The 72,089-nt window shown below is 37.6% G+C and overlaps 1 protein-coding gene and 1 pseudogene across 2 annotated transcripts; both read left to right on the forward strand.

The window, feature by feature from the left end:
* Positions 1 to 782: 782 nt before the first annotated feature.
* LOC107759926 (phenolic glucoside malonyltransferase 1-like) lies at positions 783 to 3,260 on the forward strand (annotated as a pseudogene).
* A 13,502-nt stretch (positions 3,261 to 16,762) lies between these two features.
* LOC107759925 (diacylglycerol kinase 5) lies at positions 16,763 to 28,545 on the forward strand. Of its 2 annotated transcripts, none has more exons than XM_016577933.2 (13): positions 16,763 to 16,900; positions 18,234 to 18,458; positions 18,776 to 18,898; positions 19,003 to 19,131; positions 19,455 to 19,540; positions 20,580 to 20,703; positions 21,513 to 21,561; positions 24,711 to 24,793; positions 26,736 to 26,803; positions 26,918 to 26,992; positions 27,187 to 27,274; positions 27,470 to 27,586; positions 27,906 to 28,545. In XM_016577933.2, exons 2-13 carry the CDS (start codon positions 18,246 to 18,248, stop codon positions 28,224 to 28,226), a joined length of 1,476 nt encoding a protein of 491 aa, XP_016433419.1. In that variant the 5' UTR covers positions 16,763 to 16,900; positions 18,234 to 18,245; the 3' UTR covers positions 28,227 to 28,545. The 2 variants fall into 2 exon arrangements, with proteins under 2 accessions (XP_016433419.1, XP_075112381.1); XM_075256280.1 differs by lacking the exon at positions 16,763 to 16,900 and adding an exon at positions 16,940 to 17,075.
* The last annotated feature ends 43,544 nt before the right edge of the window (positions 28,546 to 72,089 follow it).

Below are 72,089 nucleotides of genomic sequence, written 5' to 3' on the forward strand. Positions count from 1 at the left end.
AACTTATTTAGTTTACATATGGACTGATTACCAAAAAAAAAAAAAGGAATTCAGATACATTATTTAGTTACTTCATATCACAAAGGTTAAACATTAACCACAGCAAAAATATGATAATTCATACTTAAGTTTTTTAGTTAAACTTATTAAAAGTTTTTTCTAAATATTAATTATAATTAAAGAATAAATTGTTTGAATCGCCAAAGTGATTTTTGTTTCTTTTTGCAAGAATGAGCAGTAAAAATTAAACAAATACTTAAAACAAATAACGAGAATCAAGCAAGAAATGTGGGCTGTGAGCCATACGGATTTCAAACGAAAGAACTAGCCGAACTGAAAAGTTTTGGTTATTTATTTATTTATGTATTTATATGTTTTGTTTAATTTTGATTTCAATATGACATTTTAAAATTTTGATTTGATTGAGCTTTTTAAAAAATAAACTGGAAATCAATTTTTTCTTCGAGTAGAAAAAAATTATCAAATTAAATTTTTAGGCACTGTGATACCTTAGTTAGAAATTAAAAAAAAATGGCTCTACGAAATGTAAATTTAACTAGTTCCGTTAGTTAACTGAGACTGAGTAATGACATACTTTATCTTGCCCTCATAATGATAATGATACACTGTTTTCACTTTATTATTTTTTTAAAGCTTGAGTATACATTAGAGTATCACTTTATTTTGCACTCATATATTGAAAATCAACAGTTTCTTCATTACATGAAATTATATATATTGAAAAGCCAATCGTTGTGTATTCTTAACCAAATGTTTCAACAATGGCGTATGTGATTGAGCAATGTCAAGTTGCGCCACCTCCCGGCAGTACAGCTGAGCTCACACTCCCTCTCACATATTTTGATCATCTATGGTTAGGTTTTCACCGTAATCGGCGGATTTTATTCTACAAGCTTCCCATTTCCAAATCCCATTTCGTCCAAACCATTATTCCTAGTCTTAAAGATTCCCTCTCCCTCACTCTCAAACACTATATACCCTTAGCTGGTAACGTTGCTTGTCCACTGAATTCAAGCGATTATCCTAAATTACGTTATGTAACAGGAGATTCTGTATCTGTCACTTTTTCTGTGACTGGTGTGGATTTCAGTGTTCTCATTGGTAACCATCCTCGTAATGCAAAGGATTTTTATCCCTTTGTTCCTAAGTTGAAGGAAGCTCAAAATGCACGGTGTACAAAGGAAATCGATAAACCGCACTAACCCGATAATTCGAGTCAAACCGGAAAAAAAACCCGACTATGGTTTGGTTTGATTTGGTGTTGGAAAAAAAACCCGACCATAATTGGTTTGGTTTGGTTTTAACTAAAGAAAGTCAAACCGAAACCAAACCAACCCGACATTACTTTTTTTTGTTTAGGTGTAAAGAAAAATATTATTAATCTCTCAACCAACCAAGTATACATTTTCTTTGAAGTTGCACAGACTAGAAGAAGATTACTTCTTCTTCTTCTATATATATAAAATTTAGATATATTTAATATATAAATATACTTATTGTGATGTAATTTATAAAAATTTTTTAAAAAATTTCATAATTTTATCTTTTAAGGTATTATTTCAAGGTTGGACTTAGAACTTTTGAATGCTCCAATAAGTTGTATAGCCATTAATATTAGTAAATTAAATAATGCTAACAAAAGCCAAACCAAAATCAAATCAATACTAATGCTAACAAAAGACATTCAATTCAATATTACGAATGAGAATGTATTGAATATCTATTTTTTGTTTTGCAATAATTTAGATAAAAATGCATAACATATTTTTATTTTTATTTAGCGTTTAATCATGTAATTAATACTCCCTTATTAGTCTATTTATTTTAGCATGACTTAGTACTTTTAGATTATGTTTATTTTTATTATGTTTTTTTAATTAGCAATATTTATATTCCATAATTTTATTGTTTTTATTATTGAATATTTTAGGATAATGCCATGACACATCTCATATTTTGTATTATTTTCTAGGAAAATATTTTATATAGTTGTATCTTACTAGGACTAAAGAAATATTTTGAGCATACGTTATATATTTTGTTCTACGAAGATTTTACCCGAAAAAAACCCAAATAACCCGAAAACTCGAGAAAACCCGAGAAAAATCGAGATTGAAAAATTCGAGTTTTATTGGTTTGATTTGGTCTTTAAATTTAATAATCGACACAATTGGTTTAGTTTGATAATTGTAAAATCCGAACTAACCCGGCCTATGTACACCTCTAGCACCATGGGTCCAGTTAGCCCCGCACTTGGCCATTCAAGTGACAATTTTTCCTCATCATGGCATACCCATTGGTTCAACTCACCATCATGTCGCTGGTGATGGTCCTAGCTTAGTAGGGTTCACAAAAGCATGGGCTTTGCTCAATAAATTCGGTGGAGATGAACAATTCTTAAAGAGTTCATTCCATTTTATGATAGGTCTATAATCAAAGACCCTCATGGACTAGGGATGTCTATATGGGATGAAATGAAGAAAAATAAAGTTGAGATGTGTGACATTGTGACTCTTCCTGATAAGGTTCGAGGTACATTTATCATAGCACGAGATGACATTGGGAAGCTCAAGAACTTAATTTTGTCAAAACGGCCGAGTCTAACTCATGTAACATCTTTCACAGTACGTAACGTGTGCTTATGTATGGACTTGTTTAATAAAATCAGAAGCTGCAATAGGAGAAATGATAGACGAGAATGAAATGGAGTTTTTCGTATGTGTAGCAGATTGCAGAGCGCGATTCAATCCACCAATTCCTCCATCTTATTTCGGGAATTGCCTAATGGGGTACATTGCAAGAACAAGACATGTTGACTTAGTTGGAAAAGAAGGTTTTACAATTGCTGTGGAATTAATTGGAGAAGCCATTCAAAAAAGAATGAAGGATGAGGAATGGATCTTAAATGGTAATTGGTTTAAAGAATTTAGTACTGTAAATGCGAAACGGTTGATTTCAGTTGCTGGATGACCAAAGCTTGATTTATATGCTGCTGATTTTGGTTGGGGTAGGCCAGAAAAGTTAGAGTTCGTTTCTGTTGACAATGGTGATGGCGTATCAATGTCCCTAAGTAATTCCAAGGACTCTAACTCTAATGGAGATTTAGAGATTGGCTTGTCTTTGTCCAAAACTCGAATGAATACTTTTGCTGCTATTTTCACCCACGGGCTTAGCTTTCTGTAGCAAGCTCGGCTAAATTATATTTTCACAACAAAATAATGTTGTATTTACATATTCTGGTGGAGTGACTAAAGATGAAATATTTCAAATTGTAACTGCAATGATTGGTAGATTTTGGTGTATTTTGATTTGGTCCAAGTAATATTTTGTTACTCAATTGCGCGATATTCTTTCTATATTGGAATATTTCAGTTTACTTTGTTATAAGTTTCCAATATGTTTTAAGTTACTTCACCAATAATATAATTGTATATAAAAAATATCTACATTCAAGTAGGGTAATGTTTGCGTGCACACTATCTTTCCAAAACTCCACTTGTGGGATTACACTGAATTTTTTTTTGTTTCGTTGTTGTTTTATAAAAAATATTTAAAAATTCAAATACAATTAATTCAAACATAAACTCTTCATGTGGCGATTTTTCTTCATAAAATTAAATGAGTATGATATTGAAAAGGTTAAATTGGTTAAATTTAATCATTTTGCGTTAATGATAAATTAAAAGAATTATTTTAAGAAAATTAAAATAAAAGAAGTTAGATAATTTTGCAAACTTCAAGAGAAATTAGTGTTACAAAATCAAACCTAAAGGATTGACTTTAAAATATTTTTTCTTATTTATGATTATGATAATAATCATGATCTTAGCATTTTAAGGGAAGAAATATAAAATTTTGTGATTCATGTCTTGGGTGTGGACTTACAAAGCAATCAGAATATGCTTCGTGGGACCCACTATTCCTAAAACCATCACGGTCCACCTTAAGCTCAAATGTTGGTTTGATTAAGTTCTCTAAAAAGTAAACTGGAAAATCAAATGCTTAGGCATGATGATAACTTAGTAAGATATGAAAAAAATATCAAATGGTGGCTCTAAGAAATGTAAAGTTTAACTAGTTTCATTAAGTAATTGAGTAATGTCATACTTTCTCTTGTCCACGTAATGCTAAAATGCACTCTTTCCGCTTTATCACTGTTAAGTACTATACATTAGAGCATGACTTTATGTTTCCCGCTAATTCACATGGTGCTGTCATGTTAGCATCATAGTGTAATGACTCAACTGATCATTTTAAGTTCTAAAACCTTGCTTTTTAATTCGAGACTTCTTGTAGATTTTTTTGGTGTTTTATAACTTGCGGATATATTTTGGCCTTGAAGGATTCAGAAAGATTTTGGAACGCTATCTTGCTATTCGAAAGGTTTAAAGGTTAAAATAACAATCTTAACCCTTGATTTTGATATATATACTTAGATTCATGATTTAAAGCTTCTAATAAGTTTGTGTGATAATTTTGAACTTATATATATGTTCAGATTAGGACCCGAGGGGCTCGGGTGCATTTTAGCGCTATTGCATGAACTTTGAAACTTTAATGATTCTAAAGTTGATTTGAGCTGCCATTTGATTTATAACGTTTCACCTTGAGTTTCAAGCCTTCAAATTAGTTCATGTAGGATATTTAGATTTGTTGGGATGGTTTGGAGGGTTCTCGCGGGCTCAGGTGAGTTTCAAAGGTGTCCAAGGAAGGGGTTTAAGGCAGAATTCAGATTACTATTGTTTGTAATCTGAATTCTTTCTGCTATTGGCATTACCTTGATATTCCTTTCTTGTTAGCTTTATGTCATATCCTGCACAGGTTTACATGTTCGGTAGGTGTCTTGACCTGGTCTCGTCACTACTCTACCGAGGTTAGGCTTGATACTTACTAGGTACCACTGTGGTGTACTCATGCTACGCTTCTGCATATTTTTTTGCAGAACCAGGTACTTCAGATCGATTTGGTTTTGAGATTCATGCTTGTGCGGCTGGAGACTTCAAGGTACACCTACTGGACGTTCGCAGGCTCCAAAGTCACCTTCTAATGTATTTATTTCCATTGTTTCCTATTAATCCGGAACAGTGATGTATTCATTATGTATAATTACTCCTAGAAAGACTTATGACTTGTACTACTGATTTTGCGATATTTTATCATGTTTAGACTATTGGTTTATTTAGAAATTTCTGGTTCATTTTCAACAATTATTTAGTAGAATCTATTATCACTTCGGTATATGTTGGGCTTACCTAGTTTTAGAGACTATGTGTCATCACGACTCATCCGGAGGGATTTTGGGTCGTGACATTATGATTATGGCACGTTAAATTATCCATTCGAGTTATGTTGTGCACGTTGAGTTAGCCTTACAATTACGTGTGAATATTGATTTGTCGCTCTAGAGTCACTAAACACCAAAATTTCATCGGCAGTAAGTAGGGGTGGGCATATTTCGGTCAGAACCGAACGGTTTCGATTTAAAATTTTAAAATTTCGGTTTTTCGGTTCGGTTTTCGGTTATTATATTTTTTAGTTCGGTTAACCGAAAAACCGAATTATTAGCATATATGTTCTTTAAGTTATATATGGGCTAAGCCCATATGTAATAAATTAATACTATTAGATCCAATCTATTAAAGACTCAACCCAATTAAGTAAGTCCATCAACTTTTCAATCTTAAAGACTTTCAATCTATTAAAACTTCCATAGCATATGTGGGGCGATCTGCACAGATAGCCACTAACCGCTCATGTCTTTATTTTAAAGCCAACGTTTTAAATGTCTTTAGTCTTTAGCCACTGGTTTAATAAACTTTAACTGCTCGGACGAAAATACCCTTCTGCTCATGTCCTTAACTTAAGGACTTCAGGACTACTTGTCCTTAACTTTTGAACTTGAAACTCTAAGTTCAGGACTTCAGGACTATATGTCCTTAACTTTTGAACTTGGAACTCTAAGTTCAGGACTTCAAGGTTACATGTCCTTAACTTTTGAACTTGGAACTCAAACTTCAAGACCAAGCGTCCTTAACTTTTGAACTTGTCCTTAACTTTTGAACTTGTAACTGTAAGTTAAGTACTGTTTGTCCTTAACTTTTGAACGTGTAACTGTAAGTTAAGGACTGTCTGTCCTTAACTTTTGAACTTTAAACTCAAAGTTAAGGACAGACAGTCCTTAAGTTTTGAACTTGAAACAATAACTTAAGGACTGCTTGTCCTTAAGTTTTGAACTTGAAACTATAAGTTAAGGACTGTCTGTCCTTAACTTTTGAACCTGAAACTCAAAGTTAAGGACAACAAGTCCTTAATTTTTGAACTTGAAACAATAACTTAAATATTGACCGTCCTTAAGTTTTGAACTTGAAACTATAAGTTAAGGACTGTCTGTCCTTATCTTTTGAACCTGCATGTCAAATTTAAGGACTGCATGTCCTTAACTTTTAACCCTGCATGTCAAACTTAAAGACTCATGTCCTTAACTTTTAATCTTTGAACTCAAAAGAAACAAAACACAAGGTAAGAAGAAAGAAATTACTGTACGTAATTGAGACATCTGCTCAAAAATTCAGAACTTGAAAATTTTGATGATGCAAAAGGAACTACTGTACGTATTGGTAAAAGAAATAGTGAAGCAAAATCAGAAGGATCTCGTGATGGACCTGGTTATGTCCTAGTAAATGGGGCTACTAATAGACCTGATGCTATTGACCAAGCATGGAGGAGGCCGACCGTGAAATCACCTTGGGTATTCCAAATGAAAATGCAACGCGAAAGAGAGGAAGAAAGGGTAAAATTGTCTTTTTTCTATTAGTAGTGGCTATTTTTGCTGAGCATTGTAATTAGTGGATAAAAATTAAAGACACCCTTAATTAGTGGCTACTACATGCCATTTTTACAGCATATGTGATAGATACCGGGAGAATTTCATACAGAATTGTAATTTACACTATGTTTGAATTTTATGATCCATAATAGTGTGCAAAGTTTTGTCTATTTTTTTTTCTATAAACACAATATTTCCAACAATTTCGAAGTTTTGGGAAAAATCAACAAATTCGCTGATCGTATAATTACATAGAAGGAGTCCAATATGGTAATGTTCAAACCGAAAACCGAACCGAAATTAGAAAAACTGAACTGAACCGAACTTATTTTAGTTCGGTTTCGGTTACTACTTTTACAAAACCGAAAACCGAATAACCGAACCGAATTTCTTCAAACCGAATCGAACCGACCGAATGCCCACCCCTAGCAGTAAGCGCGTAGGTTTGTGAAAAACTAACGTATTTCTAATTTATTGGATACTTCGAGAATATCAGATTTATTTTAAAGTTTGAGTTTTTACCGACTTTCACTACTAGAAATCCGGTAAAAAGCGACCACAAAAAGCGACCAAAGTTGGTCGCTTATAGGCCTAAAAGCGACCAAAAAGCGACCAAACATGCCTGGTCGCAATATTGCTGGTCTCTAAGGTAAAAGAACTAAATATTCTGATTTTGACTTTAGTGACCAACTTTGGTCGCTATATTAATTTAATAATATAAATTTGGCGACCAAAGTTGGTCTCTCCATATGAAATACGTTGTTTTTAATTTATCATTAATCATTAGAAAGCGACCAACTTTGGTCTCTAATCCAAATATTATATTTTAAAATCTGGACAATAGAGACCAAAGTTGGTCGCTAAATTCAAGAATTTAATTTTTTTTAAAGATAAGCGACCAACATTGGTCGCTATATTTCCAGAAATTGTATTTTTTTTAATAGAAATCTGGGCAGGTAGCGACCAAGGTTGGTCGCTATTGCCCAGAAAATTATTTTTTTATAGTGAAATGCGACCAAATAGAGACCAAAGTTGGTCGCTTTTCTTGGTATATTTTTGGCAGAAACTGTCTGTTTTGGCAGCTACACCACCTGCCAGCTTACCAAACATCCTAAACAGGCATTTTATGCCATCAACAATAATAACAACAATTAAAAGCAACAATCAATAGAACTAACACATTAAGCTAACAAAACTAAGTTAACGCTTATTACAAGCCCATTCGAACTAAAAAGAACTAACACAATAGAACTAAATTTTTTTGTCTAGTTCAAAGTATATAAAGTACTCAAGCAGTGTTCTTTCAGCATCCTCGTCCGAAAGTTGGATTGCCTCGCCCGATTCATTAGGTGGTTGACTGCATATGAATTCCCCCACGTCAGCTGCATGTGAAGCGAACCTATATGAAAAATTATATATATTGAATTAGTATTTCAAAATTTATATAAAAGTAAATCAAAATACTTAATGAAAAGTAAAAAACTTACATGTATATAGTCGAGGCTCGACCCTCCTTTCTGAATCAGTCTCTTTCTTCTTCTTTACAATACGAGTTTCATTGAATAGCTCATCTTGCTTCATTGGCATCATAAAGCTGTCTGGTGGCTTTGGTGATTATTCTCGTGGTACTATTACTCGGGATGAACTTGGATACAGAGAATAACTTGGATACAGTACCTGACAGGGTGTGTCTTTGATCAATTGTTGATCTCTATAGCTACAATGATAATGAGAAGGCAACGACATGTGTGTTCAAAATAGTGATGGTATAGGTAGGATTTAACATTTCCTAAGTAGATAAAAGAGGTTATAGAGGAATTCTCTACTTCACTTTCCAAGAGGAAAAGAAGTTTGATTGATAGTGACAACGTTGATGAAGACGGAATGTTTTCCGTTGGTCATGGCAGTTCCCATAAAGCGGGGATCATAAGACTCTATGATGACAAAGATTATAGAAAGTTTTGTTCTAAACTTTCTTCCAAGTCTGATCCGTACAAGCTTAATATGATATTGGTGATATTTCTTCGGATTCAGACAATGATTTGACCGACAAAAGTATGGAAATGCTCTTAAAAAGAATTAAAGGTAAAATATTTTTCTTGGTAGAGAAGGATGCTGAAAAGTTTTTACCTTTAATTCTTTTTAAGAGCATTTTCATACTTTTGTCGGTCAAATCATTGTCTGAATCCGAAGAAATATCACCAATATCACATTAAGCTTGTACGGATCAGACTTGAAAGAAAATTTAGAACAAAACTTCCTATAATCTCTGTCATCATAGAGTCTTATGATCCCCATTCTATGGGAACTGCCATGACCAACGGAACACATTCCGTCTTCATCAACCTTGTCACTCTCAATTAAACTTCTTTTCCTCATGGAAAATAAAGTACAGAATTACTCTATAAGCTCTTCTTTTATCTACTTAGAAAATACTAAATTCCTACCTACACCATCACTATTTGAAACACATGTCATTGTCTTCTCATCATCATTGTCGCTAATGAGAAGAACAATTAAAGGCACACTTTGCCAGGTACTGTGTCTTAGTTATTCTTGGTGGAAGTTCTATTGCATGTCTAATAACGTCATCAACCTCTTCTAATAATCCTCCGGCAATCTAAAATTCCAAAACATAAACTAAAAGTTCAATTCATATCCTAAACCTTTAATTCATATCCACAAAAGTTCAAGTCATATCCTAAAGGTTCAACTCATATCGTAAAAAGTTCAAGTCATATCGTAAAATTTCAATTTATATCGTACAAGTTCAATTCACAAGAACAAAACCTAAAAACTAAAAGTTCATCAATTCTTATCCTACGAGTTTAAACATAAACTAAAAGTTCAATTTATATCCTAAAGGTTTAATTCATATCCACAAAAGTTCAAGTCATATCCTAAAAATTCTATTTATATCCTAAAAATTCAACTCATATCCTAAAAGTTTCAATTTATATTCTACAAGTTCAATTCACAAGAACAAAATCTAAAAACTAAAAGTTATATTCATATCCTACGAGTTTAAACATAAACTAAAAGTTCAAGTCATATCCTAAAGGTTCAATACATATGCTAAAGGTTCAATTTATTTCCTAAAAGTTCAACTCATATCCTAAAAGTTTTAATTCATATCCTAAAAAGTTCAAGTCATACATAAAAGCTTCAATTTATATCCTATAAGTTCAATTCACAAGAACAAAACCTAAAAACTAAAAGTTATATTCATATCTTACGAGTTTAAATATAAACTAAAACTTCAAGTCATATCCTAAAGGTTCAATACATATCCTAAAGGTTCGATTTATTTCCTAAAAGTTCAACTTATGTCCTAAAAGTTTCAACTCATATCGTAAAAAGTTCAAGTCATACATAAAAGCTTCAATTTATATCGTACAAGTTCAATTCACAAGAACAAAACCTAAAAACTAAAAGTTCATCAATTCTTATCCTACGAGTTTAAACATAAACTAAAAGTTCAATTTATATCCTAACGGTTCAATTCATATCCATAAAAGTTCAAGTCATATCCTAAAATTTCTATTTATATCCTAAAAATTCAACTCATATCCTAAAAGTTTCAATTCATATCCTAAAAATTCAATTCACAAGAACAAAACCTAAAAACTAAAAGTTATATTCATATCCTACGAGTTTAAACATAAACTAAAAGTTCAAGTCATATCCTAAAGGTTCAATACATATGCTAAAGGTTCAATTTATTTCCTAAAAGTTCAACTCATATCCTAAAAGTTTCATTCATATCCTAAAAAGTTCAAGTCATACATAAAATCTTCAATTTATATCCTACAAGTTCAATTCACAAGAACAAAACCTAAAAACTAAAAGTTATATTCATATCTTACGAGTTTAAACATAAACTAAAACTTTAAGTTATATCCTAAAGGTTCAATACATATCCTAAAGGTTCAATTTATTTCCTAAAAGTTCAACTCATATCCTAAAAGTTTCAATTCATATCCTAAAAATTCAACTCATATCCTAAAAGCTTCAATTTATATCCTACAAGTTCAATTCACAAGAACAAAACCTAAAAACTAAAAGTTATATTCATATCTTACGAGTTTAAACATAAACTAAAACTTCAAGTCATATCCTAAAGGTTCAATACATATCCTAAAGGTTCAATTTATTTCCTAAAAGTTCAACTCATATCCTAAAAGTTTCAATTCATATCCTAAAAAGTTCAAGTCATACATAAAATCTTCAATTTATATCCTACAAGTTCAATTCACAAGAACAAAACCTAAAAACTAAAAGTTATATTCATATCTTACGAGTTTAAACATAAACTAAAACTTCAAGTCATATCCTAAAGGTTCAATACATATCCTAAAGGTTCAATTTATTTCCTAAAAGTTCAACTCATATCCTAAAAGTTTCAATTCATATCCTAAAAATTCAACTCATATCCTAAAAGCTTCAATTTATATCCTACAAGTTCAATTCACAAGAACAAAACCTAAAAACTAAAAGTTATATTCATATCTTACGAGTTTAAACATAAACTAAAACTTCAAGTCATATCCTAAAGGTTCAATACATATGCTAAAGGTTCAATTTATTTCCTAAAAGTTCAACTCATATCCTAAAAGTTTCAATTCATATCCTAAAAAGTTCAAGTCATACATAAAATCTTCAATTTATATCCTACAAGTTCAATTCACAAGAACAAAACCTAAAAACTAAAAGTTATATTCATATCTTACGAGTTTAAACATAAACTAAAACTTCAGGTCATATCCTAAAGGTTCAATACATATCCTAAAGGTTCAATTTATTTCCTAAAAGTTCAACTCATATCCTAAAAGTTTCAACTCATATCGTAAAAAGTTCAAGTCATACATAAAAGCTTCAATTTATATCGTACAAGTTCAATTCACAAGAACAAAACCTAAAAACTAAAAGTTCATCAATTCTTATCCTACGAGTTTAAACATAAACTAAAAGTTCAATTTATATCCTAAAGGTTCAATTCATATCCACAAAAGTTCAAGTCATATCCTAAAATTTCTATTTATATCCCAAAAATTCAACTCATATCCTAAAAGTTTCAATTCATATCCTAAAAATTCAACTCATATCCTAAAAGTTTCAATTTATATCCTAGATTTCTATAAACCCTAGATTTTTATAAAATGTTAAATAATGATAAATACAACCTAAACCCTAGGTTTCTATAAAATACAATGTTAAATAATCAATTGAAACACTAGTCATTTGAAACTAATTCATAGCTAATAAACAAAACATTATAAGCTTACACAAAAGATATAAATTGTAATTATAACCTAGAATTTTTAGGAGGTGGAGAAGGAGAGAGACGCAGCAGCGGCAGAGGCGACGGCGACGGGGCGACGGCAGCTGGGCGGTGGTCGTTGGTGGCGTGGGTGGGCCTCTGGTGCTGGGAGTTGGAAGGGGGGGTTTGAGTGTGAGAGAGAAAAGAGAGATTTTGGGAAATTTTTAGAAAGAATGGGAGGGGATCCCGGTTTTGACACTCTGGAATTAAAAATAGCGACCACAGTTGGTCGCTATTTTGGTAGGTAAATCAGTTTTGAATTTTTAGAAATAGCGACCAAAGTTGGTCGCTATTTCTAAAAAAATTATATTACTCTTAATTCAATTTAAAATTATATATATGTAGTATAAATTTAGGATTTTGATTCAATTTAAGCTATATGTGTGTGTGTGTGTGTGTGTGTGTGTAATACAATTTAAAATTATGTACATATGTAGTATAGATTTAGGATTTTAATTCAATTTAAGCTATATATATATATATATATATATATATATATATATATCTAATACACTTATACTTAGTGCATAGTATAACGTAAGTATATATATTATATATATATATAATATAAGCTATATTCGATACAGTATGACCTAATACACTTATACTCAGTGCATAGTATAGCGTAAGTATATATATTATATATATATAAGTTATATTCGATATAATACTACCTAATACACTTATACTTAGTGCATAGTATAGCGTAAGTATATATAGTATATATATAAGCTATATTCGATACAGTATTACCTAATACACTTATACTTAGTGCATAGTATAGCGTAAGTATATATATATATATATAAGCTATATTCGATACAGTATGACCTAATACACTTATACGCAGTGCATAGTATAGCGTAAGTATATATATATTATATATATATATATATATATATATATATATATTATATATATATAAGCTATATTCGATACAGTATGACCTAATACACTTATACTCAGTGCATAGTATAGCGTAAGTATATATATATATTATATATATAAGCTATATTCGATATAATACTACCTAATACACTTATACTTAGTGCATAGTATAGCGTAAGTACATATATTATATATATATATATATATATATATATATATATATATATATATATAAGCTATATTCGATACAGTACTACTTAATACACTTATACTCAGTGCATAGTATAGGGTAAGTATATATATATATATATATATATATATATATATATATATATATATATATATATATATATATAAGCTATATTCGATACAGTATTACCTAATACACTTATACGCAGTGCATAGTATAGCGTAAGTATATATATATATATATATAAGCTATATTCGATACAGTATTACCTAATACACTTATACTTAGTGCATAGTATAGCGTAAGTATATATATTATATATATATAAGCTATATTCGATACAGTATTACCTAATACACTTATACTTAGTGCATAGTATAGCGTAAGTATATATATAAGCTATATTCGATACAGTATTACCTAATACACTTATACTTAGTGCATAGTATAGCGTAAGTATATATATTATATATGTAAGCTATATTCGATATAATATTACCTAATAGACTTATACTCAGTGCATAATATAGCGTAAGTATATATATATATATATATATATATATATAGAGTAGAGAGAGAGAGAGAGAGAGAGAGAGAGAGAGAGACGCACGATTCATAGTACTATTCATCCCTTGTATTACAAAAGTATTAACGACTTATATTTATATTATTTAGATAGTAATTACATAAGTGATTTTTAATTTTGACCATTGTTGACCTGAATAGAGACCAACTTTGATCGCTATTTATTCAAGAATTTAGTTTAGCGACCAAATTTGGTCGCTATATATAAATCAGATTTAATTATATTTCATATAATATTTAAATTAATAATATAATTATTAAAATTGTATAACTGGACCCCACTTAAGCGACCAAAGTTGGTCGGTATCTGCCTACCCTTTAAGTAGCGACCAACGTTGGTCGCCATTTTTATATTATATATATTTATATTTTATATATTTTTTTAAAATAATAATATAATTATTAAAATTTTGTAGGTGGGTCCCACTTTAGCGACCAACGTTGGTCACTAATCTCAGTAAATATTTGACCAAGAAAGTTTGACCAGTCCAGTCAACATTTTGACTAATATAGCAACCAAGTAGCGACCAACCTTGGTCGCTATTTTGTTTCTTTTATTTATTTTATTATTTTCGCTAGTTTAGCGACTAACTTTGGTCGCTTTTTCCCACAGACCAATTTTGATCGCTAAATTTTGATCGTTTTTTTCCGAATTTCTAGTAGTGTTTGTAGACTCATTCATATAGATGCTACTTGATGCATATCACTTTTAATTGCTTTTTTGGCGTATTGATAAATATATTGGTCTTGATATCTGCGAAAACATGCATTATATTACATGCTTAAACTGTGCATACCATTTATATGTCGTTTTTATGCTTTGCTACATGCATGAAATTTGCTTAGTCGAGATATGATGCATCACTTCATATGCTCTATTTATGCATATTGTTACATGTTTTGATTGTGATTAGCTTATTAGAGGTACTTAAAATACATGACTTTCTATAAAAATATATTAAATATTTATAAATTGATAAATAATATAATAAAAATAATAGTAGTATCTTATAAATAAATAATATCGAATTAATGAAATTTCAATAAGGAATTATTTTTGTTACCAACTCATGTAAAAATAAAAAGTTAGATATGAGCTTAGAAAGTATTTTTTATGAGAAGTATTTATACAAATGATAAGAAGATAAAATTAGTAAAACACAAAGTAAACAAATTCTAACGTGTATTAGATATTATTTATAACTAGATATATAAACATAATAGTTTTAAGAAAATAAAACTACTAAATAATTATAAGTTGGTAACTAAGAATAATCAGTATCTTGACTATTTTTTAAAATAACCAATATCTTAATTTTATATAATTAATAAAAGCTTCAATCATGAATTTGATTTTTTTACCAACTCATATGAATATAATATAAAATTTATGATTTATTGCACTTTTTAAATAATAAAAGATAGATATAAAGTTTAGAAGGTGTTTTTATTAATAATTACTTACACTAATAAATAGAAAATAAAGCTAGTAAAAAATTATATTTAACAACAAAGAGAAAAAAGAAGAAGAAGGAAAATATGAAAAGTTACAAAAGTATATGAAAGCAAACCATAAACAACATATACAAAAGTATATGAAAGAGGAGAATAAGAGAAATGAAAGAGAAACAGTGTAAATAGAATAATACTTGATATATTTGAAATAAATAAATACAAATAATGAAAGTTACATTAGCTTAATTACCCAACGTAGTTACCATCAATTCTCATCCCCGTTAAGAATTGCAGAGTATAATTACACTTCTTAAATTACATCAAATTTTATATTGACCAAGTAATTACTTGATCACATAAACATGATAAACCGTGTAATTATATCTAATTACATACAAATTTAATTCCAATAAGTTGCTTTCTAAACATACTCTTAATGAATTTTTTAACACATATATAATATTTGTATCAAAAGCCACTAGATTCACTGGGTTTGAATGAACCCATCGCTCTAGGATAAGGCCACTAAAGCTTATGCTTTAGGCCCTCGAGAGTCAGAGTCCCCTCTCCCCCTCCCCCAACTCCCACCCAAACTTTTTCTATTAGTTATACTTATTTATATTAGTAAAAAAATTTTAAGTTAACAAAATATTAACATTTTGTTTTAATACAACATTGGTTCTAGTTATCAAATATTTTATTAGTAGATATGAATATTTAAATAATTTAACTCGAAATTTTAAAATATTGGACAATGCTATAGTGTAATACTTAAAAGAAAACTTAAAACCTGAAAGAAAATTTGTTAAGACCATACAATTTTTTTTTGGTTATGTAAATTAATCGTGTTTATTTGTTCAACAGTTGTCACATTTTTAATGTTTTTTCCTCACGTCTTCTTAAGTTTTGGCTTTAGGCCTCCGATTTCACTGAGTCGCTCCTCGAAACTCATAAGTAACACTCTAGCTATGTTTGTGCTCAGTTTTACTCGAAAAGATTGCTAATCCCAAAAGGAAAGGAATAAAATAATAGACCTAACCCAAATAAATTGAAATAATTGAATCACATTGAAATTACTTAACCGAATTGCGTGCATACAAAATTAAAAATACTAAAATTAACCTAGTAATTTATTGTCTTTCACACCATAAATTAGAAATTAATTTCCACTGTCCTCTCTTCTCTCCCTCTAATTAACCAGTCTTCATATATAAGAAAATTTTAAAAAATTAAGGAAAAAAAAAACGCGCACACACACGCGTATCCAACTAATTCAGAACTCTTCAGTTCCCGCCTACCCTTAATTATATAATAATATCCACATGCTAATGACTCATGAGTTGCTTAGCAAAGGAAGTTACGTATTAATCAACGAAAAGTCGAAACCATGTGAACAATTAATATGTATTTATTTTGTATAATTAATCTTAAAAATGCTTTTATTTTTCCTCAGTCAGTCAACCCCCCCCCCCCCCCCAATGTCTACATCACGCTTCTGTTAATTGATTTAATTCTCATTTTCATTTTAAGATCCGAATCAATTTTCCTCCCAAAATAGGTTGCATTTTCTGATTCCGCTGGAATTTCTCCATCAAATAATCTCCTGTTTTCTCAGGTAAAATTCTCTTTTCGCTCCCTATTTCTCAACCAAAATCATTCGCTTTGTTTTTTATTTATTATTTATATTATCACTGGAATCAGAAGCAAGTTTCAATTTCATCAATTTCGAGTGATCAATCTATTTGCATTCCTCGTTATCGTTGTTTATTATTTGAATTGCGTATTAAGATGTAATTTCTTGATCTCCTCCTGAAAATGTTGTTGTTTTTCGGCTTTTTTAGCTATCCAAATGAGTGCTAACTTTTGTATGGGTCACTCTTTGTTGCTTGAATGTTGGAAGGAAATGTTGACCTATATGATATGAAATTCAGAGTTTTCTGGTAGAATCCCATATTGTTTGGGGTATGGATTGTAGTCTCGGTAGAATTCGGTATTATTTGAGGGTATGGATTGTAGTCTAGTTATATGCTCTTGGGTAATCCTCACTACTTAGCCAGCTTTAGGTTTGAATTCGGTTCAAGGTCAGTTTTCTTAACATATTATTAGAGCGAGAGTGCTAGATTCTTTTTTCTTCTTCTTTGGGCTCCATGATATATCATCCACGCTCCAGATATCTAGCCTGGAGCATGTGATAGGTATTAGAGTCCTTCATTGGTTGAGAGTATGGGTTGTATTCTCTTTATGTGGTTTGGACAATTCTCACCACTTGGGCTACCTTTGAGTTGAGTTAGGTAAAATGTCCATTCTTAACATCTCTTATGCAATGTGTTATTAGATATCCGATTATGTGTTTTCCATAAAGTGAATACCTTAATTTTATACGTTCAATGCCTTCATTCCCTACCTAGCATTTCTTCATTTTTATCATTTTTTTTCTTTTATATAACTCCGCCTGTATGAAAAAGATAGCCCTTTTGAATCCCTGATTAAGGAGGAGAGTTGTACTAAGTTAATTACCACTGTAAAATAGTTAAACTATGAAATGGAGGATTCATGTGCCTAAGGGGATGGCAGATGACTGAGTAGTTGAAATGTAGGATTAATAACCTAGAGATCTCAAGTTCGAATTCTACCTACAATCCTTAGTATGAGCCCACCTAGTCCAACCTTGATATGCAAGTTTACCCGGCAGCTACTCTTGTGAGTTTTAGCAGGCTGACGGGTGGATTAGTAGAGTTGCACAAAAGGTGACCCGAACACCGCCATTGAAGAAAACATGGATATTGAGGATTCATATAGCCGAGTTTAACTAATTTGAGATTGAGGGATAATTGATTGATTGATTGATTGACTGTACATATAACAAGTATCATATTCATGTAAATGAACTGGCGCGGTGGTTTCTTCTTATCCTAAATTTAGTTATGCCAACTCCTCTTGGTCTGCAGGTAGCACTATTTATGGCCTCTCCCGAAAGCAACTCCAAAGGAAACCTAGAGAGAGAGTTCTATATTCCTACCTATATACTTGCACCGGATGCAAGTCAGAGTGAAGATTTACAGTTGCCTGATGTACCTACATGCCCTGTGCTAGTATTCATCAACTCTAAAAGTGGAGGTCAACTTGGTGGAGATCTTCTTCATACATATCGATCACTTCTTAACAAATATCAGGTACTGAAGCTGGTTGCCTTGATTAACATTGCAAAGCTTGGTGAATGTGAAGTGTGAGACTAAATCAAGATAAATTCTTTTTCAGGTCATCTTTTACCAATTCTCAATTGAAAGTAGAGAACCTTAGGTTAGGTTGTGAACAGTACCACCAAATTTTTAATGGGTTATGTAATCTAGACATGCCACTTCTCTGTTTCTTTTTAAGCCTGATATATAAGTAGTATGGCTCTCTCATATCATTTTGTTTTTTCTGTTCTTTGTGTTCTCAATTCATCGTTTTAAGCAGATCTCTCTTATAGTTGCATCTAACTTTTCAGGTTTTTGATTTGGGAGAAGAAACTCCTGATAGTGTTTTACGGAGACTGTATTTGAATCTAGAAAAACTAAAGAACAATGGTGATGAATTTGCCACCAAACTTGAGGAGAGACTGAGGATAATCGTGAGTACAACTCTTTTAAGCAGTTTATTATTTCTAAAGAGTTTCTTATTAATTTACCAGATGATTGCTTCACGGCATATAGCAATGACACAATTGTTTATTAGGTTGCAGGTGGTGATGGCACAGCTGGCTGGCTTCTTGGAGTTGTATCTGATCTCAAACTATCTAAGCCACCACCAATTGCTACTGTGCCATTGGGAACTGGAAACAACCTTCCATTTGCTTTTGGTTGGGTAAGGATCTTTAGCTGAAACAGCTCAATTCACCAGATATTTTCTGGATTTCTTTTTCTGTCAATGATTGCTGTCAATAGAGTTGTCTGAGAAGTGTTAAAATGCTTACTGCTATCTCACTGTGTAGTTACTTTCTTAGTTTAGCCTATGCTATGATGAAGTTACCAATTAATCACATGAAATTCTTATAGACAAACCAGCACATAGACATTCTCGCTTAAATTAACTGCTGGGTTTCAAGTTATTTTATCTGTAATACATTGATGTGTATTCACCATAGAGGATGATACACCATGTAATAAGCATTTTGTGGTTATTGGCAGGGCAAGAAGAATCCAGGAACTGACCAGAACTCGGTTATCTCATTCTTGAAGCAAGTAATGGATGCAAAAGAGATGAAGATGGACAGGTTATGCCATGCAAATGGTCCAATATTCTTTGAGTTAGTTCATGTATATTACAACGGCCTCTGTGAGCTTTTACAAATAGAAAGTTGATCCCTTGAAAATGAAGTTCAATTTTTCTCTAAAATTCTCGCCGGTAGCTGCGAGTTATTGTATGCTCTAACCAAATTTGAGTATCCCATTTAGAATTACTGAGATGAGAGTTAGTAATTTCTAGTGAATGTAATTGCAGGACATATAGAGCTCACTAGTAACAAAGATCTTTTATTCCTAGAATGAAAGGAAAAGGGAAAAAGTAATATTGAGAAATAAAAAGGTAGGCCCGATGTCTTATCTGTACTATTCCTTTTTATCTTTAAAGATACTTCTTTTTGTGGACTTGGGCAATACTTCAGGTGTTTTAAGTTGGGATTGATGAGTATACTTTAATCCAGTTGATGAAATCGTGAAAGTCTAGCATACATTGAAAAGATATTCGGAATGGCATACATGGTACCTATTTGCAGTGTCTTCGTATTTTTGTTGGTTTAGTTTATTCTGCAGTAAACAAAAAAGTGATACCGGAAGCATACATGCCCATTTTTTTATTCTTTTGTACAGTACTTACGATAGGACCACATTTTGTAGGTATTATGTTTATCGTGAGAAATGTTGGTAACATGTAAACTTAATTCACAAAATAGAAGTAACATTAGCAATCCATTACTGCTGATATTTCCAAAAGCTCTTTTGCTTTATGGTCTTGAGGACAAAAATATATCCAGAAACAGATAGATATAGTTTTTAAGATTTTCATTTAATATTGTACAACCATAATAAACCATATCGCAACTTCATAAGTTTTTGAGGTTTGTGGTAGTTCTGATATATCATAAAGAAGTTTTATGGAAGTTCTACTATTGCTCTACCCAATATTCTTATTGAGGTTTGAAAATTTATCTAATTTCGTACAGTACTCAGAATATTTTAAGTGATCTTATAGTTTAATTGATGACCCTGATTGAGAGCAATCAGCAAATATTGAAAGATTTGCTGTTAAAGCAGTTGGCACATTCTAATGAGGATGAGAGCACCAAAAGAAGGTTCCTGTGATCCTATTGCACCACTTGAATTGCCTCATTCGTTGCATGCATTTCACCGAGTGTCTTCGTCTGATGAGCTTAATGTGGTAAGAGCTATGCATAAGGAAACCTTTATTTTCTATTTTGAATAAATTACAGCTCCATACAGTCTATCTCCATCTTTCATGCAAGCCTGAGGTCCCTGTTTCCTATAATTTTTTTGGTGTTGCATTCTTTGCTGACAACTGACCGTATGTAAACCTGGTTATGATTCTGTGGAGCTCCTTGTCACGGGCTTAACTTTTTCCCGACGCTAGCGGCACCAAAATGCCCGTGCGGCGCCTGTAGTCTCCATTAACCAAATGGTGGTATATCTTAAGCCTTTCCTTTGGTTTTGTTCTTTTCCTTTTTCTATATAAAGGTAAAGGCATCTTCATTTAATGGTTGGATTGGAATATCATATTTTACAACTGCTTGCAGTGTGCTAATTCAAATTCATTGACCTATTTCCTTTTTGAATGTAAATCATTTAAGTATAATATTCTAATATAATCTTCACTAGAAAGAAGGTGCAAATTTACAACCGACTGTAATGCAAATTGAAAGACTACAGCACATTTAAGAATCTGAATCTATTATAGGTGTATACCTCTTTCACAGTCATTACACTTTAAAAAAAATTCCTGGGTTTTTGTATTTACTTGCGCTTATGCGGTCTAGCTTCAGGCTAGGTATGTAATTCCACTTTGACATTCCTACTCCAATATTCTAAATTGATTATTAAATGACAAGTGGACATACATGCATGATTTGTGGATTTTGAGAATCATATTTCATTTTCTGTCTGTTAAAAAGCTTTACCCTTGTTGAAAATGAAGAGGATAAGAACAATAATCAAACTATTTATATCCCACAGGAAGGATGCCATACATTTCGTGGAGGATTCTGGAATTATTTCAGCATGGGTAAGGAATACACTCCTGATTATGAAATATGTTCCTGAACGCCATCCAACATTTTCATTTGTTTTCTGCCACATTTAATAACATTAAATAGGAAAGGATATGATAAGAAATCTGTCTTACATGAGGTTGGATTCTTATGCCACTCGTGTGAGATAAGGAGGAGGTTTCAGAAAATTATTATGCTATCTTGTGGTTAATCATGAAAACATGATACTAGAAAAGACAAAACTATCTTAATTAGTGAAGAAATGGATTCTTTTCCACATTTAAGCTACATTTAAACTGTCTTTTTTATTTTTGTATGCATGATTGTTTGAATAAAGGTCATCAGTGCAGATTAAGCTTAACTACTAATACCAAGGTGAAAAAGTGAGTGCCACTACACTTCTTTTTAAAGCCAAATAACTTGCCCTACTGACATTGACCTCCTATCTAAATTATCAAATTCAAGGGACATCCCTACTAATTAAGAAACCCACCAACCTTCCCTTTTTAGTATTTCATTTCATAAACTCCTATTTACTAGCCAATGTTAGGTCTGGGCAAAGGAGGGGATAGGAAGCTGTTCAAGTTAGCCAAGATTAGGGAGAGGAAGGCTCGGGACCTGGATCGAGTGAGGTGCATCAAAGACGAATAAGGTAAGGTATTGGTGGAAGAGGCGTGTATCAGGCGTAGATGGCAGGAGTACTTCCATAGATTCTTGAACGAGGAAGGGGATAGGAACATCGTGTTGGGTGAATTGGAGAACTCAGAGAGTCGGAGAGACTTTGGGTTTTGTAGGCTTATTAAGTGTGAGGAGGTTGTTGTGGCTATACGGAAGATGAGCAGGGGTAAGACGACTGGGCCTGACGAGATCCCGGTGGAATTTTGGAAAGAGGCGGGTAGGGTAGGCTTGGAGTGGCTTACTAGCTTGTTTAACGTCATTTTCAAGACGAAGAAGATGCCCGAAGATTGGTGGTGGAGTTTGATGATTCCGTTGTACAAAAACAAAGGTGATATCCAGAATTGCAACAATTATAGGGGTATCAAACTGCCGAGTCACACTATGAAGGTTTGGGAAAGGGCGGTGGAGAAGAGAGTTAGGACATGCGTATCTATCTCTGAGAACCAATTTGGATTTATGCCGGGACGGTCAACTACAGAAGTCATTCACCTTGTGAGACGATTGGTGGAGCAGTATAGTGAGAGGAAAAAAGACTTGCACATGGTGTTCATTGATCTTGAGAAAACTTATGACAAAGTCCCGAGGGAGGTGCTATGGAGATGTTTGGAGGTTAGCGGAGTCCCGATAGTGTCCATTAGGGTGATTAAGGACATGTATGAAGGTGCTAAGACTCGGGTGAGGACTGCTGGAAGAGACTCAGAACATTTTTCTATGGAGATGGGGTTGCATCAAGGATCAATCCTTAGCCCGTTTTTGTTTGTCGTAGCGTTGGATGTGCTGACACGACACATATAAGGGAGGATGTGGTCTATGTTATTTGCTGATGATATAGTACTAATTAACGAGACGCGAGGGGGTGTTAACGCTAGGTTGGAAGTTTGGAGACAGACGTTGGAATCCAAAGATTTCAAGTTGAGTAGGTCGAAAACTGAATACTTGGAGTGTAAGTTCAGTGATGAGAGACATGAATAAGAAGTGGAAGTAAAGATTGATACTCAAGTCATTCCCAAAAAAGATAGTTTCAAGTATCTTGGATCTATAATCCAAGGCGACGGGGAGATTGACGAGGATGTTACTCACCGCATTGGAGCGGGTTGGATGAGATGGAGTCTAGCTTCGGGGGTTTTATGCGATAAGAATGTGCCGCCTAGACTTAAGGGCAAATTCTACAGGGTGGTGGTTAGACCGGCTATGTTGTATGGAGCTGAGTGTTGGCCCGTCAAGAAGTCCCATGTCCAGAAGATGAGCATAGCTGAAATGAGGATGTTGAGATGGATGTGTGGATATACCAGGAAAGACAAAATAAGGAATGAAGTTATTAAGGACAAGGTGGGAGTGTCTTCCGTGGAAGACAAGTTGCGGGAATCGAGACTGCGATTGTTTGGGCATGTGAGGAGGAGAGACATAGATGCTGCGGTCAGGAGGTGTGAGAGGTTGACCATGGCGGGCTTGAGGAAAGGCAGAGGTAGACCAAAAAAATATTGGGAAGAGATGATTAGGCAGGACATGTCGGTGCTTCACCTAACCGAGGACATGACTAGCGATAAAAAGGTGTGGTGGTCGAGGATTAAGGTAGTGGGTTGACAGGTGGTTGTGACTTTCTCCTAGGTTTACCAGTAGTACTAGTAGTATCCTTGTTGGTTGAAAGATACTTTCTTCTAGTTTGTTAGTATATCCGGTGCTTAGCTACCACGTTCATTGTTTTTGAAAATTGCTACTGGAGCCTCCCTGATTGTAACTATTTGATGCTACTTTTTCTCCCCTTTTACTGAAAATTGTTGCTCCCTGATTGTTACTATTTGATGCTACTCTTTCTCTCCTTTTTCCTTATTGTTTTTTATCTCCCTCGTCTTTCTTTCTCCCCCCTCTTTCTTCTTCTTCTTCTTCTTCTTCCCTTTTCTTCCTTTCCACCTTTTCTTGAGTGAGGGTATATCGGAAACAACCTCTCTACCTCTCTAGTTAGGGGTAAGGTCTGCGTACACACTACCCTCTCCAGACCCCACATGTGGGATTATACTGGGTTTTTGTTGTTGTTGTTGTTGCGTGAGATATGAGCTAATTGGCCAGTGAATCATTTCGAAAACCAATACTGACCCTTACCTTAATTCTTGTGTCAAACGTAAATAACCTCTATATATGTGTTTTAAGATGATGTCTTTTATAGTTAATTCATAGTGTTAATTTGAAACCAGAAAGAAGGTTTTTTTTATTTTTTAAAATAGAAAGAAAGATTGACAAATATTTGGAATAATTCAGAGCTAATGAGGCCCAAGAAAAGCCTGCATTGGATAGTGATTTTAGTAAATGACGACTGCTATTTGTCTTCGAAAGCAACCTAGTATTGTAGTTGACAATTGACATGAATAAGGTGGCTACAAGTTATGCCAAACCCAAAAAGGAAATCTGAGTGTATTTTGAAAGTATTATGTTACTTGTACTATTGTTTATCTGGTACTACATCTAATCTTAAATTTTGTGTCATCAGGGATGGATGCACAAGTATCATATGCATTTCATTCAGAACGTAAGATGAATCCAGAAAAATTCAAAAACCAGCTTGTTAATCAGGTATTGAAGTGAATGTCAGGATTAAGATGACTTGGCACCATTTTCATACATTTATTCTTGAATGTCAGGATTTAAGGCTTGGCTCCATTTTCATATATTGTCTTAATCATTGTGTATCCTTATGTAGCAAGGTCAATGCCTCTCTATCTTGTACTCAATAGATTATAGATTTGTGCTACCTGAAAAGTTAGAAATAGCAAAATAATTGTGAAGTTTATAGCAAAATAATTGTGAAGTTTAGCAATCGACTGCGCTGATAAAACCAATAGTTGAAGATGTAATTGTTCTTGCCCAGGAGGGCAGGAACGGATTTATGGAGATCCTTAGTCTCTCCAAGGGCTAATTTGCATCTTCAATTTTCAGACTTGGGGTCAAAGAAAAAGGTTTCTATAATTTTAACTTTGTTATGGTGTCAGCTTATTAAAATGTGGATAGGTTGGGCCTCCTACTTTATATCTCCTTTGTTGAGACTGAAGACAGTTTAAAAATGGACTAGAGAAGAATGAAAAAGAGAGCTGTCATTATCCTGAGCAAGGTCATTAGAGAATTAGGTGATTGGAATAAAAGGAGTAAAGTTAGGGACTGTTTAAGAAGGTTTGTCCTATTTTCTTTTGCTTCAAGTTTGAGAGGGGGAATCAGTGAGAGTGAGCTTATTAGAGATAGCTATGAGAAGATCCAAAATTATGACGCTTTTGCATCCTAGTGGTATGTCATTATACTTCATTATTGGGTTAGACATTTTGCTTCTAAGATCTAGTACACTTCTGGAGACTGCTTTCCATCCATTCCTTTTCATGTAACTTCTTGTGCATTATTTTCATTAACCTGTGATCTACCTTTGTCTCGTTCCTTGTTCTTGTGCCGAGGGTCTATCGGAAATAGCCTCTCTACTCCTCCGGAGTAGGGGTAAGGTCTGCCTACTCACTACCCTCCCCAGACCCCACTTGTGGGATTTCACTGGGTTGTTGTTGTTGTTGTGATCTACCTTTGTCTTTGGAGAAACTGCTTCTTGCAATCCACATTACTCAACGTCGCGAGTCATTTTTAGGATCTCGAGGAACTTTGCATCTAATCATGAAGATTTTACATGAAAATCCTATATAGATAATGACATAAAATAGAGGGGATCATTTGCTTGAAAGTTGGTTTGCACACGTGAAGAAATGGAAAGCACATTTAATTGATTGCTTGACCAAACATATTTTGGTGGGGAAGTATATTTTGCACTTCACTTCATTATTCAATAGGAGTGATTAGATTAGTGTTGACCAAACGGATCTTTGCCTTGTTAATATCACATCCTGATTGTGTATATGACCATTAATATCATTAAATATATATATCAATCAACCAGCTGGATATAATCTGCATCTCTGTTATGCAATTAAGGACATTCTCTCGTTCTACCTTTCGCTCACCTTTTTCATAATGTTTTCTTCTTTATCCAAAAGGAAAAGGAAAGCACAATAAACCGAAAGTAGCATGGTACTGAATGATGTAACACAGTTAGAGCAATATGGACCAATTTAAAATTGCTACAGAACATTGACAACATTTCTGCTACCACATTATGTACCATCAGAAAGGGATGGTACATAATGTGGACCAATTTAAAATTGCTACAGAACATTGACAACATTTCTGCTACCACATTATGCACCATCAAAAAGGGATATCACATTATCTTTTCAGCTTAATATTTATTAAGTAAATGGAATTGATGGTCTCCTTTGTCAGTGTTCATGCTTAAGTTAAGTTATTGTGTTTTCCTTGAGGTAGTGATTTAGCAATCTCCAAGTTTAAGCCTATTGTCTCCTGCTGTACTCTAGCTTATATAAACGCAAGACCCTGGATTACATGTGAAAACAAGCATTTCCTATTCTTCTACAATCGATATTATTTGTGGAAGTGTACCTTATGGGTTTTCTGGCTTTCTCCTTAGAGTACATATGCAAGGCTTGGATGTACGCAAGGATGGTTTTTTGCGTCCCTTTTTCATCCTTCTTCAAGGTGAATCTGCACTCTGCAGTGTATTTTAATACATAACTTCTTGTAGATCTTTCTTTACCATCACCTCATTGATGGTATATATTATGAGAATATACGGGTTTGCATTTACTGCAGGAACATAGCTCAACTGGCCAAGGTTAAGATAATGAAAAGGCAAGGTGAATGGCAAGACCTTCACATCCCTCACAGGTAGCATCAATTATTTGTTGTAATTTAGGAACTTTAGAACACCACCAGATAGTCTCTTTTTTTGTCTCTATTAAAGTAAAAGATTCTGGCTTTTCTCCTATACTATAATTCACGCTGCATTATGTTGCAAGTTGATTGCTAAACATGACAAAATTTGAGTTATAAACAGTTTTCTTGTCCGATTGTACTTGCAGTATCAGGTCAATTGTGTGCCTAAACCTGCCTAGCTTTTCTGGTGGACTGAATCCTTGGGGAACACCAAATAGCAACAAACGCCGAGATGTATGTACTCGATTTGCTTCTTCCACCATCTACTGTTTTTTTTCTGTTTTCTTTGCGTGTTCATATGTCTGGGATTTGTGTGTGCGCACATGTGGTGATATCAATAGATTTCTGTCTTAAAAACTTAATTCTATTCCATCTTGTTCCTGCTCAAGTTCATATTCACATTCATGTACTAATCATTGTAATGGACAGAGGGACTTGACTCCACCATTTGTTGATGATGGCCATCTTGAAGTTGTGGGCTTTAGAGATGCTTGGCATGGAATGGTTCTTCTTGCTCCAAATGGGCATGGGACACGGCTTGCACAGGTTTTGGATATTAATTTGTTCTTATTAATATAAGTGCGTATAGGCATACCATATTCATATGCAGCAATCAGGTGTTATTATTCAGTGATTCAATTTTCAGTTGGTCCAAAGTGGTCCAAATGTTAAATTCCATATTGCATATAAGATCCTTACGACTGATTAAACATAAGATCAATACGTACCAGGATGAAAAGATTGAACTGATTGAATATCATACTAGGAGGATGAAAAAGCTGAACTGATTGAATATAAGATCCATAAAACTTTCCAAGACGTGCAACTATCATTTGAATTTTTTGTTCGATTACCCTGTTTGTAGGCACATAGAATCCGGTTTGAGTTCCATAAGGGTACAGCTGACCACACATTCATGAGGATTGATGGGGAACCGTGGAAGCAACCCCTCCCAGTAGATGATGACACAGTTGTGGTAGAAATCGCTCATCTTGGCCAGGTTAAGATGCTTGCTACCCATGGTTGCAGATCCAAAAGTATGCACGATCTTTCAAGCCATGATAATCATGATGGTGATGATGGGGATAGTGGTGAAGAGGATTCGGTTGTGGAAGAGCAGAGGAAGTTTGGGGCAGCAGACACATTCAAAATTCCTGATGAAGTTGACATTTCTCATCTCAGTTGATTCTGTTATCTCTCGTCGTTCAAAATTTGCTTCTACTACAACCTCCATATTAAGTCTGTGATATAGTAGATGAAAAAAGATGGTTTGTGTGCGATATAATGACAAACATTTCAGTATCTGCATAGGGAATTTCCTGGTAAATTTTAGTGTAAATGTGTTAGTTGAATTACTCGGTATATGATACTGGAGAACCTTGAAGGCATCTCTCTATTTATGAACATGTAAACCTTTTATAGGCAATGTTTGAGCCTAAATTCTTGGATTTTAAACTTGCATTTTCTGTCACTTGAAGTTTCAAGTAAGTCACATTTTTATGCTATTCATTATTCGGTGCTATCTGGATGAATCATGTTACAGCCACTCACCAAAATCCAGACCTATACCGGTCCAAATTTTTGTGCTGGCTATGTTTTTCTGAATGTTCCCCTCTGTTACTGTTGCTTCTGCTCCACAAGCAACAGAAATAGGGGGCAGCTTATGCAACCTCGTGGTGCAGAACGAAAGAGAGGTTTTTCTTTTTAATTTTAAAAAGGAAAATTGAGGGGGGGGGGGGGGAGGGATTATAAGGTGGGGAATTAAATCTTAGGAATCGATCGAGGGCATTTCAATCATAACTAATGGTAGTTGGCAACTGTCGGGAGTTTAATTTAATATACCAAAATCGACCAGATTATACTAAAGATTAAAAGTTTATAGGTAAAATGATGACATTATCAACATCGATAGATTGTATAATTATTGTATTTCTCGCTCAATATTCGTATGGGAGTCCGACTAAATTCAGATTTTCGTAGAAGAGTGCTATATATTCCAACTTCCAAGTTCCTTTTTATGCAAATTCTTTATTAGCACAGGAAAAAAAACAGCCACTTGCAAACATAGATATTTTCGAATCTCGTGACATGTCTATGTGTTCATCTTATCCCTTATGCACCTTACTGAAGTACAACCTTTGTAAATATACTAGTGATCCGGGCGCAATGGCTATTTATATACCGTCCAACATCTCTATAACAGTATCCTTATATAACAATCATTTGTTATAAAATCTAAATTTTTGTTGAGTCGATTTTTATGTTATAATATATGTTATAATCGATGTTATGTTATAATATATGTACTCGATAACAAAACTATCGAAACAAATGAGATTGTTATAGAGGGATTTGATTGTATGAGCAATCCTCCCAGAGTCCCCTACGCGGCATTTTCATATCTACCCACTTTTGGGGTCATCGTTGAAGTTATACCTGCATTGCACAAAAAATTTCAAAGAATACCCGCTCAAATCCGAAGTAGTTCAATCTCTTAAATGCAACTTCAGAAATCAAATATGAAGTTCTTCTATTTTTCAGATGCAACTTCAGATTCGAATTTTAAGAGGTTCGATATCTTCAATGCAATTTCAGAAATCAAATTTGAAGTACTTCTATCTTTCAAATGCAACTTCAGTAACTTGAATTTTAAGTACGTCAATCTATTGAATGCAAATTCAGATATCGAATCTTAAGTTCTGAAGCATAAATTTGTTCTTCGATTTTCAATAATTCAGTACACGATTCAATGCCAAAATCTACTCCGAATGAGCTTAAATTTGAAATCCCTTTCAAATATCATAAAGAACAAATCTTAATCATCAAATTGTCAACAACAACAATAAATTTAACAAACTCACTTTGCAATTAAAAAGAAGAAGAAGAAGAAACTTTAAGCACAAAGAGAAGAAAACAACAATAAAGAAGAATATAAAAGTTTATATATTTGAAGTTATCCAAAATTTGGGAATTAGTTAAAAAAAAATTAAAAAATGAGTACAAATTCAATGGGCGGTGCAAAATTGGGTGCTACATAAAAATTTTACCCTCTACGTTACCCGAGTTCCTGTTTTTTGTATTTTAGTTATGGTAATCTGACTTTAAGTATAGTATTAAGCAATATGTTACTGAAACTTCCTGAACACTAATTATCATATCTTATTGGTCTAGAAAAAGTATATGCGTGAAAAATAGAATTATATATGTCCTTATTTCTGAAGTATCGAACTTCATTTTTTTATGTATTATAAATTTTTAAAAGTAATTTAATTTAAAATATTAAAATATAATAATAAAATTTCTCATGCCGAAGAACTAATTTTTTAAAAAATATCTTTATTAGTAATTTCTTTGTCTCATATGCCTTAAATATGGGTTAGAGAGTAAAACGATATTATTGGAAACAAAATAGTGATATAATTGTACCTCAATTTTTTTCAAAATTTATAAAACTAATTAATTCTTATTTGTAAGCAACTGCAATATTCTTGAGCATTATAGTAAACTACCCATTTCGTCATGTAGTCGGCATCTATAACAAGGTTATAATTTTATTTCATAAGTTGTGGATTACTCTCTATGCAATAATTTATATTTTATGTAATTAAAATAATGATCATTTAAAAAGCTAATCACATAGAAATGTCCAAACCAAGAAAAGGTTTTTACAAATTTTATGTAAGATCTCAACATAAAATTTCAAGTTAAGTTACATATACTGAACTTAAACTAAATCAAACAATCTCTTAAGTTAAATAATTATAAAATTACACTCAATAGTCATTAAAGTAGCTTTAGCCACATGGATATCAAATAGACAATAAAGTACAAATTAATACCTATATGTGATGAGAATTTTAATGGACCCCACATTATTAAATGTTGTGCCTAAATGTGTTAATCGGGCCGGGCTGACCCGCTAACAACTCGGTTTAACCCGGGCCAGCTCGAGCCAGCCCGTTACTGTGCATATGCGTGCGGGTTGGGACAGGTTGGACGGGGGGCGGGCTAGTAACGTTAAGTTTTCGCCAAACGGGTACCCAAACCCGCCACAACCCGTTAAGGGCTTAACGGGTTCTTAACGGGCCTCAGCCCGCGACAGCCCGCAAACCCGCCTAATTTTTTTTTGTTAAATTAAATCTGACCGTTGCCAACGGTCAAATTTCAAAAATGACCGTTGGCCAACGGCCAAATCTGTCAAAAACAGCCAAAATTTGGTATTTTATTTATATTTTGCCCCCCCCCCCCTTTATAATTTGTAAATTGCAATTGAATCCTTCTAAAAAACTATAAATACCCCCTTTCTTTTTCATTATTCCTCACACTTATCTCTCAATTCTCTCTTGATAATATTTTCAATTGCTCATTATTTCAAGCTTTCAAGTTTCAACTTACAAGTTACATACTTTCATTACAAAAGTATTACTATCATAAATTTCTAATTCAATTATTCAAGTGAAGTGTGACATTAATTATCAAGTTATCAAATATCAATTGAAGATTTGAAGTTTGAGTTTCTACTTTCTCGTTTCTATATCAAATTTAGTGCGCCATTCGGAATCCCGGTATACTCATTCCATCCCTTTCTCTTTATTATTTAGAATTATTATTTGAATTTTTGTTTTAAATTAGATAATGGATTTACTTAGAGCGGCCAAAAAAGCTTGCACTAGTAAAGGTGGTAGTAAGAAAAATTCCAAAAGAGTAAGAGGTGGTTCTTCTAGTAGTGCAACACATGTTTCTGAAAGTTCACCCGAAAACGTAAATGTTGATTATGAGCTACTTCAAGAAAATTTTGGTATTGATGATGATTTAGATGATATTCAATCACCCGATAATCTTGAAACACCACCACCTACACCCGGTAATGCTAGTCAAAATATTTAAGAAGGAAGTGTAAGTAAGCCTCCTTTGCCTATTAAGAAGAATAGAAGATTAAGAAGCAAGACAGCAGCTAGGAGATTCCCGTCATTCATTGGGCAGCAACGCTTTGGAAGTTCTAGTGTGCTTCAGAGATTGAATTAGATCAGAACGGCGAAATCAAGGGCGCGACGAGTTAGATGAAGAGGAAGACCAAGAAATTGAAGATATAATGGTTTATGGTACCGATTATAATACCGGAAAGTAAGCACCTCACATTAACATGGAAGAGCTTACAAAGATGATGCAAAATATTTGATTTATTATTACTTTTTTTTTTTTAACAATTGTTGTAAAATTTTAATTTGCAAGTTCAAATATTTAAAAAATCAAAAAAGAACTTGCAAATTAATTAGAAGTACTATATATTATTCAATAAAAATATCAAAGTTACTTAAATATTGTGAATTTTTTATATTGCATAATGTCTTATACTCTTAGTCAATATTTTTTATATAGACTTATGCATTTATGTTAATATGTTTTATGTTTTAGACTTTTAGTTTGCAAATTTTAGACTTTTAGTTTGTTCTTTTAATTCTAACCCTTAAAAGTTCAATTCTAATCTTTAATTTTAACCCTTAAAAGTTTGAAAACACTTAAGTACTTAACTATCAATAACATTGAAAAAGAAAAATATAAGATAGTTAAAAATAATAAATAAATAAAACGAAAGCCCGACCCGCCCGAACCCGCTAGGCCCGAACCCGTACGGGCCCTATAGGACCCGAAAAATCCCAGCCCGCCACCAGCCCGTTAACTCCAGCCCGCTAACAACCCGCCCGTAACCCTAATGGGCTGACCATGTCCCTCCCAGCCCACCCGATAAACACCTTTAGTTGTGCCCGACAAATTTTCAATATGGAATGACATATGAAATGACAAAAATGCCTTTGTGATGATGCATGCATGTTGACCATCAGCTCCTTGCTTATCCTCACTTATATAATAGTAAAATAGAAAACCAGCATATAAAAAGGTTTCACATGCTTATATCCTCCAATACCTGTGGAGACAACATGGGGCAATCTTTATGCAATTCTTGGATAATCTTCATTCTAAAATGTAAGCCAACAATATAGAAATTAATCTTCTCCGTTTTAATTTATGTGATAGTATTTGATTAAGCACAAAATAAGCCATAGACATAAGCGATAGATTTAAGTTTAAAGTTAACAACAACAACAATAAATCTAGTGAAGTTCCACAAATAAAGTGTGGAGAGGATAGTATGTACGCAGACATTATCCCTATCATTGGGAGGTAGACAAATTTATAGTTAAATTATTTATAAAGAATAAATATAATATTATTTTTAAGATAGATTAAAATAACTCATAAATTGAGATATAGAAAATAACTAAGAAGCAACATGAAATTATCTGTAAAATTACTAAATTTCCAAAACCTAGGGACTCTGAGAAAGGATAATACAAAAAGCATACTGCAAAATACAAATAAATTACTCGGCTAGTGATAACTCCGAATCTTCTGACCAGTTGCAAACTTTCCGCTGTCCTCCCATAGTGTTAGATATTTGTACGTCCTAAACATACTATAAAGGGGTAACTGTCAATAAATTTAATTTGGTAACATAAAAAAAATAACGTTTAGCCGCTATTGCACCGTGAGCATATTACTCAATGTACATCTAAACGCTGTGAATTTCCTTAGAAATTTTCCAAAAAGAAAAATACTCAATAATTTAAGTTGTATTCATCGATAGTGTAAAGATCAGTACATTTTAACTAGTAATACTAGGTGGGTTATTATTTTTGCAAATTATTAATTAATATTTATCAAGAAACTTATACGTAATTATATAACCAGTGACATGATTAATTAATTATTTTTAACCATCAGTATGTAGAATTTAAACACAAAAAATAAAGTACATAACCTGTGATAAAGAGATAAAAATACACTAATAGTGTAAAAAATTTCACACTATCTAGAATTTTTTTTTTGGGTCAACCACTATCTAGAAATTAAATCCATTTATCTTTTAATTTAGGATCCTTTTGGCGGCCTTTATAAGTTACCAGGTTACCGACTCAATTCTTAGCACCCATTTGCATATAGATTCTTTTTTTGTTTAAATTTTTTTAGAAAACATTATTTGTTCATGAAATTTGATCAATCTCTTAAAAAAAATTTGAAGCAACATTTTTAAGTTCTAAAAATTGGTCTTAGCAAGTTTTGGGCATGGTTCACCCCAAAATATTATTTTTAATACAATTTCAAAAATTCTTTTTTTTTTCAAGTTTCAACCAAATATATGCGCAAATACTGACTTAGTTACTTCTAGTTTATTATATCAGAAGATAGAGAAAAACATCCGCCACAATTCCAGCAAGTCATACCAGAACTTTTTATTTATTTAATACATTCAAGAATTTGTAATGCACATGCACAACTGCTTTTCATTTTGTACATTTGTATCATCAAATATCTGCTGTAGTTGCATATAAAATGCTTTGACTCCTTTATACAACAACTACATTTGTATATCCATATCCTCTCAAAACAACTCTCCACAGCAGAATTAGAAACCTGCAATTCTTAATACAGTAAGAAAGATGAGCAAAGTCCAAGAGCAAACATTAGCACATGAAGCAATTACAGAAGTCAGAGATAGATTCCAGAGACGTGATTCTACTAGCACTAATGATTTGTCATATAAGGAGGGAAAAGGAGATTTTGCAGAAGGACCTAACGAAGGGAATGAGGGCAGTGCTAATAACAGGCGAAAACTAGCAGAGGAGTCGATGAGAACTGTAATGTATTTGAGTTGTTGGGGTCCAAACTAATTATATTTTGTGTATATATTGTAGCTTTATTCTGTGTTAATTTCTGTATCATAGTTTTCTTCAAGCAAAAGTCGAATCCATTTCAGTTCTTTTAATCGAATATCTGCATTTTCCCCTTGTTTATCCTAAAAAACGGATAACAATTAAATTTATAAGTGGTTTTAAGAATACGTTGATTAATTCAATACAAACGATAAATTGCGTTAGATTAAACAAATAAAGATATATTAAATTCAAACCACGTGAGGAGGATGATTCCTGCCTCAATAAAATATCCGCTCTCGATCTGGGCTCACAATAACCAGCACTGATGAACAAGAACAAGAACAAAGAAAATAATAGTATATTGCCTTTGTATGCGTGTGATAAAATGTCCTTAATGAATTATCAGACACCCCCTTTATATTGTAGGGGAATTCTATTCTAGGTACAATTCCATTAAAGGTAAAAAATCTTCTATTTAACTAATTGCCGGTTCTTCATTGATACCTGCCGAGATCCACGTCGTAATATTCGACCGGTCGTGGATATTTTGGCCTTCTGTTGGTCGTGTTTGATTGCCTGAGAATGTTCTTTGGAGTCTTTTGGGGTTCAGACCGATCCCGAATCATGACCCCGATATTCTCGAGGGCGGGCGTCATGCCCCCGTACTCGGACTCGATGAGACCCTGCCTCGATTCCGGTCCCTCGTCTTCATGTTCGAGCTCGGTTTATCCTATCAGAGACCGGGGTGTACCATAAGCCCGGTTTTACCCGTATACAGATAATCCTTTTGTTTCTCGGAAAGTAAGTAGACGAGAAATGATATGAACTCCCTGATTCCTTCCTTAATACGCCGTGACAGAAACGACAAAAAACCTGAAATGTCTCGTCAATCATGTCATTATGACCTTAAATGCGTGTCAGCCGTTGGTTGGCCGTCCCTGGACGCGAAACATCGCGAAACCCCTATAAATATCCCTTCCTTTGTTCATTCTTTACTTTACGTCCAAACTTCTACCCTCGTACCCTCAGGATTTCATTACTCCTTTTCATATTCTAGTATTTTTACCTCCATTACTCAAGGCTTCTTAGCACGTTCCAAAATTTTTACTCGTTCTCTACTCAAGCCAACACATCTAAGCTTTCAACCTTTCTCTATCTTTTTCAAACTTTCCCAGATAACAATGGCCAAAACCTCCAAATCTATTCCCCAACAAGATGCTCCTTCTTCTTCGCGGTCGACCACTGAGGTCAAGGAGACCGCCACTGATGTGGTTGTCCTCGAGAGGTCTGCTCCGGGCGCGTCCGCTGATGAACCGGCGGAAGAGCCCCCTTGAAAATGTTTGTCCCCGGGGGTGTTCGGCGGAAGAGCCATATTTGGTTCAAGGCCGATGCAAGGCGGTGTCATGGTACATCTGCTCTATTACCGAGGCCATTCTCCTTGCATTTTGAAAAGACTGCGGCTGGACGGATAAGGAAGTAGTGATTCCCGGGCCCGATGGCGATATCACTACACACGTTGAGGGATATCTAAGTGTTTATACTTATCCCTTTATGTTGGGCCCGGTGGACCCGGTCATCTTACACTTTTGTGGGAGGTACAACGTGTGCCTCGACCAAATTTACCTTTACTGTGGAGAATCGTGATCCTCCTCTGATATTTTGTGAATAAAATCGATTTGTTCACTATTGATCATATGCTCCTCTTGTACACTCCCCGAATTTTTGGGGGGAACTGATAAAGCTTGTACGTCGGGCCAGCAAAGCCCCATTCTCAAACATCAACGAGGATCGGGATCGGAGTTATCACGATCCTAAACCCGGTGGTCGTGATGGCGCCTCTCGTGAAGACAAGGCCAGCCAACACTTCTCATTTCAATTTTAAGCAGTTAAATAATAAGATTCAAGTCTAAAAAAATGATAAAATAACCCAAGGTTTAAGCAGTCAACAATACAAATATGCGGAAGAACAACCCAACACAGCCCGATACCGGGGTGTCACTACTCATGAGCATCTACTAATCTTAATACAAGTCTGAAAAGTCTATAAGCTATTACAAAATGTCTGATAAGAGATAGAATGATAAAGGGGGAGAAACACGGGACTGCGGATGCCAAGCAACTATCTCGTGGACTCCGAAATCTGCCGGGAGCTCTCAACTCGTACTAGCAGAATCCGCAACGCCTGAATCTGCACACGGGATGCAGGGAGTAAAGTGAGTACTCCAACTCAGTGAGTAATAATCATAAATAAAGACTGAAAGCAGAAAATCATGTAAGGCACATTGCATGCTATAATGAAGCAGTAAAACCATTAAAAATAGTGAATCAGTAAAGGTACGAGTAATCATATAAGTCAAGTTTAAACTTCAGGAAATACCTATTCAACGATTAAATAGATAAATAACAGACAAATAAGACAGATAAACACATAGAGGTTTTGCCCCTCGGGCACAATGTCAATAATACCAGCACCTAGGGCTATCTCTCACATTACAATGGGTATTCGCGCTCACTGGGGGTGTGCAGACCCCTGGAGGGGCCCCTTTTGGCCCAAGCGCAATATCAAGCCATCTCGTGGCATCATCACTAGGTCCTCGGCCTCTTATCAACAAGCCACCTCGTGGCGTACATATCTCGGGCCCTCGGCCTCATAATCATAATCAATGTTTCCTCATAAATAGGCCCTCGACCTTACTCAGTCAAAATCCTCACAAGCCACTCGGGCAATAGCAAAACATGATTCTCAGCTCAAAATATCATTTAAAAGATCATTTAAGCATTAAAACAGAGTAAACATGGCTGAGTTATGAAAACAGTGGAATATAGCATGATTGAGTTCAAGTATAATGTCAAAACAATGAGAAAATATCAATAAAAATCCCCTAAGGGTTCAAATAGTTGGCACGAAGCCCAAATATGGCATTCAGCCCAAATAATGATGATATCAAATAGATTTCAATCAAATACGCGGTAAAATAGTCATTCAGGACGGACTAAGTCACAATCTCCAACAGTGCACGATCCCACGCTCGCCATCAAGCGTGTAAGTCACCTCAATATAGCACACTGATGTGCCATCCGGGGTTTCATACCCTCAGAACATCATTTACAATCATTACACACCTCAATCCGATCAAATCTCTAGCCCACGATGCCTTTGCCCTTCAATCTGCCTCCACTCGCGTCGAATCTATCCAAAATCAGAATCATGGCGTCAAAATATGCTAAGGGAACGAAGCCCAAGCGAAAATATGCAATTTACAACATAAATCCGAAATTACCAAAACTCGACCCCCGGGACCACGTCTTGAAATTCGATAATTTTATATCAATAGATTCCTTATCTCCCCACGAGTTCATACATATCAAAAGTTCTGAAATCCGACCTCAAATGGTCCTTCAAATCCTCAATCAAAGGTCTAAGTTTCCAAGCCCTAGTTTCCCCAAACTTTGATCCTTAAATTCCATAAATTACAAGCCTAATTCGTGAAATAATACCATTGAAACGAGTTTTAGGTCCAAAATCCTTACCTCAATGAAGTTCCCTTGAAATCCCTCTTCAAAATCGTCCAAAAGAGCTCCAAAACCGACTCAAAAATGGTGAAATAGCTCAAAAATTGCGAAGGACACAATTTATACCCTTTGGCCTAGGTATTTTCGCATCTGCGGCCTTATACCCACTTCTGCGGTACCACATTTGCGGTCCTTGAACTGCTTCTGCGAAAATCACTTAAAATGCCCAATTCTGCATCTGCGATGAAATATCCGCACCTGCGTCTTCGCAAATGCGGTCCCACAACCGCTTCTGCGGTTCCTGCCAACCTCACCAGTTCCCGCTTCTGCGACCCCTCTTCCGCATATGCGACATCACACTTGCGGTCCCTAATCCACAGGTGCAGAAATACCAAAAGCAAAAAAATCTGCAACTTCACAAAATCTCAAACTTCTCCGTCAACCATCCAAAATCACCCCGAGGTCCCCGGGACCTTAACCAAAAGCACGAACATATCCCATAACCTTATTCAAACTTGTACCAATCTTTAAAACACCTCAAACAACACCGAATCAACCAAAACACATCGGATTCAAGCCTAAGTTTCCAAAATCTTCCGAATTCCGATTTTGATAAAAAACCCAACCAAACCACGTCCAAATGACCTGAAATTTTGCACACACATCCCAAATGACACAATGGAACTACTGCAACTCTTGGAATTCCATTCCGACCTCTATATCAAAATCTCGCCTACCAACCGGAAATCGCCAAAATCTCAACTTCGCCAGTTCAAGCCTAAATCTACTCCGAACCTCCAAAACTCATTCCGGTCACGCTCTTAAGTCCCAAATCACCTCCTGAATCTATCCGAACAATCAGATATCACATCCGAGCCCTCTAAGTGTCTCAAACCTTCTCAAAACCCTCTTCCGAACCCGAGCCAACCAACCCGATCACTCATAGAACCGATAGACAAAGCAATAAGAAGCAGAAACGGGGGAAACAGAACGGTAATTCATGAGATGACTCGCCGGGTCGTCACATCCTCCCCAACTTAAATAAATGTTTGTCCTCGAACGAGTCAAGAAACATACCTGAAGCCTCAAACATGTGAGGATATCTGCTCCGCATATCCCGCTTGGTCTCCCAGGTAGCCTCCTCCACGGGCCAACCTCTCCACTACACTTTCACTGAAGCTATATCCTTTTATCTCAACTTTCGAACCTGACGACCCAAAATAGCTACTGGCTCCATATCATAAGTCAAATCACCATCCAACTGAACCTTACTGAAATCCAGAACATGAGACGGATCCCCATAATACATCTGAAGCATAGAAACATGAAATATCGGGTGCACACTCGACAAGCTGGGTGGCAAAGCAAGCTCATAAGCCACCTCCCCAATCCTCCGAAGCACCTCAAAAGGACCAATGAATTGAGGACTCAACTTACTTTTCTTCCCAAACCTCATAACACCCTTCATAGGCGAAACCTTCAACAGAACCTTCTCACCAACCATGTAGGACACATCTCAAACCTTCCTGTCAGTATAGCTCTTTTGCCTCGACTGTGCTGTATGGATCCTCTCCTGAATCACCTTTACCTTTTCTAAAGCATCCTGCACCAAGTCTGTCCCCAATAACCTAGCCTCACTCGGCTCGAACCAACCAACTGGAGATCTACACCGCCTTTGGTACAAAGCCTCATATGGAGCCATCTGAATACTCGACTGGTAGATGTTGTTATAAGTAAACTCTGCAAGCGGTAGAAACTGATCCCATGATCCTCAAAAATCAATGACAAAAGCACGCAACATGTCCGCCAATATTGAATAGTGCGCTCGGACTGCCCGTCCGTTTGATGGTGAAAAGTTGTGCTTAACTCAACCTGAGTAACCAACTCTCGCTGCATAAACCTCCAAAACTGCGAAGTAAACTGAGTGCCCCTATCTTAAATGATGGAAATTGGGACACCATGCAAATGAACAATCTCCCGGATATACATCTCTGCCAACCACCCTGAAGAATAGGTAGTACACACAAGAATGAAGTGTGCGGACTTGGTCAGCCGATCCACAATTACCCAAATAGCATCAAACTTCTTCAAAGTCCGTGGAAGTCCAACTACAAAGTACATAGTGATGCTCTCCCACTTCCACTCTGGAATATCCATCCGCTGAAGCAAGCCACTCGGTCTCTGATGCTCATATTTCACCTGCTGACAATTGAGACACTGAGCTACAAATCCCATAATGTCTTTCTTCATTCTTCTCCACCAATAATGCTGTCTCAGATCCTGATACATCTTCGCGGCACCTGGATGAATGGAATACCGCGAGCTATGGGCCTCCTCCAGAATCAACTCCCGAAGCCCATCTACATTGGGAACACATATCCGGCCATGTATCCTCAACACCCCATCATCACCAATAGTCACATCTCTAGCATCATCGTGCTGAACTCTGTCCTTAAGGACAAGCAAATAAGAATCATCATACTGGGGCTCTCTGATGCGATCATATAAGGAAGACCAAGAAACCACACAAGCCAATACCTGACTAGGCTCCGAAATATCTAACCTTACAAACCGATTGGCCAAGGCCTGAACATCAACTGCAAGAGGTCTCTCCCCAACTGGAATATATACGAAACTCCCCATACTCACCCCATTTCGGCTCAAAGCATCGGTCACCACATTGGCCTTTCCCAGATGGTACAATATGGTGATATCATAATCCTTAAGCAACTCCAACCACCTCCGCTACCTCAAATTGAGATCCTTTTGCTTGAACAAGTGCTGGAGGCTACGATGATCGGTAACCACCTCACAAGACACACCATACAACTAATGCCTCTAAATCTTCAACGCGTGAACTATGGCAGCCAACTCCAAATCATGAACGTGGTAGTTCTTCTCATGGGGCTTCAACTGACGAGAAGCATAAGCAATAACTCTACCCTCCTGCATCAATACACAACCAATACCAACTCTCGAAGCATCACAATACATGGTATATGAACCTGAAGCTAATGGCAAAACTAATACTGGAGCTTTGGCCAAAGCTGTCTTGAGCTTCTGAAAGATCTCCTCACACTCATCTGACCATACAAATGAAGCACCCTTCTGAGTCAACTTGGTCAAGGGTGATGCGATAGATGAGAATCCCTGAACAAAACGGCGATAATAACCCGCCAAACCAAGAAAGCTGCGAATATCTGTGGTTGAGGACGGTCTGGGCCAACTCTGAACCGCCTCTATCTTCTTCGGATCAACCTGAATACCCTTGCTGGACACCACGTGCCCCAAGAAAGCCACTAAACTGAGCCAAAACTCACACTTGGAGAATTTTGCATAAAGCTTCTCCTTCCTCAATCCCTGCAACACAACTCTCAAATGCTCCGCATGCTCCTCCTGGCTATGCGAGTACACCAAGATATCATCAATGAAAACTATGACAAACGAGTTGAGATAAGGCCGGAACACGCTGTTCATCAGATGCATGAACGTTGCTGGGGCATTGGTCAGCCTAAAAGACATCACCAAGAACTCATAATGACCATATCGGGTCCTGAAAGTTATCTTAAGAATATCCGAGTCCCTGATCTTCAACTGGTGATAACCCGAACGGAGATCAATCTTGGAGAACACTCTCGCTCCCTGAAGATGGTCGAATAAATCATTAATGCGAGGCAAAAGATACTTATTCTTAATTGTTACCTTGTTCAATTGCCTATAATCAATGCACATCCTCATAGTGCCATCTTTCTTCTTCACAAATAGAACTGGTGCACCCTAAAGTGACACACTAGGCCGAATGAACCCCTTTTCAAGGAGTTCCTGAAGTTGTTCCACTGGTGCCATACGATACGACGGAATAGAAATGGGTTGAGTGCCCGGCACCAGGTCAATACCAAAATCAATATCCATGTTCGGTGGCATGCCCGGCAAGTCTGTAGGAAACACATCGAGAAAATCCCTCACAATTAGAACAGAATCAATACTAGGAGTCTTGGCGCCGACATCCCTTACAAAGGCTAGATACGAAAGATAACCCTTCCCAACCATACGCTGGGCTTTCAAGAATGAGATCACTCTACTGGAAACATAATCAGTCACACCTCGCCACTCAATCTCTGGCACACCTGGTATAGCCAATATGACTGTCTTAGCATGATAGTCCAGAATAGCACGACACGGAGATAGCCTATCCATGCCAAAATGACATCGAAATCCACAATACACAATAATAAAAGATCCACATGGGTCTCCAGACCCCTAATAGTCACCACACACGACTAGTACACATGGTCTACAACAACAGTATCACCCACCGGGGTAGATACATGAACAAGTGAAGCAAAAAACTCATGGGACGTACCCAAATAACGAGCAAAGTACGATGACAAATAAGAAAAGGTGGAATCGGGATCAAATAATATAGAGGCATCTCTGTGGCAGACTGAAACAATACCTATAATAACAGCATCTGAAGCAATAGCATCGGGTCTACCTAGAAGTGCATAGAAATGGGCCTGACCACCACCTGATCGACCTCCCCCTCTAGGGCGACCCATAGCTGACTGACCTCCATCCCTAGCTGGGTGGGTGGGTAGTGGTGAAGTAATTGGTGCTAAAGCCGTTGACTAACCCCTCTGCTGAGATGAACTCGCAAGACGACGAGGGCACAGCCTCCATATGTGACCTATCTCTCCGCACTCATAACAACTCCCAGGTGCTGGAGAAGGGGACTGAAGGGAACCCCTCACACCAGAATGACTAGCAGATGCACTCAGCATAGAAAAGCCCTAAACTGATGGAGTACGGGACAAACTCTAAGTTGGAAGGGCACTAAGTGATGACTGGCCCTGATGAGAACTGTGAGAACCATGACCCGATGATGCCCCACGATAATCTGGGCGAGCTGGATGAGTATGCCTGAATGGACGGCCTCTACCGTGTTGAAACTAACCTCTCGAAGGAGCACCACTATAGCTACCAGATCCTCGAGGCCTCTTGGCCTCCCTCTCCTCTCGCTCCTGGCAACAAACAGACTCAATCTCATAGGCAATATCCACAACCTCCTCGAAAGTAGCACCAGTCACCCTCTCCCTGGTCATGCAAATACGAAGCTGATAAGTTAGGCCATCAACAAACCTCCTAATCCTCTCTCTATCTGTCTAAACCAACCAAATAGCATGACGAGCTAACTCAGAGAACCTCATATAATACTGCGTCACAGTCATCTCTCCCTGACGCAACCACTCAAACTCCCTACGCATCTTCTCTCTGCGAGACTGTGACACATACTTCTACAGAAAAAGAACGGAGAACTGCTGCCAGGTAAGGGGTGTTGCACCAACATGCCTACGCCTTTCAAAATCCTCCCACCAAGTGAAGGCAGCTCCAGAAAACTGATAAGTAGTGAAAGCGACCCTGCTCGTCTCCAGAATACCTACTGTACGAAGCATCCTCCAACACTTATCCAAGAAACCCTGGGCATCCTCGCCCTCTGCACCACTGAAGGCCGGAGGCTGAAGTCTACCAAACCTCTCTAATCTGCACTGCTCATCCTCTGGCATGGAAGGAACTACATAGTCTTGAGCAGCTGCAACCGGCTGGACTGGATGTGCCCCCGACATCTGAAGTCCCTGCACGACCTGCTCAGGTGTGCGAGTGACAGGAGTTTGATTACCTCCCCCGGCCTGAGATGTAGCTGCGGTTGTAGTAGCTGAGACTGCCTTAGGCCAGTGCAAACCGATAAAATCTGAACCAAGGCCTCCTTAAGACCCGGAATAACAATGGGCACAACTGGTGCCTTAGCTGGTGCTACTGGAGCATCCATAATTGGGACCTGATCCTGAACTGGGGCGGCTGGTGGATCAGCAGGTGCTGCCCTAACTGTTGTGCGGGCCATAACTCTGCCCCTACCGCGATCACGACCGCGTCCTCAGCCTCTAGTGGCTACAGCTGGTGGTACTGGTGGTCATCCATCCTGGCCAGTAGTGCGTGTACTTACCATCTATGAGAGAATAGAATAACAAAAGTTTAGTACTTGGATCAACAAATTTGCACGACAAAAATTTCAAGAATATGAAGTTTTTCCTAAAGGTTCTGCAGCCTCTTGAGGATAAATATAGACGTCTCCGTACCAATCCACGAGACTCTACTAAACCTGCTCATGACTCGTAAGACCTATGTAACCTAGGCTCTAATACCAACTTGTCATGACCCTAAACCCGGACCCGGTCATGATGGCACCTCTCGTAAAGACAAGTCCAACCGACACTTCCCATTTTAATTTTAAGCAGTTAAATAATAAGATTCAAGTCTAAAGCATGATAAAATAATCTAAGGTTTAAGCAGTCAACAGTACAAATATGCGGAAGAACAACCCAACACAGCCCGATATCGGGGTGTGACTAGTCATGAACATCTACCAATCCTAATACAAGTCTGAAAAGTCTAGAAGCTATTACAATGATAAAGGGGGAGAAACACGGGACTGCGGACGCCAAGCAGCTACGTCGTGGACTCCAAAATCTACCGGGAGCTCTCAAGTCGCACTGGCAGGATCCGCAACACCTGAATCTGCACACGGGGCGCAGGGAGTAAAATGAGTACTCCAACTCAGTAAGTAATAATGATAAATAAAGACTGAAAGCAGGTACGAACAATTATATAAGTCTAGTTTAAACTTCAGGAAATACCTATTCAACGATTAAACAGATAAATGACAGACACATAAGATAGATAAACACATAGAGGTTTTGCCCCTCGGGCACAATGTCAACAATACCAGCCCCTTGGGCTATCTCTCACATTACAATGGGTACCCGCACTCACTAGGGGTGTGCAAACTCCTGAAGGGGCCCCTTTCGACCCAAGCGCAATATCAAGCCATCTCGTGGCATCATCACTAGGTCCTTGTCCTCTTATGAACAAGCCACCTCGTGGTGTACATATCTCAGGACCTCGGCCTCATAATTATAATCAGTGTTTCCTCACAAATAGGCCCTCGACCTTACTCAGTCAAAATCCTCACAAACCACTCGGGCAATAGCAAAACATGATTCTCAGCTCAAAATATCATTTAAAAGATCACTTAAGCGTTAAAACAGAGTAAACATGGCTGAGTTATGAAAATAGTGGAATATAGCATGACTGAGTTCAAGTATAAAGTCAAAACAGTGAGAAAATATCAATAAAAATCCCCTATGGGTTCGAATAGTTGGCACGAAGCCCAAATATGGTATTCAGCCCAAATAATGATGATAGAAAATAGATTTCAGTCAAATATGCGGTAAAATAGTCATTTGGGACGGACTAAGTCACAATCCCCAATAGTGCACGACCCCACACTCACCATCAAGCATGTGCGTCACCTCAATATAGCACAACGATGTGCAATCCAGGGTTTTATATCCTCAGAACATCATTTACAATCATTACTCACCTCAATCTGGTCAAATTTCTAGCCCGCAATGCCTTTTCCCCTCGAATTGGCCTCCACTCACGTTGAATCTATCCAAAATCAGAATTACAATGTCAAAATATGCTAAGGGAACGAAGCCCAAGCGAAAATATGCAATTTACAACATAAATCCCGAAATTACCAAAACCCAACCCCCGGGCCCACGTCTTGGAATTCGATAATTTTTACATCAATAGATTCCTTATCTCCCCACGAGTTCATACATATCAAAAGTTCTGAAATATGACCTCAAATGATCCTTCAAATCCTCAATCAAAGGTCTAAGTTGCCAAGCCCTAGTTTCCCCAAACTTTGATCCTTAAATTCCATAAATTACAAGCTTAATCCGTGAAATAATACCATAGAAACGAGTTTTAGGTCCAAAATCCTTACCTCAATGAAGTTCCCTTGGAATCCCTCTTCAAAATCGTCCAAAGAGCTCCAAAGCCGACTCAAAATGGTGAAATAGCTCAAAAATTGCGAAGGACACAATTTATACCTTCTGGCCTAGGTATTTTCGTATCTGCCGCCATATACCCGCTTCTGTGGTACCGCATTTGCGGTCCTTGAACCGCTTCTGCGAAAATCACTTAAAATGCCTAATTCCGCATCTACGATGAAATATCCGCACCTGCGCCTTCGCAGATGCGTTCCCACAACCGCTTCTGCGGTTCCTGTCAACCTCACTAGCTCCCGCTTCTGTGACCTCTCTTCCGTATATGTGACATCGCACCTGCGGTCCCAAATCCGCAGGTGCGGAAATACTAGAAACAGAAAAATCTGCAACTTCACAAAATCTCAAACTTCTCCGTCAACCATCCGAAATCACCCCAAGGCCCCCGGGACCTCAAACAAAAGCCCGAACATATCCCATAACCTTATTCAAACTTGTACCAATCTTCAAAATACCTCAAACATCGCCGAATCAACCAAAACACATCGGATTCGAGCCTAAGTTTCCAAAATCTTCTGAATTCCGCTTTTGATAAAAAAAAAACCCAACCAAACCACGTCCAAATGACCTGAAATTTTGCACACACATCCCAAATGACACAACGGAACTACTGCAACTCTCAGAATTCCATTCCGACCCCTGTATCAAAATCTTGCCTACTAACCGGAAAGCGCCAAAATCTAAACTTCGCCAATTCAAGCCTAAATCTACTCTGGACCTCCAAAACTCATTCCGATCATTCTCCTAAGTCCCAAATTACCTCCCGAAGCTATCCGAACCATCAGAACTCATATCCGAGCCCTCTAACACATAAGTCAACATCTGATTGGCTTTCCAACCTAAGCTTCCTCAAAAGAGACTAAGTGTCTCAAACCTTCTTAAAACCCTTACGAACCCGAGCTAATCAACCCGAGCACTCATAGAACTGATAGACAAAGCAATAAGAAGCAGAAATGGGGGAAATAGAACGGTAATTCATGATACGACTGGCCGGATCATCACAAGAGTTGGCAACGATAATTTGTCCGGGTGAGGATCACCGACATAATACCTGCCGAGTGGAGGCCATTACCCGAGAAGTGGAACATATCACGTAAGTGTAACCTCTTTTTAAACGTCAATTTTGTATTTTATCTTCCTTTTTCTTATCGGTGTTTGCTGTGGTGTAGCCCTAGCTCGAGTTCCAAATGTCATTCCTCGACTCAAGGAGTGGATCAGAGGCATTTGTTCGCAGATGCCTTATGCTGAGCGCTCGTGGAGCAATCTCTCGAAGGGATGATGGGAGGCTCGCTCTCATGGTAAGGTTCCTTCCTCTTAATAAGTAGCACTAGGCTTCTTTTAACACTATGTCCTTACTGTTTCTCTTCTTTTTTGCAGGCTTGCCTAAGACCATCGAGCTTAGGCCTTTAGTAGGGGTAAGGATCTGCCCGCTGACCCTTCTGCTCTAGGGCATCCCGGAGCCACAACCGGAGAGAAGAAAAAGAGGAGGGTCGCAAGCTCCCTAAGCTCGAAGAAAAAGAAACCGCAGAGAAGGTTGGCTCCTAAGCCAAAAGAAAGTTATAGCTCCTGAGTGCCTGACTTTGAATTGCTCTTGTGGCTCAGGGATGAGCCCGATGAGGATGATCTTTTTGTGGCCAGTAGGTTGTTCGTCCCCAAGGAATAGGTTGCAACTGAAGGGGAAATGGCGGAGGATAAATCCCCTCAAGTTCAAAGGGCTGGTACAGAGGTGAGGGTCGAGACCTCCTGAGATGCCGGCTCCACCTTGCCCTATGTTATAGACATTTCGGGATCACCCTCATTCATAGAGTCCATGTTCGATAAAGCCCGAGCGAGGAAGGAGCAATCTAATGAAGGGGCTCATGGAGCGGATTGTCACGACCCGGATTTCCCACCGTCGAGATCATGATGGAGCCTACTCGTAAAAGCTAGGCAAGCCAACTACTATGGTTTTAACACATTAGCAATTAACCCAAATTGAAATAAATAGTAGTTAAAGCTAAGCAGATATAAAGTGCGGAAATGTTATAACTATTCAAAATACTCCAATACATGTCTACCCCAATGATCTGGTGTCACAATTTCACAAACATCTACGAGTATCTACAAATACTAGTTTAGAAAGAAAAATACAACTATTCTCGAAATGAAATGAGACAGGAAATCTAAAACAGAAGGAAAGGGACTCCGGGGTCTGAGAACGCCGACAGATCTACCTCGGATCTCCTGTGGACTGAAGACAGCAACCCACAATCTACTCACGAGGTTCGACACTAAAATCTGCATAGAAAGTGCAAAGTGTAGTATCAGTACAACCGACCCCATGTACTGGTAAGTGTCGAGCCTAACCTTGGCGAAGTAGTGACGAGGCTAGGACACGACAACCACATAAACTTGTGCAGTTAAATCATATATGAGAAACAATAATAATAGAATTGAGCAGATAAAGACGGGAAAGGGGAAACATGCTGTGAGGGATATCAGATTATGACAGTAATAAGGTAACGAAGCAAGGTAAATATCAAACTTGAACCAACAGAATGATAACACAGTAACAAGTGCACGACATCACCTTTTCGTGCTTTTACGCTCGTCCTCACCATAGAAATCAACATAAATGGCACGACATCACCCTTCATGATTTTACTCTCTCATAATCATGGCACGGCATCACCCTTCGTGCATTAACACTCACAGAAAGATGTCACAGCATCACTCATCGTGCTTTAACACTCTCTCACAATATCATACACGACATCACCCTTCATTCTTTATACTCTTCCTCACCCAAACAATAGGAACAATAACATCCCAGCAAGGGAATCAACAATAGAAATAATAACATCCTAGCAAAGGAATCAACAATAGAAACAATAACATCCCGATAGGGGAATCAACTATAACCAACCTCGTTTCAATAGTTAACTTCACAAAATAAGTCTCAACTTGAGTCGATGCTCAACAATGGTCAATTACCAAGAAAATATCATAAGTCTTGTTCAACATGGATAATCATCAATCTAAGCATGAATAGTACATAATAAGAATCACAACGGTCACAGTTTAAGACTCACTTGCATGCTCGACACCAACGTATAGATACTCATCACCATACCTATATGTCGCACTCAACACTAACACGTAGCAAATAGGACAACTCGTATTCCCTCAGGCTAAGGTTAAACCAAACACTTACCTCGATTCCATGGCCAAACTCAAGCCTCAAATACCGCTTTTCCTTTAGATTCCACTTCCAAACCACCTGTATCTAGTCACAATTAACTCAATATCATCAATTATTGCTAAAGGAATCAACTACAGTGCATAAATTTAGTTTTCCCAAACTTTCCCCCAAAAAGTCAAAAATCGATCCCGGACCTGCTTGGTCAAAACTCGAGGTTCGAACCAAAACCTGTTCCCCCATTCACCCATGAGCCCAAATAATGCAATTAGTTTCGGAATCTCACACCAAATCGAGGTTTAAATCCCCAAATTTGCAAAATTCCTAATTTCTACCATTAAAGAACAAGATTTAGGCCTAGAAATCTAATGGGTGTTGATGGAAAATGGAAGAAATGAGCTTAAGAACATAAACCTATGATTTGGTGTTGAAATCCCTCTTCAAAAATCGCCCAAGGTTGAGTTCTATGGAAGAAAATATGAAATTTTGAACAAATCCCGACTTAGGTTCTGTTTTAAAATCGCTGGACAGGTCTTCTTCGCGTTTGCGAGAAGCCTGTCACGTTTGCGAGATACACTACGCGTTCGCGAAGGTATGTTCCCCCTGACCTTCGCATTTACGAGGCACTTGCTGCATTCGCGTAGTGTATCATTCCCCTCCCCCAGTTCCCATTCTTCACGTTTGTGATAGCAACGTCACGTTCGCGAAGGGTAATGCCCCCAATGCTTCGCGTTCGTGACCAGTGCCACACGTTCGTGTAGAAGGATTTCTCCTTCAGACCAAGCTACTCTTCGCGTTCGCAAGAGATCCTTCGCGAACGCGAAGAAGGATACATCTGAGCACCTGCAACAACAAAATAACAGAAATCTCTATGTCCAAAACACCACAAAGCCTATCCGAAACTTACCCGAGCCCTCGGGGCTCCGAACCAAACATGCACACAAGTCTGAAAACATCATACAGACTTGCTCGTGCGATCAAATCGCCAAAATAACACCTAGAACTACAAATTTAGCATCAAAATCAATGAAAAACTCAAGAACTCTTTAAAGTTTCTATTTTCACAACTGAGGGTCCGATCACGTCATATGAATTCCGTTTCTCACCAAATTTTACAAACATGACTTAAATACCATATTAATCCTATATCGGGCTCCGAAACCAAAATACGGGACCGGTACCAACAAGATCGAAAGTTATTAAATTTCCAAAAATAATTATATTTTCAGTTAAATAATTTTCTTCAAAAATTCATTTCTCGGGCTAGGGACCTCGGAATTCAATTCTGGGCATACGCCCAAGTCCTATATTTTTTTGCGGACCCTCCGGGACCGTCGGATTACGGGTCTGGGTCTGTTTACTCAAAATATTGACCGAAGTCAACCTAATTCAATTTTAAAGGCAAAATTTAGTATTTTTTCTCAAATTGTTACATAAAGGCTGTCCAAAAATGCGCCCGAACTGCACACGCAAATTGAGGAGAAAGAAAATGAGGTTTTGAAGGCCTCGGGAACCCGAATTGGGTCCTAAAACACGAGATGACCTTTTGGGTCATCACATTCTCCACCTCTAAAACAACTATTCGTCCTCGAACAGACATAGAAAGGTACCTGAGTCGGTGAAAAGATGGGGATATAGGCTCCGCATATCAGACTCGGACTCCCAGGTAGCTACCTCAACAGGCTGACCCCTCCACTGAACTCAAACCGAAGGATAACTCTTCGATCTCAACTGACGAACCTGCCGGTCTAGAATAGCTACCGGCTCCTCCTCGTAGATCAAATCCTTATCCAGCTGGATAGTGCTGAACTCTAACACGTGGGATGAATTGTCGTGATACTTCTGAAGCATGGACACATGAAACATTGGATGCACTACTGTTAAACCTGGTGGCAACGCAAGCTCGTAAGCCACCTCCCCACTCTCCGAAGGTTCTCAAAAGGCCCAATGAACCTAGGGCTTAACTTGCCCTTCTTCCCAAATCTCATCACGCCCTTCATGGGCGACACCCGAAGCAACATTAACTCTCCAACCATGAATGCCACATCACGAACCTTACGGTCGGCATAACTTTTTTGCCTGGATTGAGCTGTACGAAGTCTATCCTGAATAATCTTAACCTTATCCAAGGCGTCTTGCACTAAATCTGTACCCAAAAACCGAGCCTCTCCCGGCTCAAACCATCCGACCGGCGACCGACACTGCCTACCATATAATGACATATAGGGAGCCATCTGGATGCTCGAATGATAACTGTTGTTGTAGGCAAACTTCGCTAATGGCAAGAACTGATCCCAAGAACCTCCAAAGTCAATAACACATGCTCAAAGCATATCCTCCAAAATCTGAATAGTATGCTCGGACTACCGGTCCGTCTGAGGATGAAATGCTGTGCTAAACTCGACCCGCATACCTAACTCACGATGTACTGCCCTCCAGAAATGCGAGGTAAACTGCATTCCTCGGTCAGAAATGATAGACATGGGCACACCATGAAGACGAACGATCTCCCGGATATAGATCTCAGCTAATCACTCTGAAGAATAGGAAACTACCACAGGAATGAAATGCACTGACTTGGTCAGCCTATCCACAATAACCCATACTGCATCGAACTTCCTCTGAGTCCGTGGGAGTCCAACAATGAAATCCATAGTGATACTCTCCCACTTCCACTCAGGAATCTTAATCTTCTGAAGCAAACCACCAGGTCTCTGATGCTTGTACTTTACATGCTGACAATTCAAACACCGAGCTACATATGCAACGATATCCTTCTTCATCCTCCTCCACCAATAATGCTGCCGCAAGTCCTGATACATCTTAGCGGCACCCGGGTGAATATAGTACTGGGATTTATGGGCCTCCTCTAGAATTAACTCATAGAGTCTATCCACATTAAGCACACAAATATGAACCTGCATCCTCAAAACTCCATCATCTCCAACTGTAACCTGCTTGGCACCTTCATGCCGCACTATGTCTCTAAGGACAAGCAAATGAGGATCATCATACTATCGATTTCTGATACGCTCAACTAATGAAGAACGAGCGACTGTGCAAGCTAGAACACGGCTGGGCTCAGAAACATCCAACCTTACAAACTGATTGGCTAAAGCCTGAACATCCAAAGCAAGCGGTCTCTCACCAACTGGAATATACGCAAGGCTACCCATACTGGCTGACTTCCTACTCAAAGCATCAACCACTACATTGGCCTTCCCAGGATGATACAAGATGGTGATATCACAGTCTTTCAATAGCTCCAACCACCCCTTCTGCCTCAAATTTAGCTCCTTCTACTTGAACAAGTATTGAAAACTCTTGTGATCCGTGAACACCTCACACGACACTCTATATAAATAATGCCTCCAAATCTTCAGCGTGTGAACAAAGACTGCTAGCTCCAAATCATAAATTAGATAATTCTTCTCATGGATCTTCAACTGACGTGAAGCATATGCGATAACCTTGCCATTGTGCATCAACACCGCACCAAGTCCAATATAAGATGCATCACAATATACTGTATATGGCCCTGAACCGGTGGGCAATACCAACACCGGCGACGTAGTCAAAGCTGTCTTGAGATTCTGAAAGCTCGCCTCACACTCGTCTGACCACCTGAACTGGGCACCCTTCTGGGTTAACCTGTTAATCGGGGCTGCTATAGATGAAAACCACTCCACAAACCGACGGTAATAACCCGACAAACCCCAAGAAAGTCTGGATCTTTGTAGCTGATGTGGGTCTAGGCCAGTCCATGACTGCCTCAATCTTCTTAAGATCCACTTGAATATCCTCTGTTGATACGACATGACCTAGGAATGCTACTGAACTCAACCAAAACTCACATTTCGAAAACTTAGCATACAACTGGCTGTCTGTCAGAGTTTGGAGAACGACTCGAATATGTTGCTCATGTTTCTCTCATCTGCAGGAGTAGATCAAGATATCATCAACTAAAACAATCACAAAGGAATCCAGACAGGGCTTGAACACTCGATTCATAAAATCCATGAATGTTACTAGGGTATTTGTTAACCCAAACGATATCACTAGAAATTCATAATGCCCGTACCAAGTGCGAAAATCTATCTTAGGAATATCAGATGCCCTAATCCTCAACTGATGGTAGCCAGATCTCAAGTTAATCTTCGAAAACACTTTGGCACCCTGAAGCCTAGTCCTTAACTGCCCGGTGTTATAGATATTTTGGGATCGCCCTCATTCACGGAGTCCATGTTCGATGAAGCCCGAGCGAGGAAGGAGCAATCTAATGAAGGGGCTCATGGTGCGGATGATCCCCTCCAATGCTTCTTTGATGGCATAGACTCAACCGCCCTGGAGGACTTCTCCGAGATAGGCGATTAAGAGGTGCCAAGGAAAAGTTCGTCCTCGAAGGTTAGTGGGACAAACTCGAGCCCGAGGTTGGTTAACAAGTTCCTCGCTCCGAGCACGGATCCTTGCCGAAAGTAGTCTGTCGTTATCACCGTCTCGGAGGATGCCCAGGTTCTTTCCGCCTTTATCATGATAGCTAGCTACCTCTGATGCTTGGTAACTGAAAAAGAATAGGCAAAGATGAACGAGGTGGACGCACCATGCTTGTTCAACGAAGCATAACATGTGATGAACCAGGTAAGGTGCTATCATATTCTTTTATCTTCGGATTCAATTTTTTAGGACTCTAATGCCTTTTCCTTTCCTCATTTTACAGGCTTCGGTGCTTCACCATGAAACCTTTCTCCGATACTGGGATGCGTTTAGCCAACTCGAGGCCAAAGTCAAAGAGCTTGCTGAGAAGAGGGACACATATAGCTTCTTAGCGAGCAACGTAAAGGAGAAGTCAAGAAACTTCGAGTTAATTTGGACGTGGCTTAGAAGGAACATGCCAACCTAGTGGAACAGGTAAAAGTCTTTGAAGTTAGTGATGACGAGGTAGACATGGCAACTAACGGTCAAAACATGCAGCACCAACCAAAGCTTGACCGGATCGACCAACTCCGAGCCGATATGGACGCAATCAAGGCCGAGGCCGAAGAGTGGAAAGGCAAGATGGATCATTTGGCTTCAAAAAAAGAGACTGCATAAAAGCAGCTGGCCTCGGCAGAGGCCCAACTTCGAGAATCGAGGGAGAAAGCTGAGGCTCGGTCCCAGAAAATCGAAAATCTCTAGTCTTAGCTAGGATCGACTGTTGCCCAGCGATATACCTTTGCCAAGGAGCTTAAAGCAGCCAAGTCAGTGGTTGAAAATAACCAGGGCTGATGTAGAGGAGATGGTGGCCCAGTACAAAGATGATGCTGAGGCAGCCCAAGACCACCTGAAAGACATCATCAAGTGTCGCACCCCCTTTTTTCCCTCTCATATCGAGAACTCGGGTTTATAACATTCTTGTTGGGACAACTTTTTTCCTTTTGGGAAGGGGCTTGCAATTTTGAAGAGTCGCCACCTAATGATTTAAGATGCATTAGGACACCTATAGGGTTCATTTATAACTATGTTTGGTAACTAGAGACAGGGTAAGGGCTTGAAATTATCCCAAGGGGAAGGTGTTTGGCACCCCTCAGGATCCACTAGTGCGGTTCCTGGCCAGACAGTTTTTATGAATTTGTACATTTAGCAAATAGGCAAGTATTAGCTCAAACAGTAGGGGATTTAAGCTGAATACACATATGTAGAGAAGCAGCTAATAAAAAAGGGCAAGATTTTGAAAAGAATTATAATTCAAACATACTTGAGAATGTAAAAAGGGAGGGGGTCCTAGGTTTGTTTATAATATGGCTCACGTCAATGCAATACCCGGTATGACACTCCTCAAAAGAGGGGCTACATGTGGTATTAATGCACCAGCCATCATATCTATATCTACCCTTTACCACCCCGTGGAAGTAATTAAAGCAAAGATTGGTCTTGACTCTTATTGCATGTTGTTACTCGTCCCTTCCTATCAGCCCCGAAGGAATTTTGGACTTCTATCCTATAAGGAGGTTCTAGGCAGACTCTCAGGTTTAAAGGCAAAATACTAAGGCGGCATACAAAACAAGTAGGACTGCATTTAAGGGGGAAAACACAGAAAACAAGCAGAAAGGCTCAGTTATACCTCCACAAAATATGCACACAGACAGCACGACTTATACATAGTTAAGGTCTGAATTTAAAATCCTAAAGCAGGGTGTTTAAGTTGTTGCAACAGAACCAAATTTATTACATAACTCAGATAAGAAGTCAGAATCAGGCTTGTCTGCTGGTTGTAACAGTTGATAATTAAACAAAGGCATTTTCAGTTTTATTTAAGCGATTACCTAAGGCTTGCCTAGGCGCAAAGCGAGATGCAACAGTTGTTCCAAGTCATTAAGACATTTTGGAGATTATTTTTATTACCTAAAACATGTTGTTCTAGTTGTAGAGATTGTTTCCACTTTTATTCAGAAAACATCACAATGTGAAAATTATTACTTACTACTTCTTCATGAATTAGCAATTAACTAGGCGTTTGAAATGAAATGCAAATAGAACCCTAAAGCATGGTATCTAATATGCATATGCAAATTGCCGGGTTATTGAAAAAAGAATCCCTAAGGCATGATTTCTAAATGCACACAAGATTTGAAGAATTTTTGAAATAACAGCTTTTTGTACCAGTGTTGTTATTGCCCTAGGAGCAGGATTCTAAGTGATAGATATAAAGCATGGACTAACGAATGAAGTGCTGAAGCAAGAAATATGGGTCCTAAGAACATGGTTTTCTAATGCATGTATGAATCTTAAATATGGTTTCTATTGCACAATTAGGAATATAAACCTAAAAACATGCTTTCTACCCTTTAACAACTATAGCATGCATATTTCCCCATCTCTTTTCACTAGCCAACCTCATACTTGTTTACAAATTATTACAGACCATGTGATTGAATTACATAAGAAATGCAAAAATAAGAAGTTACAATCATAGGAAGCCTAATTCTGACTTCCTCTCTGAGTTATGTAATAAACCACCTCAAATGCCAATATTGTTCCAAAGCCTTTCTCATGTCTGGGTGTGTCAGAGTTCCCTAAGGACCTCAAGGGATTTCGGGCAGTGCTGACACCCAGATTGCATAACCAAGAGTAAGTGCAGTGTGGAAGGGCCAGCTCTTATATGTCCAGGTTCAGGGGGAGCTCAAGCGTCCCAAAGCAAGGCTCACACAAAAGGGAGAGAACCTAATGATATAAGAGTATAGTGGAAGTGTAGGAACACATATTTGAAAAAGGAGTTTGTTTTAGAAAGCAGATTTGAAAGACTGCATGTTTGAAATGAGTTTGTAAAACAGCATGAGAGTTGCTTAATGAACACAATTTTTGAAAGGGAAAGGGGATAGGAGCAAAAACAACATACACAGAACCAGTTCAGAGAGTAGTACAGCTTCAGCAATTACAGGCAGGGGAGTAGGGTTTGGGGTCATAGAGGACCCAAATCAGAAACACATAATTAGTCATGAATTAGGTACATTAGGAGACATGCTTGTTGAGGGACATAAATAGGAACAAGTAAGCATGTTGTTTACATTCGAACAAAGGAGGGCAAAATTTTAAACATGTTGAGTAAAGCAGTAAACAAGAAGTACAATTTAACAACATGAGCCATTAAGCTAGTGCAGAAAGAGACAGAGATGGACAAACAAGGGAACACATAGAGTTGAGTCTCAGAATTTAAATTAAGAACATACCAGTTGAAGAAGCAAAGTGTAGAAAAAAGTAAAGCAATCAGAGTTCCACAGTCTAGCCTTGGCTTTCAGCCGGCTGGACAAAGTAGTAGCACAAGTAGTAGAGAAAGAGAGAGTTTGAGTGTGTAAGTGTGTGTTCTGAACTTAGTTGTTCGTGTGTTTAAATAAGAAAGGGTAGGGTATTTAGAGATTTGAAAAGAAGTGGAAAATAAGGTAACAAGTAAAGGTTTAACACAAATATGGAAGTAATCACAATCAGAATCAATTAATACAAGTATTTACCCTTAATCAATGAGTTACAGCTCAAACGGATACTACAGGGATAATTAAGGAAAGAAAATCAATTTGAGAAAGATTGATTTTTACCATATAAGGGGATAGTAAAAGTATAGAGTATATAATTGAGTCTAACTACATAATATACTTAATTTGGGGAAAGGATTTAGCAGGGGTGAAACATCACAGCAAATAAAGGAAGGGAATCAATCCACTTAAATAAACGAGTAAAATTAGGGGTTTATAAGAAAACCTTTGCAATCAGTCGTAACTTAAGGAAATCAAGATCAATCAAGAAGGAATCATGATTCTGCACTTCACCATATAAATAGAGAAAAATGAGCAGGCGTATCAGACATGCAAGGTCAAACATATTAACAAAAAGGAGCAAACTAGATGAACATAAACATACAAAAGTGACATGAATAGGCTAAGGACTACTCGAAGCATGGTAATCAACAAAGTCAAGTAGTCATGGCTCATACATAGAACCAAAATGAATAAACCAGTTTAACAGAACAACAACAAACAACAACAACAACGACCCAGTATAATCCCACAAGTGGAAAAGAAAAGGTAAGCTCTGTTAGGGCTTTAACAGAGCTGAGTTGAAAAGGTAAGGACTTAGAATCAGTCAAGTTAAACAAAGAAAAGGATCTAAACACAAAGAACTCAGTCGAAACAAGTATACAAAATAAACAAAGACAGTTCCAAACCTCGGATAAAACCAAAATACTTAGGGTTTTCAACACGATGAACCAGGCAGAAGAAAACATAAACAACCCGTTTAAACATAGTAGAATCATAAGACAACACTGAAAATCAGAGGAGAAGTCCTTTAAAAAGAGATTAAGAAAACCTAAATCGTTGAAGACGAAGAGTCACTTTGAAAAGTCAGAAAATATTTGAGAAAACACGAAGAGGTTTATAACATGCACAGATCTAAGGCAGGTCTGAAAGAAAATCGGAAAGTTTTTTAAAGCTAGTGTTTCAGAGAACCTAGAAAAAGTGAGAAAACTTTGAAAATTTATCGATCTAGCCGGAAAAGTCATGGATCTGACTCGAACAACCATGGATAGCCGGAAAGAGACCATGGATAAAAGTTGAGCAAGGTATGATCTAGATCTCTTTGAGAGCTTTCCATGAAATCTCAAAAACAGGCAACCAATGGACATAGGAGACCGGTATACATTTCAAACAGCCATGGGAGTCCATGGACTGAGTGAGGATCGAAGGGGATTAGGGTGGATTTGGGTAGCGGCGGATAGTGTTTGGGTGAGGTTTCAGAGAGAGTAGGAGAGGAAGGGGATTCAAGGGCGGCGGGTTGGTGGAAATGAATTAGGTTAGGGGTCATTTAGGTTTATTTTAGGCAAGTGGAATGGGGATCGTTGATCTGAATGATCAACAGGCCAGATTGAGTAGGGTTGGTGGGTATCAGGGTTTGGGCTTGGTCCGGTGGGTTTTCAATTGGGTTAGGGTTGGTTTAAATCAAAATTGGGCTGGGGAATTGGGGTCCGATTTACGTTATAATTGAAATACAAAAGGGGCTATTATTAGATAGTTTTCCCTTTTAATTTATAAAAATAGTAAATAGTTTCTAAAAAATAAACTAAAGTACAAAAATGATTTATAATACATAATCAATAATTTAAAAATATAGGACCCAATTTTATGAAAATAAAATTGAATTAAACCTTAAAGGGGCTAATATTGCAATTATATGCAATTTAGCTTTAAAAATACTAAATATAATTGTAAAAATATGTAAAAATTACTTTAGACATATTTTGGAATAAATATAGAAATACATACATGAATTATCAAAACCATAATTTTGGAAATAATTATTGAGGATTTCATGGATAAAAAGGGAGAAAATAAATCAATTAAAAAACCTTTAAAACTATGGGAAAAATAATAAAATAATTGGACATGCTTATATATGCATATATATGCTATTTTGAAGTTATTTTGTATATTAAATATATAGGTAAAAATTGGATATCAACAGCTGCCCCTCTTTACCCGGGAAGGATGAAAGAGTTTCCGGGTAAAGAAATGATGGCCAATTTTGACCGAGCGAAGCGGTTTTGAAGAGGTTCGGCCGCACCCTGCCTTCTAAGATGCCTACATATCCCTGGTTTATAGGAATCAGGCCGTTTGTAGTTCGAAATCCAACGGTGGAGTATGCCGATGAAGATATTTCAAGAACGGACGCAATATCTAGGACCAGATGAGTGATAGGTTTACGGGAATGGCTAGGTTTGATAAGGCTGCGGGAACTGGAGTGGGATTGCTCCTACGATGATGGTTGTTGCTTGCCGATTTACTTGCAATTAGAAATAATACAAGCGTATATTGTGCATAAATTTAAACATGATGCAAATTCCCCTTGGACCATGAATGTTGCCTTCGGACGATGAGGATGATATCCTTAGACCATGATGTCTCGGGACATGAAGCGTATGATAAAGGATTCGCAGGCCATGAAATGATGTTCCCGGGCTGTGAGGATGGTGCCTCCGATCCATGATGCCTTTGAATAATGATATGCAAAAGATTGAAAGAGATCCTCAGGCCATGACATGGTGTTCTCGGGCTATGAAGATGATCCCTCCGAAGGATGACACCTTTGGATGAGTTGGCGATATTTCAGCCCATGAAGGATGCAGTAGCATGATGCGGACAAGATAGAGCTTAGTCTTGCGAATTGAAGGGCAGAGCTTAGCCCATAAGAAAAGCGAGATAAATAGAGCTTGGGATAGCGCTGAGTTTCGAAAATGGGAGGTAGAGCTTAGCCTCGGAAGGCAGAATGATAGCCTTATGCAAAGATGCAAATGCAGATGGAGGTAGAGCTTAACCTCGGAAGGCAGAATGGTAGCCTTATGCATATTGGAAGGCAGAATAGTAGCCTTATACAATGCAAGGATGCAGATGGAGACAACGTTTAGTCTCGGAAGGCAAAATGGTAGCCTTATGCAGATTGGAAGGAAGATAGTAGCCTTATGCAATGCAAGAATCCAGATGGAGACATCATTTAGTCTCGGAAGGCAGAATGGTAGCCTTATGCAGATTGGAAGGCAGAATAGTAGCCTTATGCAGTGCAGATGTAGATGGAGACAACGTTTAGTCTTAGAAGGCAGAATGGTAGCCTTATACAAGAATGCAGATGGAGATAGCATTTAGTCTAGAAAGGCAGAATGGTAGCCTTATGCAAGAAATAAGATAACGAATGATAGTAGAGTTTTCTTAGCTGATAGCAAACTGCGGCGTTGTGATTACTAGGACCATTGTGACATACGAGACATCACTAGCGTGTGCTGATAGCAAATGTTGGCAAGTGCAACGGTTAGAAGAGTCGTATTCGTGAACAATGTTTGTTCCATGGGCGTACAGTATGTTTAATGATTTCACAATCCTAGTGCCTGCATTCAAAGAAAAATTGTGAGTTTTGTAAAGGGGAAGGTTAGTTCGTAACCTCGTTGGCTTTTCTTGACTCATTCAGCTTCGACCTGGTGACACCGTCTGTATCGTTGGGGGTAGCATGATAAACAAGGTAGTTTCAATAATAAACATGCATGATTTTGTAAAAGTATGACATAAATGTATAGTTAAAAATAGCTTTTAGATGAACCGACGATTGTGACGTGGTTCGGGACATTGCAACCTCTCTTGCCACAGAATTTTGAGGGTCCTCTTCAAAATTCTGCCCCAGTTTGATGGGTTGGCGTTTTGGACTGTTGCTCGGGCGGCGATTGGCTGAAATTACTTCAGAATTTTGAGGGTCCAATTGTAGGGGAAATGAAATTTTTATTGAATTGTGACCGAACCCATAGGGATGCCTACGTATCCCCTCTTAAACGAGAATCAGGTCAGGTGTAGTTCAAGTTACATCATATAAGGAAAGCATAAGGATTACACATAGTATCGCTTGACTGCATCTGAGTTGATCGGCTTCGTCCAGACTTCTCCGTCCATTTCTGCAAGTGTGGGGCTCCTCCTATCAGAACCCGATGAACCATGTATGGACACTGCCAGTTGGGAGAGAACTTCCATTTGGCTTCATCTTGATGCGAAAATTTTTTCTTCAACACCAGTTTCCCCAGTATGAACTGTCTTGACTTGACTCTTTTATTGAAGGCTCTGGATATTCTGTTCTGATAGAGTTGACCATGGCAAACTGCATTCATTCTCTTTCCGTCTATAAGGGCTAGCTGCTCGTAATGACTTTTTACCCACTCTGTGTCATCGAGCTCAGCTTATTGTATGATCCTTAGGGAAGGAATTTCTGCCTCAGCGGGAATGACAGCCTCCGTACCATAAACAAGCATATAGGGGGTTGCCCCGGTTAATGTGCGGACTGTGGTGCAATACCCCAAAAGAGCAAATGATAACTTCTCATGTCATTGTTTATGCTTCTCTATCATTTTCCTCAATATCTTCTTGATATTCTTGTTGGCGGCTTCTACAGCTTCATTCATCTGAGGCCTTTAGGATATGGAATTCTTATGTTTGATCTTGAAAGTTTCACACATAGCTTTCATCAAGTCTCCATTGAGGTTGGACCCATTATCAGTAATGATTGACTCTGGAATTCCGAATCGACAAACAATACGGTCGCGGACAAAGTCTGTCACGACTTTCTTAGTCACTGCTTTGTAAGATGTTGCTTCGACCCATTTGGTGAAATAGTCGATGGCTACAAGGATAAACCTGTGTCTGTTGGAAGCAACAAGCTCGATTAGTCCAATAACGTCCATTCCCCAGGCGGCGAACGACCACGGTGAGCTTGTTGTGTTGAGCTCGCTTGGAGGTACCTTTATCGTATCTGCATGTATCTGACAGCGGTGACATTTCTGTACATATTGGATGCAGTCCATTTCCATAGTCATCCAAAAGTAACCAACCCGGAGAATCTTCTTTGCTAAGACAAAACCGTTCATATGTGGTCCACGGGTCCTAGCATGAATTTCCTCTAGTAGCCTGGATGCTTCCTTTGTGTTGACACATCTTAATAGTTCCAAATTGGGAGTCCTCCTACACAGGATTCCTCCATTGTGAAAGAATTTGTTGGACAATCTCCGAAGTGTGCATTTCTGAGTATGATTTGCAAGCTCTAGGTACTCTCCTTTCGCCAAATATTCCTTGATATCATGAAACCAAGGCTTTCCGTCTGCTTCTTCTTCAACATGGGCATAGTAAGCTAGCTGATTGTGGATTTTCACTAGAATGGGACCAATGAAATTTTTGTCGGGATGTTGTATCATAGATGATAGTGTAGCCAATGCATCGACGAACTCATTCTGGATTCTGGGAACATGCTGGAATTCCGTCTTCGTGAACCTCTTTCTCAATTCCTGTACATGATGCAAATATGGGAGTATCTTAGAGTTCTTGGTTGTCCATTCTCCTCGTACCTGATGTACGAGAAAGTCTGAATCTCCAAATACTAGCAGCTCTTGAACGTTCATGTCAATGGCCATTTTGAGTCCTAAGATGCAGGCTTCATACTCGGCCATATTATTGGTGCAGGGGAACCTGAGTTTGACAGACACTGGACAATGCTGACCGGTTTCTGATATTAGAACTAATCCTATGCCAACTCCTTTGAAATTTGCTGCTCCATCGGAGAAGAGTCTCCAACCATCATAGGATTCTGCATTGTCTTCTCCTATGAATGATACCTCTTCATCAGGAAAATACATTTTCAGGGGTTCGTATTCTCCATCCACTGGGTTTTCGGCAAGGTGGTCTGCCAGTGCCTGTCCCTTGACCGCTTTCTAAGTTACGTAAACAATGTTGAACTCACTCAATAGGATTTGCCACTTGGCTAGCTTGCCGGTGGGCATGGGTTTCTGAAAGATGTACTTCAAAGGATCCATTCTCGATATGAGATATGTAGTATAGGCACAAAAGTAATGTCTCAACTTCTGAGCTACCCAAGTCAAAGCACAACATGTGCATTCCAATAGAGAATACCGGGCCTCGTACGGGGTGAGCTTCTTACTGAGATAATAGATGGCTTGCTCCTTCCTCCCTATTTCATCATGCTGACCCAGAACGTATCCGAAAGTTCTATCTAACAATGCAAGGTAGAGTAATATGGGTCTACCTGGCTGTGGAGGGACTAAGACTGGTGGTGTTGACAGGTACTCCTTGATTCTATCGAAGGCCTTTTGGTAGTCATCGGTTCATCTGGTAGCAGCGTCCTTCTTTAACATCTTAAAGATTGGCTCACAGATAACTGTAGATTGTGCTATGAATCGGCTGATGTAGTTAAGCCTTCCCAGGAAAGTCATCACATCCTTCTTGTTCTTTGGCGGTGGTAGTTCTTGAATAGCTTTGACTTTCGCTGGATCCAGTTCTATTCCTCGGCGGCTCACAATAAACCCAAGCAATTTCCCAGTAGGAACCCCAAATGCGCACTTTGCGGGGTTTAGTTTCAGGTTGTACCTCCACAGTCTATTGAAGAACTTTCTCAAATCTTCCATGTGGTCAGTCGCCTTCTTGGATTTGGTGATAACATCGTCCACATATACCTCTATCTCCTTGTGTATCATATCATGGAAAATGGTAGTCATGGCCCTCATGTAGGTGGCCCCTGCATTCTTCAGGCCGAATGGCATCATCTTGTAACAGTACACTCCCCACAGCGTAATGAAATTGTTTTCTAGGTGTCTTCCTCATCCATCCAGATCTGATGATAACTAGTGAAGCAATCTATGAATGACTGTAGCTCATGCTTGGGGCAATTGTCAATCAGGATGTGTATATTTGGTAAAGGGAAGTTGTCTTTCGGACTGGCCCGACTGAGATCCCGGTAGTCGACACAAACTCTGACCTTCCCATCCTTCTTTGGTACTGGCACAATGTTGGCTAACCATGTCGGGTATTCTACCACCCTGAGAACCTTAACTTTGACCTGCTTGGTGACATCTGCTTTGATTTTCAAACTCATATCAGGCTTGAACCTTCTGAGCTTTTGCTTTACCGGTGGTCACATTGGATCGGTTGGCAGTTTGTGAGCCACAATAGACGTACTTAGACCAGTCATGTCATCATATGACCAGGCGAATATGTCTTCATACTCCTTTAGAAACTTTGTGTATTCTTTCTTCTCTGATGGCGATGGGTGAATGGTGATCTGTGTCTCCTTGACGTTTTCTGCATCTCCCAGGTTGACAATCTTGGTCTCATCCAAGTTGGACTTAGGTCTGTTCTCAAAGTTCTCAACTTCTTTGACAATCTCATCAGGTATGTCATCTTCCTCTGAATCAATATCTATTTGTTGCGTTGTCTTGTTGCATGTCACAATCATTGGTTCATCAAGATAAGTAATAGTAATGTCGTATAGGTAAAGTAAGGAGAGAAAACGATAGCAATAAATATTAATTCATAAGAAAAAATCAAAATGCTTTTGATAAATTGAATAACTATTTTGAACATCGAAGATCTTATTGTGGGAATTGAAAATGCAAAAAGAAAATCATTTAGTAAAATAAAAACAATGAATAATGCTTGTTTTAGCCTTGCTACCCCGAGGCACGTCGGGCTTTGGTTGTCCTGATGGTCCAATTATTTAGATGTGCACCTCTACTCACAGCCTGTATGGAAGGGCCTTCCTCCCCCTCCTCCTCGAGAATAACATAACAGTCCATATCACTATCCTCTAGAAACAAGTTCTTCATTGCCGCAAGTGCTTCTTCTTCATCCGACCCAAAAATAATGTCAGCCTATTGGAAAGTCTACTCTAGATGCGGTATTGGCTACTCCAGTGGATAGTAAGGACCGTGCCATGGTGGTGACCAGTTATTGAATTCTTCCCAGGTGTATTCATATCCCAAACCGAAGGTGGTGCCATGTTTCTTGAGTTTTATAGGTTTAGAGATTCCCTGGAGGTTCTTGCCGAGCCCTTTGCCAGGTTCGTACCCACTCCAACTTAGTATACTTTCGATTTTGTGATCCCACCATTTGTCTTTGTCAATAGCATTGACCCGCTCAATGTGGTGGTAAGTTTCTCCACCCATCTTCCTTCTTCCTTCGATCGCTGGAATGGTCTGGCGACTGTATATAGGGTTGCTACCGTCGTCATGAATGATCACTTCCTAGTGATTCCATTCGAACTTCACTGCCTGATGCAGCGTTGATGCTATGGCCCCCGACCGCATGAATCCATGGTCGTCCAGTAGCAAGTTGTAATATGTTGGTACATCTATCACCTGGAAATCGACCTCGAACCAGGTTGATCCCATCTGTAAACATAGAACAATCTCACCAATGGTGGACCTCTCAGAACCATCAAATGCTTCACGTTGATTGCTCCATCCTTTATCTCATGCATCCCTTTATCCAACTTCTTGAGTGTTACCAGCAGACAAATGTTAAGACTGGAACCTCTATCGATCAAGATTCTAGTGATGAAATATTCTTCGCATTGCACGATGATGTGCAGTGCTTTATTGTGCCCCAGCCCTTCAGGTGGCAGCTCGTCCTCATGAAAGGTGATCTTATAGCTTTCCAGCACTTGTCCTAACATGTTAGCCATTTCCCCGCCAGTGATGTTACTTGGTACGTATGCTTCACTTAGCACCTTTAACAGAGCATTCTTGTGTGCCTCAGAATTTTGAAGCAAAGAGAGAATGGAGATTTGTGTTGGCGTCTTGTTTAACTGGTCGATAACCGAATATTCCTTGGCATGTATCTTCCTCTAAAGGTCGTCCGGACCTGTCTCAATGAGGGGTGGCTGATTGGAGGCCTGCTTGCTTGATTCAGCTAGGTGTTCAGGGGTATAGACTCTACCAGTTCTTGTCATACCCTGTGCAGCGACAGTTTCTTCAAACTGACCTTGCCTTTCCTTCTTGCCTCGGCTGTATAGTCCCAGGGTACAACTTTTGTATATAATGGTGTTACGGCAAACATCACCACTGGGATCGGCGCGGCTATCCTCACTTCAAATGGAACCTGTGCCTTAGGTGGCAAGACTGCAACCTCAAATGGTGTGGGTGCATTTGCTGGAGACACGAATTCAACCTTGATTGGTGCTGGTGTCTTTGCGGATGGCGCTGCTTCAAACTCAAGAGGTATAGACATATTCACCTTAGCATTTTCAGATGGTTGGATCTAGATTATGATTGGGTTGAGAGTAATTGTTGGTTTCTTTGGGTTATCACCTTCTGCGATCAACCCGATTGATCCCTTGGGATCCCAGTCATCTTCTATTTCAATCATGAGGATACCTCTACCCTTATGGTCTGGCAGAGGGTTGTTGCGGACGTTTGGAGCGGGTTCCTTTGCCACAATGATCTTGTTATCAATCAAAGACTATATCTTTTCCTTCAAGGAGCGGCATTCATCGATGGTGTGCCCTTTCATGCCGGAGTGGTATGCACAAGACTTGTTTGGGTTAACCCACTGAGAAGGATTCTCAGGGGTTGCAGCAGTGATAAGGGTGACATAACCAGCAGCTTTGAGTCTCTCATACAGCTGGTCAATGGGTTTGGTGATGGCTGTATATTGTTTTGGAGGTCTGCGATCAAAATTAGGTCAGGGCCTAGGGAAACGAAAACTCTTCAAGTTTCCGCACAAAGAGGGGCAGCTGTGAGCACGTAATTTTTGCCTTACGAAAAACTACTCCAAAATAAATCAAAAAATAAAATAAATTTCTTTTACTGTGTAATTTCTGAATTTTTGCGTGGTGTTAAATATTTGTTTATGTCCGTAAAATGTTTGTTTTGTTATAATTAAACAAAATAAAAATAAAAATACATGTTTCATGTATATCTAGGATTTAAGTACGCATTTAATTAAGTTAATTTAAATAAAATCACAAAAATATGCATTAATTCTATTTCAAATGTTTCATTGTTTGATTGATGTTTTGTCTATGTGTTAAATAATTATTATAGATTGATTAATATATTTTTGAGAAGTTAAAATTATATTATAGTTAATATTATTGTAATTTTGTTTTTTTAGGATTTTTATTAATTAATAAAATCAGAAAATGCATACAAGTTATAAGATTTGGACCTGGATTAAAATCCAGGCCCAAATCAATTGAATCCCTTTCACAGCCCAATCCAAAACAGCCCTGTCCGGTCCAATTCAAGCGGAATCAAACGACGTCGTTTGGTCACCCCTTATCAAGGGCCGTTGGATTAAATACAACCAACGGCCAAGATCTCATCACCCTTACCCGCAACCCATAACCCGATCCATTAGCCCGATTCAATCCGACCCCAACTTCAAATCAAACGACGTCGTTTGGTTTAATGAATTAATCCTGGCCTTTCATCTTGCTTGATCGGACGGACGATATCGATCCATCCCACCCCTATATAAATCCCAAACCCTTATCCCGGCCCCTAACTAAACACCCCCCCCCCCATCCTCTCTTGTTCATCATCTTCTCAAACAGACCCCTAACCCTAGCCGCCCCTATTCCCCTTCGCCTGAAACCCGGCGGCATCAACGCCGCCGGTCACCAAAGTAACACCCCAGAACCCCCTGAGCCTCCTCTATCCGAATATGTTACCTTCTTGGTTCGAATCTCCCTGGAGGTTCTCGAATCTTCATTTGAAGATTCGAGCCAAGTTCAGACTTAAACCAATCAACCCCAAATTAACACCATGGCTTCCCCTAAAAACCCTTGTTATGGATCTGAAGATAGTTTGGCTCGAATCACTTCAGAGCTTCTCGAATCTTCTTTTGAAGATTCGAGTCAAACAAAAAATTACCCAGATCTGTTCCAAAGTGACACCAATCAACCCCTAGGCTTCCCTCACCCTTGTGTCGTACTCGGTTTCTCTCGAATCTAACCAGAAATGATTAGATCCCAAATCGAGCCTTCAGGAAACCTAGAAATACCAAATTTCTGGATTTTTTTTGTCCAAATTGATTAAAGGATTGAGGTTTAATCGACCTTAGTCGAAGTATTTTCAGTGGAAAATACTTCGACTAAGGTCTGTTTGATTTCAAATAAAAATCCGAAGCTGAGTTGGGATCGAGTCTGATTAAAGTTTAGAGGTATTTTTCTATTTATTTTGTGTATTCTACGTGTATTGTTGTCCGTATTAATAGCTTGTTAATTTTTCATATTTGTTTTAATCAATTCTGTCATTTCTGTCTATTTAATCCGAATGTGAATTGTTTCTGTTGGTTGTGGTTATTTACAATGTGTGTAATCGACTCGATTAAGTTCGTCGATTAATTATATTACGAATTTTTTTTCATTTCTGAAAATGTTGACTAAAACAGTCTGCTTCTATTATTTTAGACTAATTATTGACAAATGTTGTAAATAGTCAATTGATTAATGCTCGTCAATTAAATCATGATTGTCTGTGAATCAGTGAATTCAAATGTATGTTGTATATGTTATGGTCTGAACATTAAAGTTTCAGGACATTGTCAGTATTGACAATGATCCTGTGTGTGTTTGATTCTAGTTCAGTGTTAAGTCCAGTCTGAATTGTTTTGATAATTTCAGTAATATGTTGTTAGTTCTGAATTCAGTATAATATTGCTGTAATGTCCAGTTTGAATTCAAGTTTGCAAAAGTTGGTCAAATGCAATTGTGTTAGGAGGTTAATAGGATTGGTTATAGCTGTAAATCAGGAGATAACTAAGTTTGTACAGATTTTAGAATCTGTTTTGCTATAGGTTCTGATTTTTCAGTAATAACATCAAGATTTCAGGGGCATTTCTGGGAATGAGCAGTAAAAAACAGGGTGTTAGTACTAGTATATTATAATGTAATGTTAGTGGCTATTAGTTAATGATACTAATGGGGAACAAGGGATAATGGGCTGCTGAAAATCAGGGAAAAGGTTTTACATAATGGGATTTTCTGTTTTTTTAAAAGAAGAAGGGGGTCCAAGAAGCACTCAAATTGCCTAGGACCAGCCCTGTATAAATACAGGAGCTGGACAGACAGAATTGGAAGAGTGAAAAAAAAACAGAATTTTGAGTGAGGAGGAGAGAATTTTAAGAGAGAAAAACAGAATTTTGAAGAAAAAACAGAATTTTCCTAGAGAATTTCTAAGGGCAGAATTTTTCAGAAGGAAGATTCTAAGAAAGAAAAAGAAAGGCAGAGAGAATTTTTAAGAGATAATCTTTAAGAGATTTTGAGGGCTGAGATTTTAAAGAAAGGAAACCAAAAATAGAACACTCACATATACACTCACACACGGATACAGCATCAGAAACAGAAAATCAGAAACAAACTGAATTTGTAACTGAAGAAAAGCTGAAATCTGAAATATTATTCTTGTGTTGAATTTGTTCAACTTTGTGTGATTCCACTGTTCAGTTAAAATCTGAAGTGTCTTTCAAAGTATCTTACTGTGCATCTGGGCTCTTCGAATCCTATTCCTGTTCAGATTTACTGTGTTATCAGTATATTCTACTGAATTTGTTACTGCTGTAACTGTTGAAACTTACTTCTTCTACATCCATTTTCAGGTATATGTCTTTTAAATTTTAAGTTGGAAAGAGATTTCAGCATGACCCGTCAATGAAGCTTGAATTGAAATGTTATTTTCCAATTGTCCAAGTTCATCAGTTCTAATTGCATTTTTGAATTAATAGTGAATTCAATTTGATAAGCTATGAGTTAAATTGTTTTATTTTGAAATTCATATAAAGTTTTGTAATAATGTTAGCTATTCCGAAATCTCATTGGTATAGATATATGTGAATTGTCAAAACAGGGAGTAAGGCATAAAATGGGCCATTGATTACATCCCATAATACCATTAGCTAAATGTAATGATTAAGAAGTTACATTAGTAGAATATATTGTAACAAGTATGATTTTGTTTAGGTTGGTATGAGTTATTATATAGTATGATGACAGGTATAATCATATGAGAAAGTAAGTTGGTATAGCTCATCATGATGTTAAAACGTTATGAATATTTACGCCAAACAGTTAGGTTGTATGTAAGGTAACTTTGTTGAATTAACTTGCATAATTATAGGGCATTTGGCTTATAAATTCGATGCTCATCTACTTTCATAAAACAAAGTGACCAAATAATTAGGCCTATTAGACTAAAAGTGAGTGTATGATAATGAAAAGAGATGTACAAGCATAAATTGCCACACTTTACATCATTGAATATTAGAAATAGAATTTGCATTAAGTAAACAATGAAAATTCTCGGAAAATATTTCCTTCCTTTATGAATCATTTATTTTCAGTTTCATATGCCATTTATTCTTTGTCATATATAAATGTCATATTTGTTTTTTTTTTAAAAAGATAGTATTAATCATATTCTTATTATGTCCTTTGAATATGAACAGTTGGAATGGATTATTCATATTCGGAAAATATAATCAACGATTAATTTTTAATATTGTAAATTCTTTGAAACCTTAAATGGGAATTTATCATGATTTTCACATAAAATGTATGGATATAATGAATAATTTGTGGGAAATTCCATAATATCATTACAAATATGTTGCGCAATTAGGGATACGTTCGCGTACCCTGATTATACTTTTAAAAGCAAAATTTCGGATTATGCGTACGCGCAATTTCGAATGATTATTTAATAAAAGGATTTTTCTAAAAACGTTAAATCAATTTCATAAAAATCCGATATGTACGGTTCATTATTCAAGAAAAATAATTATTCTTGATTCAACGCAATCTCGAAAAAAAATGTGCTTAATAAATATATTGTCAAAAGTAATTGTGTACACGTGCGCGTGACACAATTCCGCATCTTTTTAACACGAATATACGTACGCGTAATTCGATTCAAAGAAGGTTTCTCAATCGTAATAAGTATAAGCGGTAGTAAAATCAGATAACATCAATATTTAATAAAATCAAGTTGATTAAGCCAATAATAAAAAACAGTTAAGCGACCGTGCTAGAACCACGGAATTCGGAAATGCCTAACACCTTCTTCCGGATTAACAGAATTCCTTACTCAGGATTTCTGGTTCGCAGAAAAATAAACAGAGTCATATTCTCCTCGATTCAGGGATTATAATTGGTGACTTGGGACGCCTCAAAATTCCCAGGTGGCGACTCTGAAACAAATAAACAAATCCCGTTTCGACTGTCCTTTAATTGGAGAAAACTCCCCACGCACCCTGCGGGCGCGGCTAAAAGGAGGTGCGACAGCTCTGGCGACTCTGCTGGGGACAAACAATGTTATTTTTGTAACCCAGAATCTCTGGTTCAGGGTTTAAAGAATTCGAGCTTAAAATATCTGTTTTTACTGGCTTTACTTACTATATAATTTTCAACTGTTTATATGCTAATATGCTAAATGTTTTTTTTACCGCTTTAATATTATTTGAATTGTGAATATATACAATTGCTTCGAAACCCCCTTTCTTTCTGAGTCTTCTGAATTTATGGTGTACACGTGCGCGTGACCCACCTTTCTGTTAAAGTCATGCCAAATAAGACGAAGTTGGGACAAGTAACTAGGCCGGGCAGACTTTCGTGCTCCCGGTACATTACCCCCGCTTCGGCTCAAACTGTCCGTTTGGGTAAGCCAGGTTTAGAACAATCAACCTAAGGTTTTACACTTAGAATAACTCAGCCATGTACCGGATCCCTAGTAGGAACGAATATTTGCATCATATGCATTTGGCCTTGGAGACTCAACACAGGGGTTGGGTCTGTCTAGGACAGGTGAACCAAAAAATTAAAAGACCATCATGATGCATCCTACTTGTTATTTGTGCATTCATTCGCCTCGAACATGCTTGTTGACCAGCTTAAAT

Source organism: Nicotiana tabacum, chromosome 1, assembly GCF_000715075.1.
Source record: "Nicotiana tabacum cultivar K326 chromosome 1, ASM71507v2, whole genome shotgun sequence".
NCBI lineage: Eukaryota > Viridiplantae > Streptophyta > Magnoliopsida > Solanales > Solanaceae > Nicotiana > Nicotiana tabacum.

Excerpts from the sequence above, each read along its gene's own strand:
- LOC107759925 (XM_016577933.2), top strand. The coding sequence starts at position 18,246 with ATGGCCTCTCCCGAAAGCAACTCCAAAGGAAACCTAGAGAGAGAGTTC. Across the intron at positions 24,794-26,735 it reads AAAACCAGCTTGTTAATCAG|AGTACATATGCAAGGCTTGG; the intron begins GTATTGAAGTGA and ends CTTTCTCCTTAG. Across the intron at positions 27,587-27,905 it reads ATGGGACACGGCTTGCACAG|GCACATAGAATCCGGTTTGA; the intron begins GTTTTGGATATT and ends CCCTGTTTGTAG.